The sequence below is a fragment of the Cupressus sempervirens genome, chromosome 7, assembly GCF_028749045.1.
Source record: "Cupressus sempervirens isolate cs-2001-9-10 chromosome 7, ASM2874904v1, whole genome shotgun sequence".
NCBI classification, from domain to species: Eukaryota; Viridiplantae; Streptophyta; class Pinopsida; order Cupressales; family Cupressaceae; genus Cupressus; species Cupressus sempervirens.
The window spans coordinates 488,565,586-488,637,674 of NC_143124.1; the positions used below are offsets into that span (position 1 = coordinate 488,565,586).

The 72,089-nt window shown below is 35.5% G+C and overlaps 1 protein-coding gene across 1 annotated transcript; it reads right to left on the minus strand.

Annotated features, from left to right (window-relative positions):
- Positions 1–10,068: 10,068 nt before the first annotated feature.
- Positions 10,069–51,385, minus strand: LOC149547678 (excitatory amino acid transporter). The gene is made up of 4 exons (XM_089791756.1): positions 51,115–51,385; positions 50,881–51,018; positions 43,715–43,798; positions 10,069–10,319 (listed from the first exon to the last, which is right to left on the minus strand). Exons 1-3 carry the CDS (start codon positions 51,203–51,205, stop codon positions 43,743–43,745), a joined length of 285 nt encoding a protein of 94 aa, XP_089647882.1. The 5' UTR covers positions 51,206–51,385; the 3' UTR covers positions 10,069–10,319; positions 43,715–43,742.
- Between the last annotated feature and the right edge of the window lie 20,704 nt (positions 51,386–72,089).

The window sequence follows — 72,089 nt, forward strand, 5'->3', positions numbered from 1 at the left end:
AGACTTACTGCTATGTTGACATCAATGACAAACATAGTCATGAATGCAACATGTCAATACTCTCCAATGCTTAGGATACTTCCCCAATGTAGTATCATCATCATTCATTCTAACAATCTCCCACTTTTGCATTAATGGCAACATCGATGAAAAATATCTAAGTTCCATGAATACCAAAATAGTACACTATTTGTGTTGTTCATATTCTCATCTTCTCAAATCCTCTTCGTCAATCAAATCTAAAATCCTCTAGAACATTGCATTGTTCTTCTTCTTCTTTGGGATCGGCAACAGTTGTTCATAGTAAACAACTTGCCATAAATCGAAATTCTTTATGTTGTATATCTCCCCCATAAAGATATTCCTCCTCCTCCTTTACATGAATCTTTTAAATCTCCCTCATAAAGTAGAGATTTCCATACACTCTCCCGATACATACTCAAGAGATGTTTTTCATGCATATTCTTCCTCATTGACATCAATGACAAAGTCCTCATTATGTCAATTTACAGCTCCAAGTCTTCAACCAACTCAACTGTCCAAAGACACTATGCAAGACCAAATACCAAGAGTCCTCAATGACTCGGCTCATCATAGATACTCCCCCATACAGGAAGCATCAACATTCAGTCCAATCTAACAATAGTGCTATGTACCATTGGACTAATGCACTTACTACATCATTTGTTGAGAAGTAGGCAGGGGCATAACCCCAAGCATATGTCTCAAGTACTCAAATGTATCTTTAAGTAAAGGCTTCATAAAAATATTTGCAATCTATTCTTTAGTACTTACATATTCTAATCCGATCTCCTTTTTTGTTGCTTCCCCTCTCAACACATGATACTTAATAGATATATTCTTGGTCTTAGAATGCAATATAGGATTTTTAGACATACTCATTGTACTTGTGTTATTACAGTAAATGATAACAGGTTCTGTAAACTCAATTATTATATCCTTCAGTATCTATTTCATCCACGTCACTTGATTGCAATTATTTGTTGTTGCAACATACTCTGCCTCAGTTGTACTCTGAGAAATACAATCGTGTTTCTTTCTTAGCCAAGAAACCAATCTTCCTCCAAGAAAAAATTCTCCACCACTAGTGCTCTTTCTGTCATCCATACTGCCTACCCAATCTGCATCAGTATATGCACATAGAGTGAAATCACTCGATCTATCATATCAAATTCCATAGTTAGATGTTCCTTTCAAATATCAGAATATCCTCGTTACTAGTACATAATAATACTCCTTAGGATCATCTTGAAATCTAGCTACAATCCCAAGTGCATTTGCTATATCTAGTCTAGTGTGAGTCAAATATTGCAAATCTCCAATCATGGATCTATACTTATTTTTCTCAACTGTAAGTGTCTCGTCCTTGCTAGATAACTTGTGACCAGTTATAATAGGTGTACCAAAAGGCTTACAACTTTTTGATCCAAATCTCTTCAAAAAGTCTTTCAAGTACTTAGCTTGTGAGATGAAAATACCACCAATGTTTTGGACAATCTGCAATCTTAGGAAAAACTCCAATTCTCCTACCATGCTCATTTCAAACTCATTATTCATTTCTTCAAAAAAATTATCACTTGCTTCATCATTTCCTCCAAATATGATGTCATCAAAAAACATAACTATTATCAACAAACCATTGTCAATTTCTTTCAAATACAAGTTACTATATGTCGTACCTTTAGCAAATCCAAGTTTTGCCAAATAATTGTCCAACCTTGCATACCAAGTTCTAGGTTCTTGCTTCAGACCATGTAGAGATTTCTTTAGTCAGCATACCATAACTTTATCGTCTATCGATTGCTCAATATATACCTCTTCTTCAAGTTCTCCATTCAGGAAGGCTGATTTAACATCCATCCAATATACTTTAAACCTCTTATTCACTGCATAAGCCAAGAACATTCTTACTACTTCCATTCTGGCTACATGGGCATATGTCTCCTCATAGTGTATGCCTTCTTGCTATGATTAACCTTTGCATACAATTCTGGCCTTATTTCTCACAACTTCTGCTTGCTTGCTCATCCTATTTCTAAAAACCCATTTGGTTCCTATCACATTCTTGTCTTTGGATCTAGGAACTAACTCCCATATTTCATTCTTCACAATTTGATATAGTAATTTGACATGGATTGTATCGGGTGTATTATGTATACTGTCACACTGATTGTTATCAAGTGTATTACTCTAGACATTTATATTCAAATGAACTGCATTGTAATTACTCACATCAATTGGATAATCGGGAGTTCCTTAAATAAACATTATTATTGTTAAGGGTTGTCATCAAGTCTTATTAGCATTTGTTAAGGATTAGTTATGTATAGATGCAAATTAGTATTGTATACATTGAGGCATGACCACGTAGGGCCATGCCCCTACTTGATCATGTTTCAATGTATACATGTATTAGATTCATTTTCCATCTACAAATAAATATCAACACAGGCATATAGATCTCAGACTAAAAATTGAAAACAAGTTTCAGATAACATCAAACTCTAAGTTCAAGCTATCTATTTGACATCTATCTAGTCTATCATGGCAAGGAAATTAATCAGAAATACGTTTCTTGGTCTCCACCAAACAAGGTCTATAAGACTTTACAGAAGAATGTGGTTAAAATTTGATTTAATGATTGAATTGTTTGAGTCTTAATTATGTAATCAAGTCTTAGATGTAGTAGATCTTGCATTTTAATCCAAGTTTGTATTCATAGACAACATCAACCTGAGTTTTCAAGAGATAGTCTTTGGTTTAAAAAAATGTAAAGTGCAAATATTTGGCTTGAGGTGAAGATGGAGTTGTTCAATTATATGAAAGAATTGGTGAAGATTTTGAGCAAACTACAACATGAAGACTTCATGCACTAGCAAGCTACAAATCCAACCTTGAATTTCCAATGAAAATTGAAGTAAAGTATAATATCATGACCAAGTCTACAAACAATAAGAAAACCTATTCAAACTTGAGCTTTCTTTGGGAATCCAAGTTTAATTGGATTGCTCAACTACACCATACTTACATGACTTTTCCAAGTGCCAAATCAAGGTCAGAATGTCAAGAACAAATCAAGAATTACCAAGCATATTCAAACTATGTCAGTGAGGAAATTTTCATGTGAATGATTCTTCAGGGTAAAAAAATGAATGAAAATGAGGTGATTTGATAATATAGGCCATCACAATTGAAGGTCTAACAATGCTTCATATCGAGATATTTACCAAATTTATAAGATAAACACGCTAAGATGGCACCCATTCACCTTCAACCAGTCAATTCATGCCAAATATTCTCATAGAGGAGCTCAACAACATTATACTTGTACATAGATTCATTGATTTGCCAAAAGAAAAAAGGTCAAAGAAAATTAGCTTCTAAAAGAAGAATTGTTGCAAACAGAGTGATGTAATTTTTGATGCCAAGTATGCTCCAGACATAATGCACCAAAAGTCAAAATTTTATTTTCTTCCGATCTTTGAAAACATGACCTTTTTCTTAAAAATATTGTTGTTTTTTATTACCAAACATATAGATCATGAAGAACAAATGCCAAAATTTTCAACAAAATCCGTTATGTTTTCGATTTTTTCAATTTTGGTCAGTGCATTTTGTCTAGAGGATAATTAGGTCTGTAATTTTCTATTAGCTTCTACTGGACTATCTATTAAGATAATATCTTATACTTTCTATAATAGTCAACTACTTGTCTGTAGTCTGTCTTTCAGTCTAGATAGGAATGTTTCCTATCCCGTCTCTTTTTTCTTCAGTCCAGATAGGAATGTTTCCTATCCTGTCTCTAGTTTTGTTTCTAATTCCGTCTTCAGTCTACGTTGTTTCTTTTAGAAACAATGTCCTTGTAATTCTTTATAAGGAACACATTTGTTCCTCTGTTAATCAATGAATCATCCGAAAATCCGTTAATCTGCCAACTCTTCTTGAATCTTGTACCATGGTATTAGAGCTATTACTTAAATTTTTTCGAAAAAATTTATAATTTCTTCGTGAAATTATTTGTTTAAATTTTTTCAAAATTTTTTCTGTTGAATTTCTCTAAAACCCGCTTAGGGTTTTCGGCCTAGAGAAATTCCCGAACTCGGGTCTGCCTGTGTTTGTTCAGCACACTCTAGCCCCATTCGTCCATGCACATCGATCCTTGAAAAAAAATTTGCCATTTTTTATCAAGAAATCTGAAGTTTTTTCAAGTTTTTTTCAGCTAGGGCCGTTTTTTTTCGAAACCCTAATTTTTGGGGTCGAAAAAAATTTTGTTTGCAGATTCTTGGTGGGTTTTTCGAGAGCTCAATTGGGTTGTCATCCATTTTTTCTGGGTGCCTCAATTTTTGTGCCTCAATTTTCGAGCCAGCAGATCCAGAAAACGACAGCAGATTCCTTCTGGGTTTTTTGAGTTCTCTTCCGGGTCATTCTCTGATTCTTTTAGGTCTTTCGTATTTTTGCTTCGAAGAACGTGCTCACAAATTTTCACAATTTTTCATTGAAAAACGTGCCATGGCATCTCTAACAAATATTCTGCTCGAACATAATTCCAAATTCAATGGTCGCAATTATGGAACCTGGAAGTAGCGCATCATCGCAATCTTCGAATATCGAAACACCGATCAACTTGTTCTGGATGTTGCGCAGCGTTTGACTTCTCCGAGTCCTGATCATGATACATGGGATCTGAACAATCGAGAGGCAGTAATGCTTCTCAAACTATCCGTAGCTGATGACCAGCTTTCTCAGATTCCATCCGGCAAGACAACCGCTGAAATCTGGACACATCTAAAAGGTCTTCATGAGACTTCCGACAAGAGCAGAGCCTTCTGAATTTGTTTCTGTTTTTTCTGGGTTTGTTGATTTTCTCCTCAAAAATCATTTCAAGTTGTCTGTAATACACAAGGTTGTGTGAGATTCTGGGTTTGTTGATTTTCTCCTCAAAAATCATTTCAAGTTGTCTATAATACGCAAAGTTGTGTGAGATTCTGGGTTTGTTGATTTTCTCCTCAAAAATCATTTCAAGTTGTCTGTAATACGCAAGGTTGTGTGAGATTCTAGGTTTGTTGATTTTCTCCTCAAAAATCATTTCAAGTTGTCTGTAATACGCAAGGTTGCGTGAGATTCTGGGTTTTAGCATTTTTTTCAAAAAAACGAAGTTTTGTAAATGCAACTTATTTTGAGTCATAGCACTCTTCTGGCAAAGCTTCTTGGTTTCAGCATTCTGTAGATCCAAGGAGGGTCTCAATTATCACAGAATGTTCTGACATCCGTACGTTGACCATTAAGGGAGGGTATTAAGATAATATCTTATACTTTCTATAATAGTCAACTATTTGTCTGTAGTCCGTCTTTCAGTCTAGATAGGAATGTTTCCTATCCCGTCTCTTTTTTCTTCAGTCCAGATAAGAATGTTTCCTATCCTGTCTCTAGTTTTGTTTCTAATTCCGTCTTCAGTCTACGTTGTTTCTTTTAGAAACAATGTCCTTGTAATTCTTTATAAGGAACACATTTGTTCCTCTGTTAATCAATGAATCATCCGGAAATCCGTTAATCTGCCAACTCTTCTTGAATCTTGTAACACTATCATAATTGGACACACCTTTGCCAAGCTCTATGCCACAACACTGAACACTATTCTTACTAGAGAGCTTGACAGGAGAGATTGAAGAGCTAGAGGCTAGGCTGGGTCTCTGGCAGGCTACCAGAGCATGGACCACATCACGACATTAAGAGCTATTATTGAGGAGGCTCTGCACCGCTCTGCGAAAGTTTATTGTTGTTTCATAGGCTTCTGTAAGCCTTTTGACACTGTCCCACAAGGGGCCCTTTTCTAGTGGCTTAGAGACATCAAGATTTCAGAGATCTTATTGATGACTATTATGAGGTTATACGAGAACATTGTGGGTAGATTCAGGGCTCCTTAGGGTTTCTCAGTGCCTATCTAGAGCACTATTGGGGTGAAATAGGGTTGCCCTCTTTCCCCCACACTGTTTGGCATTTATATTGATGAACTTGAGACCTTCCTCAGAGAGTCTTCACTCCCAGGGGATGGTTGCTACTTGCACCAAGTTTTGATCTCCATTCTCCTATATGCCGACGATGTAGTCCTTTTAGCATCTTCTCTCAAGAGTCTTCAAAGGCTCCTAGACAATTTGGGCTCCTCCTGTGACTTGCAGCAACTAGCTGTGAACCTGACTAAGACTCGAGTTATGGTACTCAACCGTCTGAAGAGCTCTAATCTGCACTTTTATTTTTAGGGACAAGAGATTTAGATCGCCTCTTCTTACACATACCTTGGTATCAAGTTTTTGGGACATCACTTCAGTATGAGACCGGTCATCCAGGCTAGAGTTAACAAGGGGATGTGCTCCCTTGATATGCTAGAGAGACAATGCTTCAGACACCACTTCCAGGACATGATGTCCAAGTTGTCCCTCCTAGACTACTTGGTTAGACCTACAATGCTCTATAGTTCAGTGGTTTGGGGATTGTCTCTTCTCGACTCAAATTGGGCCTCTATTGATCGTGTTCAGATTCTACTTCTCAAACGCATTATGAGATGCCATAGATTCATCCTCCATGACATTATTTTGGCAAAATTCAGAGCTCATCCTTCCAGACTAGGTACCATTTTTTATCCATTTTGGTTTATTCAACGTCTTCGTAGCTTTGCAGACTCGGCGAATGATCATCACTGATATTCTTACTTAGCTTATTGCTCCTTTGTTGTTGTTGTTGCCTCGGATCCCTCCCCTAGAGATCAATGTTGGTACGCTCATGCAACCTCTTTGTTGAGCTCAATAGGGATTAATATTGACCACCTCCCTCCCTTCTAGTTTTGATTGGATGCTCCTGCTCATCTCCTCCTGTCACAACAGGACTTGAATGGGCATGTCAGGACAGACATTTATTGATAGTACATCACCACGACCTAGAGTAACCCGTCGAGGGGTTACGTCTTAAGATGGCCTTTCATGTTGAGCACTTCTTGGTTATCACTAATGAGGTTATTACGCGACCTAGCTACTTATCATGGCATTGGTGTCATGCCTTACGCATCTCCCTTGGATCTTTCAAGGTCAGCTCCCACCGCTTACGGATCCAAACTAATCATCATATGAGCAAAGAGGACCAAATTTGTCGTTTATGCTCCTTGTCAAAGGCTGAGACACAGACCCATTTCATCTTCCGCTACCCATCCTACTATAATATCAGTGGGAGGTTCTATTGCCTATTTAGAGAGTGTAGTTCCCTCATAGCTTACTTCATGTACACGAATCAAAGACGCCTGGCACTCTATCTCAGGGAGGCAATGCAATTCAAGGACTCCACTTTGCAGTGCTTGACCCCCCAAAAGGTCACGAATCAGCCCCTCATCGCCACCTTCTTCTTCTCCTCCTTGTCTCCAACAAGGGGGTGAAGTGGACCTCTAGTGCCAACAGTACCCCCATGGCTAGCCACTCGATCAATGAGACCCCGCACTAGGTTTAGTACTACTACTACTCTTACTCCTCAACATCATCACTCCCACAACTCGCAGCAACATACCAAAGGTCCATGCCCGAATTCATCTCATTCAGTGTTGGAGTTCTTTCAACGGAGGAAGGGTCCCTAGTTCGTGCAACTTGTTGGCCCCTTTGTTGTTTTGTTTTATTTTGTTCTCACTTGCTCTTTCCCAAACACCGTACAGTGTCTTTTAGTCCGCTACTTCCTTGCTTGTATGCTCTCAATCCCTTAGACCCTTGGTGGTCTTTTGTTGGACATTAATAGATTTATCTTATCTACATAACCATTTTTCTTTTTGTCCCTTATATACAATGTAATATTACTTATTGCCCCACAAAGTGGTGCTTTGACGTAAAAGTCGAGTATTTAATGCTTGAAGCAATTAGATAGGTTAAGGCTTTATTAGCATAATCTTGGCGCTTGATTTTGAATTGATATTGGTCACCATTATAATTAAACATTTGTTAAAGCCAAGGTTTTCTTAATTGTACTCGTTAGATTAGCTTTAGAGTAGAGAGGACTTGTTGAAATTGATACCATAATGCTATTAAAATGACAACCAATTCATTGTTGATGTTGATGGCAGATTACTTGTATTAATTTTGAACATTGTATGGTTTCTACATCCCTTCACTTAGAATAGACTTTACTTTAGGTTGAGCAAAAGTTGTCAAGTTAGATTAAAAAAATTGAAGACATCACTTTGTTAACTCGCATTGATCATACCACTAGCAGCTTGTTGATTGCATCTTCGTGTAACATAATAAACTAACATATTTATGAGCTTTTATTCAATTATTGCTTGCACATTGTTATGCATTGATGGATGATGTTAATAGAATAACAATAATAGTTTGAACATCTTGCATTTACCTTAAAAAATCACACTAACTTGGTTGATTTTGATGGCTAAACTAAGTCTCCAAGACTCGCAACAAGATTCACAATTTCTTGCATTCTACATGTACAATAACTTTATAAACCCTTTATCCCTTTGAAGCTTGTTGATTAGGAAAAGCTAGAGCTGAAACCCATTCAACTAACAACCTAAATTATTTTGTGATAACCAACATATCACATCATTAGAACTGAGTGAAAATCCATAGTAAGAAGGAAATGTGAGGTGGTCTCATTCGATGACACAATCCATATACATTGTTTAGTTGATCGGCTAGTTTAGCATTCTTAACCAATATCAAAAATAAATATTTTTGTCACTCAAAAAAGGGTGTCCGGAAAAGAACTTATTGTTCCTTTTAGTGCCTTCCTTCGTATGAGTTATTTGTTGAAATGAATGAAATAATAACCAAAGGGTGTAATGGTTAGCATCTAACACATGATTTAAATAAGGATAAACTATTAGTTGCTTTATAGTCTATGAAAAATAACAAAAGAACCTAAAGGACTGAAGTTTGCTTGTTCAAAAGGTAGTAGGAGTCACTGGGCCCTTGGTCTACTAACGAAGTTGAATGGCTCACGAAGAGCCCACTAGGGATCAAATCTTGCTAAGTGCAAGGCTCCGACATCATAAGCGATGAGGTCGGGATCGTACCCCAGGTGATTTTGATTGCGTGGATGCTCCTCAGTCCTTGCCTCTAAGCCGAAGAGGTTTCAAGCACGAGTGGGCCCATATTGAGTTCCTAAATCATCTTCGTGGTGGCCTTCACTAGTTAGTAGCTAGCAAGTTTCGAGCCACACAGGTCTGAACCCTCCATCAAAAAATAACTAGTAGGAAAAACTCCAAACTATGTAGAAATGCAATATGATATAATGAAATAAAAAACTTTTATCCAAAGTAATACTAACGCAGGTTCCAGCTCTACATGATTAAGTGTCTCTACAAAGTAATATAAATTCGTCTGAATATGACAAGAGGTCCATTGAATTCTCAACTGCCAAGCATTAGCTAATGGTAGTACTTTGGCTACGCCTTCTATCCTCTTTATTCCTAGCATCAATCCCAATTTGACCAACAAAGGTAGTGCTTTGGCTGCTAACCCCATGTAGCCAGCAATTTTCCCACAGAGCCTATTCTACGGAACAGAGGTGCTGCTGTTGTGGTCTCTGCCTTGAAGAATATTGTTCTTGCATCTACTGGTGATGGCATTATTGTTCTTCTGATAACATTGTGGGTGCTAGAGGTGTTGCCAAAAGTCCAAAATACCGCCTCTACCCTGTAGTAAATTTTCCTTGGTAATGATTTGTTCATGGGATGTGAAAAAATGAAGAATTTTTAATCTATGCAGGGTTTTGGTTTGCCGATTCAGCAATTTTTGGCCCTCTCTTCTTAACTAAAATGATTGGGTTTTGGATTTTATGAGGCCTATCGTCGTCGTGGGAGAGTCGAGCTCTTCCCTTGTGGAAGGGTTTCCTTCATTGCGTCATTTTACTCGTCTAAAGGATCTCATAATATTCCTACATACTCATATTGTTTGTATTGATTAACACAAACATGCTCATAACTAACCTGCACCATTTGAGATTTTTCTAAAAGGAGATTTTTTTAAACCAAATGAAAAATGCATGCAACTAAACCAGATGTTAGTAAACAAAATTGATTTTACAGTTGAAACAGGTTCCAAGCATATTTCTTCCACGAGACTAACATATTGCAAACATGGTCAGAATAGTTCAATAGTTTAAATAGTATGTAAATATCTTGCAAATAATAATTCCTATTTCGAAGATTTCATGCAGATAGCCCTTTATTATACTTGGACAAGGAAACCAGAAATGCAAACATATGTGCCATGAAGTCTAGCAAGCAACAGCGCTGATCAATTCTTTGGACCCTGCCAAACATCACAGTAGACATTGTAATTATTAATGATAAAGTATAAGGTTCCCAATAAAGACTAAAATACAGCTACAAGGATGACAGTTACCATTATCGCATTATAACAGACAGAATCCTCACAAATCACTTTGAATTCATTCAGACTAAAATATTGTACAAAGTTGAGAAGTAATATTATTCTTGAAAATAATAGAGGGATAAAGCATTTCCACAAGAAACAATTGGGGAAAACAATTTACGTACTTAGCAAGCAGAGGGCAATGTACAATCAGATGCTGTAATTTAATGGGTCATGTGAACATAAGTGCATTTAACAGTTCATTTTAAATTGATAAATAACATTTGAATTTGTGAAAATATTTGAATAGCATTCTCCAGTCCCGTGTAGCAAACCTCAGAAGTGAACAATGGCATTCGTATCATATTTAGACAAATGGGTATATAATGTGCTGTCATTTTTGGATTAAGAGTAAAACCATTTTAGCAGGCTCCTCAACCCAATTTGCAGCAAAACATAAGCATAAAGATGATTGACCCCAAAAAAATATTCTACTACTCAGCTTCAGCCTTCTTGTGACTGGAAAGCAACCTACTCATCTTACACTATGGCAGCACATTCCTTGAAATCGTCACACCCTTAACGAAGGGATGGGATATCAATACAGATTTAAGGTGCTTTCTTTTGGTATGCATTGTCAAGCACGATTCTGAGGTTTACAAACACAGTAATTATATAACTGAATCTGTATTTAGGTTAATAGTACAGATTAGATACAAATGGTGATTTTAGATGGTCATGTGCTGAATAGAAGAACATTCCAAATATGTAATCACATATAAGGAAAATGGAACAGTACCTCAGTCTTATTAGTAGAATTTACATATTGTTCGACCAGAAAATATCTACGTGCACAAATCTATAGAAGTTGCCTATCCATTCATCGAATATGATAATAGATTGTGTATAAAAGGTCTTACTATAAGAAACCTAAGAAATCAAAATGCGAGGTTAGGATGACAAATGAGTAACATTGGCACATAATATAAGACACTGTTTCCAGAACCCTATTTTATGATTAGAAACACAATAAAGATGGTTGCAAGCACAGTTTTAGCTTTTCAATGAATTAAATCCAAAAACCACAAGGGTTAATTTAATTTGCCCTTTTTCTTATTCCACATATTTAATGCGTACAGAGATAAAAAGAACCAACAAATGCAAGCATTGACTTGATGGAGAAAATATATACATATATTGATAGATTCCTTATTTATTGCATGTCAATAGTCAAGGCAATGACCTTGTTGATGAAATAGGAATCCCAGGTACAGAAGAGCAAAATGGGCACCCCTTCCAAAGGACTGGATTCAAATACAGTTTTAAAATTGTCACAGAAAGCAATCTGGAATACGGGGTTCAAGGATCCCTACTCCAAGATCAAAAGGGAGAACCAGTTGCTGTTCCCTCTACTTTTCTCTCACATTCTATAAAAAATGAGGCAAAATGGTAATCCTTGATTGAAGACCTGCACACAGGTAAGCTTCTGAGCATCGAAAATCTCATCATATAGAAGAACCCCAAGAGATCATTAATGCCCTCACCAAAAGGGAAACAACAAACTGGAAACTTCAATACTTCTCTAGACACCTCTTGAGCTGCTTTACTACTACAAAAACTGTCAACCCTGACTCCCCTGATACTTAATGCTATTACTAGCTTTACTCTACATCATTCCGGTAGGCTAACATATTTCAAAAGGATGGCAATAGGGGGAGATTACATTTAATGTTAATGTTACCGTGAACTCCCCAAAGATGCTGCAGTTGCATTTTTTTTAATTCTTCTAATCTTAGTTCATGCGACCAGTTGTATTCCTTCCCCCACGGTCAGTTCCTTGTCTCATTTTATGTGGGCTTCTACGGATTGTAACGCTTCCTCCACCTGCATGTTTACCTCACATCACACCTCCTCTTATGACTCCTAACACTCTTCATCACCTCCCTGTAACAGACAAACAAGCATGCAAAAGTTGGACAAGCGGTCTGCAAAGCCATTATGAAGAAAGAAAATATTGCCAAGCTAAAAGCCATTATGAAGAAAGAAAATATTGCCAAGCTAAAACTTACTGTTCATTGCTCTCTGTGAAGGTGGACAACCATTCATTTTGTGATTGGGACAACAACCCCGTTCACCCTGCATTTCTGATCATTTCACTAAATTCCCGTTTGTGTCTGCAACGTCATATTCTCAGGGGACAAGGTTGTGAGTAGACGGTGATGGTAGCTGAAGTTAATCACAACACCTGAAAAAGCATTTATCGGGTGTGGAGCTGAAGTCTCATCGGGCTATACAGTTCTTTGTTATCCCAGACAATTACAAGAAGAGAATGGTCGTGTCCAACATACTCATCCACTGAACACTAAGGGTCAATTATCTGATAATCGACATCCTCATTTCCTCACTGCACACGGCATTACAATCTTCCAAGTGACAACCACAGACGTTTGATTTTCTGATGAAATTATTACAGTTCAACAGTGGCATTAGGTGTTTATATCTTGGTTTAGAAGCTATCAGACCCTTTCCCCAGTGAAGCGTGTGTTATCATGAAACTATTATTTGATGTCCAAAAGTTAAAACCCAATTGGGATTCAGTTCTGAAGGAATCTTTAGAACTAGGGTAAGTTCAGGTAGACTGTTTTTTTAATCAGAAGTTACAAAATACAATTTTCCTTCAGTTCTATGAATGTATTTGATTCTCACGTCATTTCACTCTGTTGTCCAGATGTTTTAAGTTCGACAGAAATTCTTTCCCTTAACATAGTCCATGCTCTGTTCACGGGTTAAGTGTGGAGTTATATCTTGCATTGAACTGCATATCAGAACCATAAGTATCTGTTCTGATTTCTTTGCATTAACAGTTTGCTTTATATATATATATATATATATAATTACTCTGCCAGAACCAAAAGCATTATAGAGGCACGACATAATTCCTTAGTGAACAGCAAGGGCTATCAAAGTGGTATCAGAGCAGCAAACCTGCTGCCTAGTGGGCTTTCACCTTGAATGCACCGATACAACAGAGACCCTCATTGAATTTAAAGGCCCCTAAAAATTCCAGAGGGCAGAACAGCCTGAGAGATTACTGGAATACATTCAATGGCCAAAAGAGTTCCAAATGCTGCTGAGGAAGCACATTGAGAAGCAAGTGAAACCTTAAGAGCTCTTAGAGAAAGGAAAAATAATGTTGCTGATGTACTGCAGCAGCTTACACAGGCTATATGGCAGATGAATACTGGGCGTAGAAGACCCCAAAGTCATCACAAAGAAGGTGGTAGTGCAGCAGGAACACCAGGAGGCATGGGAGCACCCACTCGAACCAAAGACAAGACATTTAGTGGTATTTGCTGAACACAATGATGAGGTTGAGGTTGTTAATGTTGGAGCAGTCGGAGACATTCCAGATGATGTCATGGCTACATATGTTGAATGGGATTTGTTTCCAGACAATGTTAAGGCAGTCTTAAGCTTTGTTCAATATATGGGACAGAGAAGGGAATTAGTGAGAGCTAGATACAATAGGATAGGATAGGAGGCCAAGGGCCCCAAATAGGGATCTAAAGCATGCTATGAACAAACTCACCTTACCCATATTTGATGGCAACGGAAAGACTGAAGCCAGAGTATGGATATATAAGTTGGATACATTTCTTACTCTCAAACCAATGTCTAAAACTGAAGCAATCAAGTTTGCTACTATGCATTTCGATGGACCAGTTTACAATTGTTGGCATCATAGCTTAGTCACTCAAGATCATGGCATGAATAACACTTATGAGGAGTTTACTAACAAGAAAATAAGCAGATTTGATCGGAAGGAAATAGAATTTTATTATGGGGAGTTAGCTCTACTTAAGCATAGTTGTGCTTTGAACACCTATATTGATGAATTCCAACGAATATCTATTATGGTCCCCAACATGACTGAAAACAGGAAGGTGATGTTGTTTGTGGAAGGATTGAGCAAGAGATTCAAGGGATTTGTCAAAGTGCTGAAACCAAGTACTCTCCAAGATGCAATCAAGATGGCACTTGATTTAGATAGCTCATCTTCAACTGTTCAGCCTCCCAAAAAGCGTTTTAAGGGGCCCAAGACCAATCTGAAATCTTCAAATCAGATAAAGGGTATTCCACCAAAAACAGATTTTGAGTCAAGGAATGAACTAAGGAGGAATTTATGCTTCACATGCAAGGAACCTTGGTCACCGGATCATAGATACCTAGGTAAGGGTAATGTTCACTCTATTGAAGTAGTTTCAGATGATGAAAATGAAGCTAACATATCTGATGACAGCAATAAGGATGGTGTTCATGAGCAGGCCCAAATAGAGAAGGTGGAGAGACAGGTTTCTGATCAGTCACCTTCAATTGCCACCCTCTCAGAAGTTCCTACAGTCAGTCTTATCCGTCTTGAGGGAACAGTTAAAGGGCAGAAATTGGTTTTCTTGATGGATATATAGAAGAAAAGAGGAAGTTTCAGGTGAATGCAATTCCGCACTTAGATGTTAAGGTTGTGGGTGGAGATCTTAATTGTTCAAGGATGGTTTCTCGGCTTGAGGTTCAGTTGGGTAGTTACACACTTACTGCAGATTTTTATGTGATTGAGTTTAACATGATATGCTATTTTGGATCTACAGTGGCTCGAGACTCTTGGCAGGTTTACCATTTATCATGATCAGAAACAGATTGAGTTTACCATATAAGAGGAGATCAGCTAATCATTCTCAGAGCTATGGCCAATAGGGGTCCCAAGATCATTTCAGCTCATAGGATTAAGTCCATTTTGGGACATGATGACACAGAGTGTGCAGCACATTGTTTTATCTCCACTAAGTCTGTTTCAGATTTAGGACAGCAGCATCGTATCAATAATCAATTAGTGTTAGACAAGCACAAGGTTGTTTTCAGTGATATTGCTACTAGTATACCACTTGACTATGGATTTAAGCATGTGATAGAATTGGAAGAGGGTGTGAAACCAGTTATTACGATGCCTTATCATCGCCCTAGGCACTATAAGGAGATAGAGAGGACCATTCAAGAATTGCTTGATATGGGGCACATCAAACCAAGCATTGACTCTACGTACATGCATTGAATATAGAGCACTGAATAAGAGGACTATTGAGAACATGTATATACATGGGACTGTATTTTTTGAAGATCGATCTTTATTCTGGGTACCATTAGATTAAGGTTTGTGAAGATGTACATAAGACTACATTCATATGCCATTATGGGCACTATGAGTTTTTGGTGATGCCCATTGGAGTATTGGACTCGCCAATGCACCTACTATATTTCAATCATGCAGACCACATATTAAATAAGCAGTTGTGCAAATTTGTGTTAGTATTCTTTGATGACATTTTGCTTTTCAACATTACGTGAGAAGAGCATTTACAACATTTGGATAAGGTTTTGAGTATCATGAAGTGGCATTCTTTGTTTGCTAAAGATTCCAAATGCAATTATGGTTTGACAAGGATCTTGTACCTCGGACATGTTATTGGAGCTAATGGGGTCAAAGGTTCACCAGAAAAAGATACAGGCTATACTAATTTGGTCGCCACCAAAGAATGTAACTTAAGAGGATTCCTTGAATTTGTTCTTATTACAAGAGGTTTGTGAAGGGATTCTCTCAACTTGCAGCACCACTCACTGACTTCACAAAGGCAGGTGCTTTCAGATGGTCTACAAATTCGGAGATGATATTTGATAGGGTCAAACAGGTGATGAGTGCATGCCCAGTCCTAGCATTGCTAGATTTCACTAGACCATTTATTTTGGAGTGTAATGCCTAAGTAGTGCTAATGATGGATAGACATCCTATTACTTACGAGAGCAAGAAATTGAAAGATTATGAAAAGTTGTATTCCACCTATGACAAGGAGATGCTAGCCCATCATGCATGCTCTAGCTAAATTCAGACAGGTTGGACAATTTGTAGTAAGGACTAATCATAACAGCTTGTGCTTCTTCTTGGCAAAAAAGGTGCTGAATGAAAGCCAACAAAAATAGATCAGCAAGTTACAAGCTTACAATTTTAAATTTGTGTACAATAAGGGAAAGAACAAAGTACTTGCAGATGCACTTGCCAAGAGACCAGCCAATGCTACATGTTGTGCTATGTCCGAGATTTCAATTGATAGGAAGTCTCAACTATTAGTTGAGTATTCCAAGAACATGTTTGCTTGTGAGATCATGGATGGGCAGATTTGGGATGATAGATTACAATGTTGTTAATGATGTTATCTACTACAAAAACAAAATTTATTTAGTCCCTAAATCCAAACTTAAGAGGCAGATTATGATAGTCACTCGTGATAATCCTACAGCAGGGCATCCAGGATACTTTAAAACCTACAGTCAAATTAGAGAGTGATTTTTGTGAAGAGGCCTCAAGGATGTGTCCTTCAGTACATGAGGACATGTATGACTTGTCAGCAAAACAAATCAGAACACGCATTTCCAGAAGATCTGTTGCAGCCATTACCCATCCCTAAACATAACTGGGAGAGTATATCCATGGATTTCATCACAGGACTACCAAAGGTGCAGGGTAAGGATAGCATATTCATGGTGGTGGATAGATTGACAAAGTATGCTCACTTCTTTTCTATAGCAGCCGATTGTACAGCTTCACATGTGGCAACATTGTTCTTTAGAGAGATTTGTAGGCTGCAAAGTCTTCCTAGAACCATAATCAGTGACAATGACAACAAGTTTCTTAGCAACTTTGGCAAGAGTTATTCAGAATGGTTGGGACACAGCTGACATCCAGCACTAGTTACCATCCTCAAACGGATGGGCAGACAAAGACTCTGAATAAATGGATTGAGGGGTACCTTCGCAATTATATTTCAAGACAGCAGCAGGATTGGCTCAAATGATTCTACTTGGGTGAATATTGTTACAATTCGACTTATCATATGTATATTGTCATGTCTCCTTTCAAGGCATTGTACAGTTATGAACCGTTACCTTTTAATGATTTAGCCTTAACTGACAGTCGGGCACCATTGACTAAGAAGTGATTACAAAAGCAACTAGATGCCTCCCAGCCCTTAGGGAAAATATGCAGCAGGCCTAGAATCAGCAAAAGATCTATGTAGATCACCACAAGACTAAGTGATCTATTGAGGTTGGGGATTTGGTATTCCTATGCCTCCAGCCTTATCGACAGAGTTCAATTAAACAAAACCGGTACAGAGAAGCTTCAGCCAAGATTTTATGGATCCTATAGAGTCCTGACAAGGATTGGGAAGGTTTCTTACGAGCTGGAGTTGCTAGATGACAGCCAAAAACAACAATGTCTTCCATGTCTCCTATCTCAAGCAGGCCATCGGACAACATACAATGAGTTCACCGGGGCTGCCCCCACTCAATGAGGAAGGAAGATTAGAACTGATACCTATTGAGGTGTTAGAGACTAGGGAGAAACGACTGAGATGTGAAACCATTAAAGAGTACCTCGTTCACTGGAAGGAGCTACCTATTGAAGACACCACCTAGGAGGAGGAGCACATTCTTTAGTTAGCATCCAGCTCTGAGATTGCTAGAGGACCAGCAATCCCGAGAAGGGAGGATTGTCATGTCCCCCCGACTCCCTTGACACTTAACACTTCACTAGCTTACTACACCATTGGACAACATACAGTGAGTTCACTGGCGCTGTCCCCACTCAATGAGAAAGGAAGACTAGAACTGATACCTATTGAGGTGTTAAGAGACTAGGGAGAAACAACTGAGATGTGAAACCATTGAAGTGTACCTAGTTCACTGGAAGGGGCTACCTATTGAAGACACCACCTAGGAGGAGCACATTCTTTAGCATCCAGCTCTGAGATTGCTAGAGGGCCAACAATCTCAAGAAGGGGGACTGTCATGTCCCCCCGACTCCCTTGACACTTAATGCTATCACTAGCTTACTACACCATTCCGGTAGGCTAGTATATTGCGAAGGGATGGCAATAGGGGGAGATTACATTGAATGTTAATGTTACCATGAACTCCCCAACAATACTGCAGTTATGTTTTCTTTTTAATTCTTCTAATCTTAGTTCGTAGTACCAGTTGGATTCCCTCCAAAGACAGTCAGCTCTTTGTTTCATTTTATGTGGGCATCTACGGATTGTAACGCTTCCTCCACCAGTGTGCTTTCCTTACATCTCACCTCCTCTTCTGACTCCTAACGTTCTTCATCACCTCCCTGTAACGGACGCACAAACATGTAAAAGTTAGTCGAGCAGTCTGGAAAGCCATCATGAAGAATGAAAATATTGCCAAGGTGAAACTAACTGTTCATTGCTCTGTGAAGGAGGACAAACCTTCATTTGTCATTGAGACAGCAACCCCTTTCACCCTGCATTTCTAATCGTTTCACTAAATTCCTGTTTCTGTCTGCAACGTCATATTTTCAGGAGACAAGGTTGTAAGCATATGGTGATGGTAGCTGAAGTCAATCGCGACTTTTGAAAAAGCATTTATCAGGTGTGGAGCTGAAGTCTCATTGTGCTGCACAGTTCTTTGTTATCGCAGACAATTACAAGAAGAGAATTGTTGTGTCCAACATACTCATCCACCGAACACTCGGTCAATTGTCTGATGACCGACATCATCATTTCCTCACTGCACACAGCATTCCAATCTTCCAGGTGACAGCCACAGAAATTATTACAGTTTGACTGTGCCATTAGGCATTTATATCTTGGTTTAGAAGCTATCAGATCCTTTCCCCAGTGAAGCGTGTGTTATCACAAAACTATCATTTGATGTCCAAAACTCAATTGGGATTAAGTTCTGAAGGTTTGTTTACAACTGGGATAAGTTCAGGTAGACTTTGTTATCAGAAGTTACAATATACAATTTTCCAATCAGTTCTATGTATGTATTTGATTCTCCCATTATTTAACTCTGCTGACCATGGTTTAATGTTTGACAGAAATTCTTTCCCCTAACTTTGTCCATTCTCTGTTTGTGAGTTGCATGTGGAGTTATATCATACATTGAACTGTGTATCAGATCCATGTGTCTGTTGTGATTTCTTTGCATTTATATATAAACAAGTTACTCCGCCAGAACCATAAGCATCAAAGAGGCACAACACAATCCCTTAGTGAACAGCAAGGTCTATCACAAAAACACATCCTCTCATTGTTTTTGAGAGGCGAATTGCTCAACTGATCATTCAGCACTACGAGATGCTTTTGGAAGTTCCACAGATGTTGAAAGTATTCACTCCTCTAAATGGTAGGGGCTCCTGGAAATTCTAATCATAGAATACCTCGGGGCTTCTCTCTTCACATAAGATTTGCACTTCCACTCTTCATGCAACATAGCACCACATTCAGCTTGGATTGTGAAAACATAAAGGCTATATATTCAGCAATCAAGATGAGACTAATGGCTATATATTCAGCAATCACGATGAAACTTACTGTACATCTACTCGCACAATCCAATGCTGCTGATTGTCTCACCTATCATCATATCTCACTGCTTTCATTTCCTTACTTCCCACGTGAAAACCACTCTTGTTCCTCACAGCAGTGATTTGCTTCCTGCTTGTTTTGACATGGATAGGAGAGAAGAAAATTGATCAAAACATAAGCTAAGTTGATCTAGGACTCCATGAGACACAGGGTCACAACTCAAGGGGCACTTCCATTTAAGTGTTCTATAATATCCTTCCTTAGGAAGTTGAGACTACAGCAGATGTTGGACTATAATCAAGGGTTATCGTAGGTCAGCAGAGTGGTTAGGGACCTAATCAGGATTAGTGAAACCTTGCAGGGAGTTTTATAAACCTTACCAGATATGCAAATGCAGTCTCCTATTTTTTAGGAGACTGGAAGATGGTCCAGGAGGCATTTTCGGTCATTCCTGATGGTTTAAGACAATTTCCAAAATTTTCAGAGGGTCCTATTTTTTAGGATGGGACTAACAATGGCCCTGCTATATTTAGACATCACCCTTGGACTTTCAACAACACTCGGTTTCCAGTCCGGAGTCCAAGAGATGATTTCAGGAATAAAATGGAATATAGAAGCAGATCAAGACTTCTGGGAACAAAAACTCCCTAGAGATTGGAAGGTTGGATGAAAACCCAACTTTCCTTGGAGGGTGAATTCATTCAAAATTCATCATTGAGCAGACTGATAAAGGAATCAGCATTTCAGATTTATTTGAGGAGCAGATTCAAGGGTATTGATTGAATATCTGGGTTGCTTGGGCCTATATATTAGCAAATCAAGCATGTTGTACCTCTTGTGGATCAATTGCACCAAATAGTAGTGTCCGCTTACTGTTTTTACAGGTTATTTCAGACCCCTTCATTAGCATAGAAATCAGAATATAACCAGCAAATCATTGTTCTTTAAGTAGACATGCCTTGATCGTCCTGGACAGCACTTAGGTGTTAAGAGAATTAGAATGCTGCCATACAGACCAAGACAAACGAATCAGATCTGCGATATTTCCAAAATAATTCTTTCAGATCAGAACTTGTAATGGTATGTAATGCATATAGACGTCAAAAAAATTCGGAGTTTGAATTCATTTTGGTTCAAGTTGTCATTTACCTTGTTTAACATTTTATTTGTATTCATCATCATCATTTGGCACACATTTTAAAACAAGTAAAATGTTTCTTTTGAACACAAAAAATACAAAAAATCAGAATATTGCAAAATGTTGAAACAGCAGAAAATTCATTGAAATATTAAAAAAATTAACAACTTACAGTCATCAAATCTGAAGGGATCTTTCAGAGGTATCAGAGCACCATCCTGCCCGCCTGAGAGCATTATGATTATTTCTATGTGTATTGGACGGATTGGGACAGCTATTACACTCCGAAGAGAGCGCAAGCGCAATTGAATGTTAATAAAAGTATGACAGCAGGTGTAATTATGGTTGACATACATAATGTTAGCAAGAGTCCCTTCCTGTGAGATGGACAAAATTAGCACGATGATCCAAATCATGAGTTATTTAGAACTCTCGTTAATACAGAACCACTTATTGTGCAGGGCTTAATGCAGATAAGTGGAACCCTTAACAGATTGGATTTAGATCGCCCTAGCGATAGACATGACAGGTTGGACAAGTAAATATCAGCTGCAGGGAGTCATGGGGGTAGTAGAGCTCCAGCCTCATTGGATAGTGCATTTGACTCTCCTCTGCATATTAGAGCACGTACATGGACAATTGACAAACCTATGCACATCCATTTTCCGCATAGAGAGAAGCTACCATTAGTTGACCCACTTGAGGGCATGAAATTTCAAAATGATGTTATGGCAACTAGTAATGAGTTGGCACATCTTCCAGAGCATGATAGAGATGATTTTCCTCCATATCAGTATTGTGCACAATGTAGAGACTATTAAGGAAACCGAGAGGTCTATATATACAAAAGAATAAAGCGATGTTTCCTTAGGAAACTATCAAAAATAATAGAGATGTTCTATTCTAACAGATAAAGCTAAAAAAGAAAAAGCTAACTAAAGCTAACTAGATATTTACAATAGATTACCATTAACTAATAATACACAATTATCTATTATTATAATACCCTCCCTTAATGGTTAATCTATCTAGAACACCAAGTTGTCTTCTGAATTTGACAAACTTATTAGGACCAAGAGGCTTGGTGAGAATGTTTGCTGTCTGATTTGTTGTAGGAACATGCTGCAAATATATAGTCTCGTCTTCAAACAGCTATCGTATGTAATGACAATGAACATCCACATTCTTGGTTTGTTCATGGAAGACTGGATTTCGTGCTAACTTGATAACGCCTTCATTATCAACAAACAAAGTAGTTGGTCCTACTGGTGACATCTGCATATCCCCAAGCATCTGACAAAACCAAACAGCTTCACATCCTGCCTTAACAATCCCTCTATATTTGGCTTCTATAGAGGAGAGAGAAACTGCCTGCTGCTTCTTAATAGTCCATGTGACTGCACTAGATCCCAAACTGAACACATATCTAGAAGTTGACATTTTATCATCAACAGAGCTTGCCCAATCTGAATCTGTAAACCCATTGAGTTTAGGATTAGAACTTCAAGAGTTCAAAAATCCATAATCTAAAGTGCCCTTCACATAAAGAAGCACACACTTTTCTATCATCCAATGATCAGCCTTAGGAGTTGTCATAAAGCGTGAAATATAACTAATTGCGAAGCTGATATCAGGCCTAGTAGCAGAGAGGTAGATGAGGCTGCCTATTAGTTGCTTGTATGCAGTATCATCAACAGAAGGAGAATCAGACTTTGCCGATAACTTGAGACCTTTCTCAATAGGTGTAGATGCAAGCTTGCAATCTTGCATACGGAATTTGTCTAACAAGGCCTTGGCATATTTGGATTGAGAGATGAATATACCAAAAGATTGTTGCCAAACTTCAACACCTAAGCAATAATGCATGAGCCCAAGGTCAATCATATAATGCTGAGAAGCCATAGCTAAGTCTTGAGAATCACCAAAATTAGTTAAGTTTGAAAAGACCATGATCCTCAAGACCCACTACAACAGTAGACTTAGTCGCCCGATCAGTGATGGTGCACTGATGTGAATTGAAGGTGACTACCAAGTGTGGAGAATGTCACAGCAACAGACTGACAGAGAGTAGATTTAGTTCCATCCCTGGAACATGGTACACATCAAGAAATATGAGATTCCTCCCAACAAACTAAATCTAGATGTTGCCTTTGCCGACAACCGTGTGCTCTTCTCCGCCACCAGAAATAACAGAGTCTGAATAAGGCTGGTAGTCAATAAACTAGCCTCTGCGGTGAGTGAAATGATGAGAGGCACTTGAATCAATGTACCAAGCAGATGACTTGACATATTTTGCAGGTCGTTTAGCCATGAAGGCTTAAAAGGCAGATTTCGCCTGCTTAGTGTGCTCTGCACTATTCGCTTTGGGCTGCAAACTTGATTGCTTAGACTATGCAACTAAGCGTTTCAGACATTCAACCTTCATGTGTCCAAACTTGTGGCAGTAGTTGCATTGAATGTTCTTTCAGGAATAATCTGATGCTGGAGCAGAAGACTTCTGCTGAGATGGCTGCTAAAACTTGCCTTTATCCTTCTAAAAGGATTTTGAAGCAAAGGCTTGCTCTGTGGAGGTGGAACTGGCACTACTACCGAACTATTGTTTACATCGATCTTGCTGAAGCAGCAGTGTGCAGAGATCAGTGAACTTCAAATCAACACCAAAAGATGTGATGTTGAGAGTCTCAATAAAATGCTCATAGGACTTTGGTAAACTCCGAAGAGTGATAACCACAATATCCTCTTCCTCCATCTTGTGACAAATGGAAAGTAACTGATCACCGATCCTAAATCCGATTTAGGTGTGCCTAAAGCGAGGTGCGCTCATCCATGACAATAGAAAACAAAGTGCTTTTAAGAAAGAAGGCTCTGCTTTTGTTAGAAGTATCATGAAGACCTTTAAGATATGTCCAGATCTCGGCAACTGTCTTGCTAGAGGGAGTCTGAGAAAGTAGATCATCAACCACGGATAATTTGAGAAGCAACACCGCCTCTCAATTGTTCAGATCCCATGTATCTTGATCAGAACTAGGAGTACTCGGACGTTTCGTAACACCCAAAACAAGTCGATCAATGTTCCGATATTCAAAAATTACAATGATCTGCTACTTCCAAGTGCCATAATTTCAACCATTGAATTTGGAGTTGTGCTCAAGCAGAATGTTTGTCAGAGATGCCATGGCACGTTTTCCAATAAAAACCTATGAAAATCTATGAAGACACATTCTTCGAGGCAAAAAATGGAAGACCCAAAAAAAGGGAGAGTGACCCAGAAAAGAGCTCGAAAAACTCAGAAGGAATATGTTGTTGTTTTCTAAATTTGTTGGCTTGAAAATCGAGATACCCAGAAAAACAAACAACCCAATTAAGCTCTCAAAAAACCCACCAAGAATCTGCAATCAAAATATCTTTTTGAGCTCAGAAATTAGGGTTTCGAAAAAACCCTAGTTGGCAGGAAGGGAGGCGTTTGCAGGCAGAAAAATGGTCGATTTCTTCTATAAAGATTGGTTTCCTACCAAAACATCAAAGATTATGAAGAAAAAAACACCTGAAAATGGTGTTTCAGGCTTTTTTTTTTAGAAAAACATGGTTGTTAAAAACGTCTTAAAAAACACAAGAGTTTGCTTCAGATCATGACCATGGAAAAGCGGCATCCTTTGTTGTGTATAGGTGTGATTTGTTCTTTGAAAACAAAACCAAACAAACTCTAGTTCAAAGCAAATATTCCAGACAAATAATTTTGAAAATAGCTTCTGATAATTTCGGAAAGGAAATTATTATTTTCGAAAAAATTTAAAAACCCTTGCTCGGATACCATATTACGGAAGTAAATGGTAAATACTTCCTTGTTATTAACAGAGACCAAGAGGTCTATATATACAAAAGAATAAAGTGATGTTTCCTTAGGAAACTATTAAAAAGAATAGAAATATTTTATTCTAACAAATAAAGCTAAAAAAGTGAAAGCTAACTAAAGCTAGCTAGATATTTACAATAGACTACATTAACTGATAATAGACAAGTATCTATTATTGCGATAGAGATAATACGAGAAACCTTAGTGATTGATGACCTAGACAACAACATAAGTGTGACCTCAATTAAGTTATTAGCAAGCTCAATTTATCATCCTTTGACGCTAGTGGGAAGATCAATGCACAAGCTTGAGTGCACAAGCTTGACATCTACTTTTCACTTAAGTCGATGCCTAAGAAAAGAGCTATTTAGTTTGCAATATTATGTTTGGATGGTGTGGCTTATGATTGGTGGCATCATGGTTTGGTTACCCAACATTATGGACTCGTTCATTCTTACAAGGAATTCATTAAGCAATTAATTGACGAATTTGACCTAAGGATTTTGAGTTGTACTACTATGATTTAGCATTACTTCAACAAACTAGACACTTTAAAACTTATATTGATGAGTTTGAACACATTATTGGTATCATTCAAAGGATGCTTGATGGGCATGTGTTGATCTTGTTCACTAAGGGTTTACATTCAAGCTATGAGGTTTTCTCAAGGTTTTTACACCTAGCTGCCTACCTTAGAGCTTGATACCTACCACTATTTCTTCTAAGTAGGATAAGAAGTCATAAGTAGGAGATATTTTCCACAACAAGTCAAATTATGATATTGCTATCAGGATTTAATTGTGTAGTTTTTGAGTAAAACTCATTGACCCATGTTTCATAAGTAGTGATTCACATGAACCCATCTCTCGTGATAATAAATGGAACACTTAGCACTAATTGGATCTACGTGATGCTCACAAAGGTTAGGCACCATGACTTCCCAGGGGGTCACTCATCCCAGTACTACTCCAGCTTGAGCACTCTTAACTACGGTGTTCCCTCCATGGTTAAACCCACTCTGCTTGCAACCAGAGTGGGTTTAGAACTTGGAGCCATTTGAGAGGCATTCTACACAACGCAAAAGCATGCCACCTAATGGAGCTCTAATTTCAGAGGCTCCATTTTTTGCACAAGAGCTTTCATATCATATACTGATGATTATAAAGAATCAAATTATATAAGGAACAAAAACCTACTGCAGTGCACCAAAGATTCAAAAAAGTCTATTCTAACAGCTAGACAACTTTTTTCAAATCAGAAAACCCAACCAATACCATCTCCACAGCATTTGTCGCCCAACATAGAATCATTCTCCAGTAAATTTAAACATGAAGTCATTGTGCCTTCGGAGAAAATTGCACAAGATAGACATGGTGTTGGAAACATATGGCAGTGCTTGCCATCCTCATCTACAACTCATGGAGGATCACCACTTTCAATCCCCTCACAACCATTGGGTTTTGTAAGGAGGTCATCCTCACTGAATGGTCGTAGATCATGTCCTATGAATGAAATGTCTTTGCATCCTCTTGAATCTCAGGCAATGCCTATCAGTTCAAGCAATTCTGCTATCCCAACAACTCCTGCATTGAGTTGTTGTGCACAAAATCAGACAGAAACTATACAATCATACTCTTCTATTTGTAGTGAAAAGAATTCTTTCAACAAATATAACTGTTTCAAACTACAAAAAATGGGATGGCATCAGCTGTATCGGCATCAAGGGAAATGAGGAGCATAAAAGATGCACGCTTATGCTTGACCTGAATGCTCCTAGTAATTCTAAGGAAAATGAAGGTGAACAATGCATATGGGAGAATGAGAATGATGATAACACTTCACCTTATGACTATTGGTTCACAATACCAAGAATAATTTAAAGACCATGTCAACTATGGTAGACAAATTGGAGAAGCCACATGTCTGAGAAGATATACTGTCATAAAAACCGATGCCTAACTTGGTCGAGTAAATGGCAATGCATATATCCCTGTCATCGCGTGAAAATTTTCCGTTGTCTTTAATTGCCCACTTCATTAGATCATTACGTTTATAAAAACTATTATATATTCCCAACAGTTAATGATAACATTGCTAAATTTTAAAAGATAAGTGGTTTTAGCATAAAAATAAAGTTGCGAGCCCATGCAATTAAAGTCATCAATTCAAAATATTTATCAAAATTTAGTCATAAAGAGATGCATCCATTTGAATAGGAGGTCATATTTGTTTATTTTATATGAAGACATATTGAGACAAAGATATATTCGAAAAACATATAAGAGAAGAAGGAAAGCATTTGTAGGGAGGGATAAGGTGCTTATAATATGGTTTTGTAATGTAAAATCTAATATAAAATAAAATATCCTTTGTTTATTTTTATTGAAGGCATGGAGATTTAGACTGCAGTTGATTCGTCCTTTATAATCTTCTTTAAATTCTGTAAACAATTTATGTCAGATAACTAGACAAGGTCATCTATGTCATTTTAAACTCAATCATTGCAAATATTGTAAAATATTTAATTGTTTCTAAATCTATATCCAGTCTGTCTCCCCTACCTTAGGAGTTAAAGCCCAATCTGAACAAGTTTAGAATTGCGCATATATATTTGATCTGTCACGTCTTGATTATTAAACTTTTTATAGTTTATGTGCATAGAACATTATAAAATTGTACGTTATAATATTCATTGTAGTTGACTCTATTGCCCGAATAAGCTAAAGCACTGGTCTTTTTATCATTGAAGTATTGGATTAATATTTGAAGTCAGAAAATCTATAACTACTTACTTACAAACCTCAAATCCATTGTTAAAAACCTTATACAACACATTCAACTCAAACACTCAACATTCAGTTTCATTTTGATCATTTCGATCGAGTTTGAGGATCTTGCCAACCAAAGAACTCGCAAAGCTTAAATTTGCTATAGAAAAGCCTTGAACCAGGCAGTCAGCGTTTGAGGTGAAGGTCTACCTGCCTAGGTGTAGCAAAGCCTGAAGTGCAAGGGAATCAAGGTCATTCCCATTCGTTGGCCAAAATTGATTGTGGAATCCTATAGGAGAAGTGATAGCTCTTGGATTTTCAATCTGCGGTTTTGGGAACCAAGAACACCTTCTTACAAGATGGATTAGGAAACATGTAATGAATTAAGGAGGACAAAGTTTTGCTTCTTATGCAAGAAGACTTGGAAACCTAAGCACCAATACCTTGGGAAAGGTAAGAAGCATCTTATAGAGGCTGTTTTTGATGTGGATGATGAGAAGGTACAAGATACACATTCAAGGGGTAGTAGTGTCAAGGGTGAGTAGGAGACTCCATACATGGAGCTAAAAGATTGTGATGCATTGGATACACCCACTGGTACTACTGCCACCCTTTTAGGAGTTCCCCAATATCATCACTTTGCCCTAAAAGGAGAGATCAAGGGTTAGTGAGTGACTTCCCTTGTGGTGTTATGCACAATTTCATAGATGGGGCATTAGTTGCTAGGTGTGGGTTGCTAACAAAGAACTTATCTAGTTTTAATGTGACAATTGCAAATGCTTTCACTGTGTTGTGCACCAAGAGAGTTCCACAACTTAGCATACAAATGGGTCACTACACCTCATTTGATAATCTCTATGCTGAAGGTTAGAGTGAGATCGATGTAGTATTGGACATCCACTGATTACAATCACTAGACAAGGACATTAAACATTTCAGGAGGATGAAGTTAGATTTCATGGCAGATGGTATGAAGGCTCTGTTGAAGACTTTCTGATGGTGTGCCTATGGTGACTTCAGCAAGTAGGCTGGAGTTCATATTCAAACATGGAAATGTGCTTGAGCGGCTCAATGTTTCATTTCATCCAAGTCACCTTCTTCACGTGAAAAGAAGCCATTCCATATTGGTGTCAAGACATTATCGGACAAGCATCATGTTGTATTTGTAAATATTCCTTGTAGTGGACCTCCTAACTGCAAATTTGAGCATGTAATAGAGCTACAAGAGAGCACTAAGCTCGATATTACTACTCCCTACCATCATCCTAAGAAATTAAGGATGAGATAGAGAAGACTGTCCTCTGTTGAGACCAGTAGTAGCTGCGAGACATATCCAACCATTAGATCACCTCTGCATTTGTTTGAGTTCCTCGTGTTGACAAGTTTTCTGCAATTTCTTGCTATTGTTCACTTATATGTTCAGATGCTCCTGTGTATTTTCAGCTTTTATCCTCATCGTCAGTTTTGTGTTGGTCATTCATATTATAATTGTGCCCAAGTTCTTCCGGATATATATTGCTTCATTTCTTGGCTTTGCTTGTCATGGCCTAGTCCTCTTTGGCATCTGTTATCCTTGTCATCACATACTTGGCTTCCATGTCCTCGGTGATGTTATGCTCTTCTCATGTGTCCATTTCTTATTCTTGGTAACTTTCATCCTTGTCTCTTCGGTTACTCCTCATTATCAAGAGCAGCTATCATTTTGTGCGAGACTTGATGGCAATTGGTGAAAAATGAAGACATTGTTGCTTTATCATCCTTAGCAATTAATAAATTAAATAAATATGTTTTGAGAAGACATGTCGGATCATGAGTAGTAGAATACATTATATCGTCATTTCAGCTCAGCGGTGGAAAAAAAGAAGCATTGTTTTGTGGTTTTGTTGAATTGATGTTGTGTAGTGATAAATGGGATTATTGTATTTGCGTCATCTTTATCTTTAGAAAGCGAATCAGTCCATTCAGGTTTCTAACTTTTCCGTCAATGCTGGTAGTTCTTCGATTATTATTATATAGAGACATCAGATGTACATCTTCTCTATGGGTGTAATATGCAGACTAGACCCTATTGAAAGTGATCGGCATTAGATATATTTATTTTTGTCTTTTCATTTGAAAGAAAAGAAATTTGTCAGTGAACTGATTGATATCTATTGTGTTACATCTGTCTTGAATATTGAAAGGTCTACAATTTGCAGAGATCTTGTAACTTTGATCAAGCTTGATATAGGGACTGTTATTGTGGGCTGGGTTGTTTCCTTCACCATTACTTCTAGTTCTTAAATGCAACATCCTTTAGCTTCAAGGTATGGTGCAGAAAAGGTCAAGAGGGACCTCAATGAGATCTGTCCTAACCTTGCAGTAAGAGAAACACAATGGAAACAATGAAGAACAAATAAGAACAATTTAGAGACACACAAGATCAGCCTTCTTATTATGTGCAATTCAAGTACAATAGACCTGCAACATGCAATCTCAAATGCCAGGCATACAGGCCTGATTACAATGAAATTACTCAGCCTCTAGCTTCAGAAAGATGATCCTTTTCTTCAAAACTGAATCATACTTAAACTAAGAACAACTAGCTAAATTTATACAGTAGCACAAGCCACAAGTTGGCCTTAAAAAAATTACATTCTACAAGAACAGGAAAACGTATTACAAATATAGGTCAGGACCTAAATCATAAAATCTCCCACAAATAACAATAATATGAAGAGCCATCCGAGAGATGCATCAGCCAAGGACCCAAGAATATTGACATATGCACCAATGAACTTCCACGATCAAGAAACAACTTTGGAAGATCGGAAAACATAAACTAACAATGGAATGTGTAGAACGGATAGGTGCTGCCAAGAATTCATCGGATATCTTCCACTAAGTAACAAATTGAGGTGCGATTCTAGACAAACATCCAGTAGGACTTCAGGAACACACCACAAGGTTTGCAACAGCTACAAATCCTGACTGAAGCCAAAGAAAGCTCAGAGACTGTACAGACAGGAAACTGAAAGCAAACATATTTTGGTCAATACAAGATTGCCAAGAACCCAAGATGCTCCTGCATCAAGATATGGAGCACATTAGGCCCAATCCTAGCCCATTTGCTTCTTCTGTGCTATTGTTGATGAAGAATGTTGGTGCTAGTACACTTTCTAAAAGGCCTACAGTTGTTGCATTTTGCTCTATGAGTGATATTTAAGCAAATTGGAAATCTCAACTTCTTTTATAGTTGAATATTCAAGAAATCAATTTGCTTGCGAGATTATGGATGGTCAAATTTAGGATGACAAATACAGTGCTTGATGGCATTATCTATTATAAGAACTGAATTTATTTGGTACCTAAATCAAAACTAAAGGCCATCTAGTTCTTTTTGACATATCATCACCTACAGATATGTATCTAAACATATCATCATTTTAACCAAGGCCCTAAGAGATATAATAAGGTTGTATGAATAGACACACAAACACAATAATTTTATTTATTTATACATTACACATTTGCCTTGTTAAACTATGCAAACCGATAGCAAAGGAGTACACAAGATGAATGAGAACAATATGTAATATCCGCTATTGGGACTAGACTTGATTTTCCCCTAGAATCCGTGGATATTCCTTAGAATCCCGTCAAAACATCTTTTACTTTATCATTCTGCATAGTTCTGATATACCCTTTTTACCTCTAATAATTAAAAGCAGCTCTCGTTTCTAATTACTTCTGATGCATAATTACTTGTTGAGCTGTGTCAATGAATGTTCAAGATTGTTTAGCTCTATGTATCTCTCACACTGAGAAGAAATTGATGAATGCTGAATGCATCTTATGAAGGATCGCTGACTTGTTACAGAGTTCTGCAGTCAACCACATCCCATGCTACTATCTTCTTATTGTTTTTTCCTTCTGTGTATTATTGCTCACCAGATGTATTGGTTGCTCAGTCTTGAATGGTATTTTTACTATTGCTATAATCCTCCTGATGCCTTTTTGTAGGAATCACATTTTGACTGATAATATATGTGATCTCAACAGATGATGCTATGTCAACTGAAATAGGATTTCCTGATTTATTTGCTTCACGACAGTGCTCCTTACCAACTTTGGTTACTGTTGTTCTGCGTAAATAAGGGCACGTATAAATTTGGGTAGACTTGTGTCTTCCCCAATTCCATGGCAGAACAAATTGTTGACCCTGATATCTTTCAACGCACAACTGCTGCCTGGAAGTTCCAAATCGTAATACTCTATATTTATTTTTCCTATCGCTGCCTCTTATTCATTTTCCTTCCTTGCCGATAGCTCTCCTCCAAATCGATACTGTTGGGAAATGTGTAGCCTCCTTAATTTGCTATCCGTCTGCATACCCAATTCAACAGCTGTCAATGTTTAGTTCTTTCCTTGGGTGGGATGCTGATTATGGGTTGCTGAGTCACCACTTACATGTACTAATTTTGTATTCTTTGCTATCTATTCGCTATAATCTTAACTGGTCACTGATTGTTTTGTTCCCCCTAATCAAATGTCTGCTGTCTTATTTCAAATGTTCCTTTCTGCTAAGTCCAATGTCCTGAACTGAAAGATGTGTGTGTCTTTCAATTATTGCATACTTGGTGTGAAGAGTCACACGTTTACATCTTTTGGCCCAGCCATTCATAATAACATTTAATCAATTTGGTTTCAACCACACTCCTAATTATAAGTATTACAACTGAACTTCATATTGTAAATTATTCTTAAGATTGTGTGAGAAGACAATTATATGAATAATTGTCGATTAGTTTGCACCCTAAATAGATATTGATATTCATTATTGTTGATGTTTGATAGCTTCAGTCGGATAAACCTATTATATATAAGATACAATTTATGGGTGTGTGTGTGTGTGTGTGTGTGTGTTCTTTATATTTGAGATGTAAGGCTATTGTTATATGAGAAAAAAATAAAAATAAAAACATATATATATATATATGATTAAAGTAGTTATTATATTAATTCTCTAATAAATGAATAGACACATCCTATTAAGGGACATGTCTATTCATAGCCTATTCTCTATATATAAATCTAAGAGGATGTTGCATTTGGAACATACATACCAAATTCATAGGAGTGCTTAGTACGTTTGCTGCGATCCTGGAAATTTCAACAATTATTAACATATCAATATATGTTTATATCATTGTTTATTGTTAATATTCAATATACTAGTAAATAACATATGAGTTAATAAATAATATATTTTTATATCATTGTTTATTGTTATTATTCAATATACTGGTAAATAATATATGATTCATAAATAATATATTATTTTTAGTTGTTTCTCTTTTATAATAAGAAACAAGAATATCCTCTGCCAAGAATGGCAACATTCTTCAAGAATGCCACCTACCATAACTGGTGATGTTCACTAATAACACCCTCTGCCCTGAATGGTGGTGCTCATTAAGAACATCCTCCATTAAGAATGGCGGTGCACCTTAAGAACGCCCTTTGCCCTAGATGGCGGTGCTCACTAAGAACACCCTCTACCAAGAATGGCAATACCTTCTGTCATGCATGGTGACATTCACTAAGAACGTCCTCTGCCCACAATGGCAGTGGTTGCTAAGAACACCCTTTGCCACTAATAGCAACACTCACTAAGAGCACCCTCTACCAAGCATAGCGGTGTTCACTAAGAACACCCTCTATGGCCGACATTCACTAAGAATGCCCTCTGTAGCCAACATTCAAGAATGCCCTCTATGGCTGACATTCACATAATGTCCTTTGTGGCCAACATTCAAGGATGCCCTCTATGGTCAACATTCATAAAGGATGCCCTTTGAGGCTAACATCTAAGAATGCCCTCTATGATCAACATTCACATGAATGCCCTCTGTGACCATTATTCAAAAATGCCCTCTACATAATCTCTTGGGTCTTCGGATTCCCTTCAAGAATCTCAACATCCATTATGAATGCCCTCTTTAAAATATTGTTAATAACTCATTTTATCACATATCATCCTTAGAAAATCTCAATATGTTCCTTATACTCTCAATTTTAGTCTTCCTCTGAATACATATCGCTGCAATGATATATGTTTTTTTTTCTGGAATTGAGATTTGTCCTCTCTCCAAGCGATGGCTATTCCTTAAAACTTCTTTTATTTGATGATTTACATGCATCTTTTACCCTACGGGATGGCAAGACAATGTTCTGATACCATTGTAATGTCCCTAATTGGGATCTCCTTTAATTTACTCTAGAACTTCCAAATAGAGATTGATTTGAATGTCTCCCTGGTGATTACTTATGTTTTTCTTTCTCTTAATTCCTAACATTGAAATGAATAGATAAATTGCTCTCTTGGTTTATATTAAAGACTAACTATAATTATAGTTCTGAGGTCTTGCTGAAGTTCATATGCTCAATAGATGGATCTGTATAACTCCTAGAAACCTTTAGGAAATATCGAGTACTAATTTTGTAGTGTAGCAGTAGTGGTAATCTTTATTGACCTAATGTTGCGCTAATAATGATAGATTTATAATTACAGTTGGAAGTTTCCAAACAACTCTCTTATACACAATTGTAATGTCTCTAATTAAGACTTTCAAGATTTTCCCTAAACATTCTTAGGGCAATCCCCCATGCGAAGAAGATCTGCAAGAGCAGAATTGTATACGCGGCGGCTTTCTCTCCTACCTTGCCTTGTCCGGAATTGGTAATGGAGTGTGCATCCCGGTTTGATATTGTGACCAAGTCCATCGTTTTTGATGAAAGGAAGAGTTTTGGCTAACATCAGCGAACAAGTGGTCGAAGAAGTATTTAATATTCCCCAGTATAAAGGCATGACAGTATTAATGATGGATCAAGCGGCCAAGTTATTTCAAGATAATCAAGATGCCTACTTCATTCATCTAAAGCAGAATTGACTACATGAAGGCAAGAAGGGAGTTACCAAGTCATCAAAGCTCACCAAGTCAGATTTCAAGCCAGAGTATGGCGACCTTATTGTGCTTCTCAGCCGAATCATGGGCATGGCTCAAGGTATGCAATTCAAGAACTGGATGTTGAAATTGAAAATGCAAAAGAGAAAATTTGATTGGGCTGGAATCATAAGTGAAAATTTAGAGTTGCAACTTAGTAGAGTGCAAAATAAAAAGCAATTCTACATGGAGTCCTACCTTTTCTATCTGATTACGAGACTATATGAAAATCCTGGACTTAAGGCCTTATGAAAGATTGGCAATGGGTCGGAGCAATGTTTGGTGCATAAGTGTTATCCATAGCTTCATTTGCACAACACCAAAGATTATAAGATGTTTTATGGTGCCTTTGCCATGAAGATGGTAAGGATATTACAAGGGACACCTTCTAGGAGGCTCTCAACAGAAGCGAAAGCAAAAGTTAAGAAGTATGGGAGTTGGTTCATCCAATTTCCGCAATTTACATATATTAGAGTAGCAGGAAATACAGTTCGTCCCAAGAGACTTCCAAGGTACCCACCCAACAAGATAGTTTTGATGGAGTTGACTAGGCAACTTGAGCATTATGACAAGATGAAGGAACTTAAAGGTGAGACAGGGATTACCTTCTCATTTGGAATAGGCAACGATACTTGCCCCAATCCTGTCACCTTTGCAGCTACGGCAAAGGAGTTAGAATGGTATCATCTAGGATGGTATAGAGCAAGACAAGGATTCAATCCTAATGGTCTTATCAAGGCATCTCACGTAAACACATTCAAACATATTTCTACTATAGAAGATTTTTGGGCCAATGCACAAGATGACTTTCAAGTGAGGAAGCTAGCTTTCTCAAGATTGTCAGTGGGCACGATGAGGGCAATCAGATGGAGAGGCCTTGATATTCCTGATCAACTGGAAGATGATGAAAATGTGCTAAGAGAAGATTATGATACAATAGATGGAACTGAATTGGGTCCAATGGATTGGGATGATCATCAAGATCTTTCCTTAGAGGCAATTACAAGGACAGTTGATCTACACACTGAGTCATAGTACATTGGGAAGTTAAGGCAATTACAAAGTCAGAAGGTACACCTTACTTATGAGAAGATAAAACTAGAGAAAGAAGGTCCAACGGAGTCAGTCGGATAGAAAGGTGGGGGCAATAGCCTGCAACCAAGAGTCGTTAAGAGCAAGAAGAGAAACTTGGAGATTGAGAAAAGTGAAGAACACCAAGAGCCTCCAGCAAAGAGACAGAATGCAGCACCGTCAAGGGAGAGCATAATTGAGGCTAAGAGCCAAGGGGCTAATACAAGTGGACAAAGGATCTCGGTAGAGGTGAGCTCTGATTCGAAATCAAGTGGTTATAATGACAATACCGAATACTCTCCTCTCTCGAAGAACCAACATGGAGATGATATGACAATTACTACTGAAGAAGAGGATAGGCCAATTGATATTAAAAAAATAAGCCAGGCACCTGAGGCTGTTGGTGATGCTTTACTAGTCGAATCGAATCCAAATTTGGGAAGATGCACTGCACCACTATGGTTAAGGCAAATGCTTATGCCAAGAGGCAAGGTGGTGACTATCCAAACAGTCGAAGATATTCAAGGGTTAGTGGAAAAGGAAGATAGTGAGACACGGAAACAAATTGCAAATACAGTGGCAAAGGTAATCAGAACGATGATGAGGGTCATCGAAAAGTTCAGATTGCTATACCAAAGGTTAGCAAGGCGGTGGATGAGACTACAGCCCAAGAGTATGAGATAGTAGAGCATAACTTGGGAAGAATCACGGACGACACGGAATGTGAGGAGATCCAAGAAGGCATTGTTTCAATTAGAGAAAGGTTGAGGAAGGTAAACGAGAGGATTGTAAAGTTGGAGGCCGAAAACAAGTATTGGGTAGATTGCCAGCCTATCCAACAGTTGCATTAGGTAGCCCTTCAACAAGACAGCGGAAGCAACATAGAAGAGATCTCGGCTCAATTGTGTGAAACCAAAGATTGGATCAGTGATATAATTCAAGATGGGTGAAATTTCTTGCCTTCCTTTATCTTGACATTCAGGTCATTGGTGGCTATTAGAGACAAATTCAAAACATTTGAAGGGGAGTGGAAGGATTTCCTTCCAGTCAAGGACTTAGCCATTCCCAGGCTACAAGCATTTATTGAGCTACCGGAGAGATATTTGGAGAGAGCCAAGTTGGTGGATTAAGGAGGAATGAGTACGGTGGAGTCTTGGTATGTTGCCTCGACCATCAAATTGAGGATACTTGAAGAGATATAGAATGAGATTGCATAGCATAGCCCAAGTGTTGACACTTCCATTTCAACCATGTTTTGGCAACATTGGGGTTGCACTTGATGTTGAAGATATCAAAGAGGAGAACGTCAATGAGACAGAGTTTGGATCAAGATTGAATGAGTTGAGGAAAGTTGTCATCAAGAAGAACCATTTGGGCACCCTTGTCTCCCTCAATGCCTTTATCGGATATGCGAAAGAATATGAGAAGGATAATGAGAAGACACTGCAAGCGGTGAGCAACATGATGAATTCAGCTGAGCTCAAGATGAAACATACACCTTGCCCTCCCATGAAGGAAGTCAACGATGGGCTAGCCAAGTTCATTGCCTTGGCTAAGAAGATGAAAGAAAAGGGTAGAATTATAGTAGATCATTTGATGTAAGCTCAAGTGGCAAATTCTCCTTTCTTTTTAGGTAGGATAGGTGTTTGATTCTGATTGGCTACCATTTTGGTGCCTTCTCATTGGTTGCCACTTTTCCTTTTTTTCATTGGTCCAATGATGAGGTGGCATTCTCTCATTGGCCGATGGGGTGGCAACCCTAATTAGGGTTTCTAAGATTCGATTTGGATCGTTGATTTTGCCTCTTAATCTCTACTGTTGGTTGTAATTTTGGCCCCTATATAAGGCCATTTGCTCTCATTTGTAAAGGGTTGAAAAAAATTGTTGCTTAAGAAAATACCAAAATTGCTTCTCTTATCATTGTTGTGGCTTGCATGGTGATAAGAACACTTGGTGTTATTGCATGGTTTCTACTTCTAATAGTTAGAGTTAAATTTGCGTTGAAGTTGTTAAAGTAGAATTTATTTCAAGAAAGTTCTTAAGTAAGAGTAAAAGTAGATGGATGGTGCATGGTGATATTAGTGGATGTTTGATAGGTATCCATAAACTAGGCCACTAGCATCCTAGCGGCTTGTTAGGAAGCCTTGCGTGGTAATCTAGTATTTTTTTTCCTTGAATCATTGCATCTATGGAGGTAGCATCGTTGGTAAGCTTTCATCAGATTTGGTCCCCGTCCATTTGCTAATCTTTCCATTCATAGGAGTAGGAGTAAGGCAGCGAGTAGTGTAGTAGTTAGAGTTTAATTGAGAAGAAAGTTAGGAAGGCATAAGTCATTTGAACACGCACCCTCCATCATCACCATCAACATTATTTGGCGCTCATATACTTTACAAAGCCAGACATCATCACCATCACATAGAAAGTTCGACAATCCTTGAATGAACAAGTAAGGCCGCCTACATGATTAACCAGCAAATCACATTAATATAACTGAGTTAGTATTCACAAGAGTAAGTTTTCTCATGTTCTTCATGAGTATTTACTTTTCAAGAAAGGGATTGAGTGTTTGATATTCTATATCAAATATTCAATCGCTATTTGTTATGTAGTGGTATAAAACTGACATCAACAATATGTATATGTATATTTATATGTATATGTATATTTATATGTATATGTATATGTATATGTATATAAAAGTTCACTTCACAATTTTATGATAGAGTTTGCCTTCAACTTATCCTTGGAGATTCCTTAGAATCCTATCAAAACATCTTTTATTTTATCAAGCTACATAGTTCTAATATACCCTTTTACCTCTGATAATTAAAAGCTCTCATTTCTTGTTAATGTTAGTGTAGTTTCAATCACATCAAACTCACTATATATCAGTGTAACGAGACTCGAACTCGGCTCGGACTCGGCAAGGGTAACTTGACTCGTGACCCGACTCGGCGGTGACTCGGCAAAGTGAAAAAATCTCAAAATTTTGAGATTTTTTAGGATTTAAAGAACATTCCATGCACCCATTATTGAATAAAGCGTAAAGACACAATAACATCATTAAATAGAAGATAATTTGATCATAATGCACATGCCACATACTTGAAGATAAAAACTTAAAACTTAAAAGTCAAACATCGATTACATATGTACAATACTACAAAGTTACAAACTTACAAAGATAAATTGCTAAAAGTAAATACTATATTACTAGTAATTAAAGTCAAACTAAGATATATCCATGCAAACCATCAAAATGTATATGTATTATCATTTATGCATTATGAAATCCAACACATCACTATAGACTGTTATGGGAGCCCTTTTAGGGTTATATGAGTTGTTTACCGCATAGGGTAAGAAGTTAACACATGTATAACACGATTCAATTCAGAACAGGTACTTTATTCATGTATGCACTTGCAGATTACAATCTGATTCCAATGACTACAATGATCTATCGATTCTAACTGATGATTCCAAAGTCCATCTCGAACATGTACATATACCTTTCCGAAGGGGTGACTCAAGCGTCACGTGCCCGTTCGGATACTGATCTACCCGTCGGCTACACATTTTACCGACAACATCTTCCCCCCACAAAAGAAAGGTCGTCTCCGGACGACAATTACACAATATCTGAGACAAATTACAAACAAAATATATTAATTGACTAACTACAACAAGATAGATCTGTTTCTGTCACATCACTTTCACATTCATCCCATGCCTGCACCAAACTGGTCTCCAAACCACGTTGCATCTGTAGCCTCTGCTAACACAATACTATCTCCTTAGCTGACCTTGATAACCACCCGTGTTGCTTTCTCTATTTCCAATTCCTCGGTACCCTGAGCCAAGTGTCGTTGCACTGCCTCCAACTGGATGATCAGCTCCTCTCGAGCTCTCTACACATCCACCAAGACAGCCTCACGAGCAACACCTACTCTCAGTGCCTCTGGTACACAGACACTCCATGCCTGCAGCAGCTCCAATTCTTCTCAACTGGTCAGACTCCCATGACTGATATCCGCAACGACTGGGGGTCCAGGGGCAGTGCCCCAGGACCAAATTAGCACTTCGAAACTCACACGAAACTGCATGGAACACACTCTTTCTGTCATTTTCTTCCGATTTCACACTCTTTTTGGCAACTGCTTATGTCTACCCTTCCCTTTGGCATCATGCATTACTCATTCCGAACTGTTTCAATTTGTCGTCGTTTTTTTTTTTTTTTTTTTTGCTCTTCCACTTCCTCTTTCCTGTAGACTTGCTTTGTAAATCGACTACAGCAATTCCTCTTCCTTTCCTGATACCCTTTGTCTCTGAAATGTTAAAAAAATAAATTAAAAAAATGTAAAAAATTATATTTTAAAGGCTTGGTTTCAAGCCTGTTGTGGCCGAGTCAAGGAGGCCGGGTCACGCGAGTCACGAGTCATTATGACTCGGCGAGGTCAACGCGGCTCGCTGACTCACGTGACTCGCCGCGAGTCACGTTACCCTGCTATATATAGATATATGAGATATATAATCAATTAGATATATAAGATATATTACATATATTATATTATATATGAGATATTTCTATTTATACAAATATATGTGTGTGTGTGTGTGTGTTAAATAACAAACTATCATATTAAATACTAATGAATAGACATGTCCCGTGAAGCGAAATCTCTATCTATATTTCATCTAATATAAGAGAGATAGCTGCCATTTGGAAAGCATATACCGAAGAGGCAATGTTAACACATTTGCAGCAATTTTGAAAACCTCAACATGGTATCAAAGCCAGGCTGCAAATGTATATTATTTTTTCTCTATTTGGGAGGGAAGTTGAAATCCATAGAGAGCGTTGGATATGGAGGAGTTTGATCCATTGAAAAATGCAATTTTGACAATATACGAGTATAGTACACCACAGAGGACAATTATATAATTGAGGAAGAAATTCCACTTACTAGACCAAAAATACATACAAAAATTCAAGGTTCAAAACTTGGGAAAAAAAGGGCAGCACCTCTAACATGGGTCTTACGGAGGAACGACTGTAAGAGGATATCAGCTCAAAACAGCAACAAGTAATTCCGCATGAGATGAGGAGAACGATTCATCAATCCAAGATAGGTCACATAGTTTTGACTTCCACTTGGCGACCATTATTGGAGGAAAGATTAACCAAGGAAAAGGAACTAGTCTTGATTCTCATCAGGCCGAATGAATAGGCTAATGTACATAAGGTACATAAATCACACCAATAACTTGAAGGTGAAACCTGCACCGATAATCAGTAAGAACAACCAAAAGGCAAATCTCAAATGGAGTGAATAAAATTTAACTACCCACCGACATAAGTGTAAAGATAACTACTTTGATATGAAGCTAGGCGAGGAAAGAATGGATTTCTTGGAAAAAGAAGACATTATTAATTAAGACTTTCCAGATTTTCCCTAAACATTCTTGATTTCTAGTTTTTGCGTATTGTTCTTAAGAATTATCTTATCTTGTTCATCTCCTTTGTGTTTCATAACACATATCTATTAAGGTCTTCTTAACTTGGTCATGTACCTCTTTCATACACTAAGTGAAGTCCTCAGCATATCCACTCCCACCTGCCATGCTTCCAAGCTCCCTTAATTCACATACCCCTCTTGGATGAACACCATAAACAATTTCAAAAGGATTTTTACCAACTGTTTTGGTAACACTGTCATTGTAAGCAAACTCAGCTTGAGGATATACTTGGTCCCACATCTAACCATACTCCTTTGTCAAACATCTCAGAAGGTTTCCCAACACTCTATTAATGACATTTGTTTGGCCATCAGTCTGTGGATGGTAGGCTGAACCAAATGACAAATTTGTACCCAACCTTTTCCATAGGGTCTTCCAAAAGTGACCCATAAACTTCACATCCCTGTCAGACACAATGCTCAATGGCAAACCATGGATTCTTACCACCTCTTTGAAGAATAGATGGGCCATATAGCTAGCATCATGAATGGTCTTGGTAGGGAATGAAATGACTCATCTTGCTAAACCTGTCAACAACCACAAATACACTATCCAAACCAACAATAAAATTCATGTTAATACATTCCCATGGCCTATTACGAATAGGAAGTGGTTGGTATAGAAGTACCCATTGCCTTTTGACAAGTTATGCATCCTTCAACATAATTCCTGACATCTTTCTGCATTTTAGGCCAGAAATAGAACCTTTGCACTAGTTCAAGTGTCTTACTAAGGCCAAAATGACCATGCTACCATTATGATTTTCTTGTATGAGATTCTCTCTCATAGACCCCCTAGGCACACATAGTTGTCCACCTTAAACAACAACCCATTCTGCAATGTATAGCCTGCAAACTGACAATGGAAATGATTGTTGAACTCAACACACACCCCTTGAAGGAGCGCATGTCTTAGCAAATTAATTAGTACACTTGCTTGGTTGAGATTGTTTCACTGCTTTACCAGATTTGCGTGTCTAACCTGCGAACTGGATTCAAAGGCGAACTGGATTCATTATTCACAAATTAGTACATCCTAGCTCCGCACAAGGTCCAAATTTGATCCTATGTGTCTGCCCAGATCTGTGAACCATGAATCTGAGCACCACTGGGTCAAATCTGAACCCTGAGTGAATCTGGCCCAAAGCAGTCAAGAATTCCGGAGGACTTGGGGGAATCCTATGCAGATCTATGCAGACCCACAGGGCAAAACCTAAGATGTGAGCCCAAAGCTTGGAAAAATCAATTTATTGTTTATTTTTGCTTTGAATCAGTAGTTAATTGTGATGATTTTCTTTAGAATCATAATCATAATGCTTATCTTTGACATCTGGCATTGATCAATGATCAAGTATCATATAATCATACTATGAAATGATTTAGTTTACAATTATGTATATTTCTCTCTTTTTTTAAATATAATACATATATATATTTATACACACACACACAAGAATCCTTACATATCATAATGAGAAATTATTTTTTACATGAATCCATGAATTGGTTTCTTGAACCCGAATCCGTCCCCAAACCCAAATCAGCAACTTAGTTGTTTCGCTGTTAATCAATGATTAATATCATCATTGTTTAGTACTAACCCAGCCCTTCTTTAATAAGAGTTTTCCAATTGCTGCATTATTATATTCTAACTGTTGCTAATTGCATCGCTATTCATCTTCCATGCCATAGCTAAGCATCGTCATTATGCATGAACAAGGCATACTAATTCCCCATTCCTCACTAAACTAGAACTGCTGAACTATATTTATAATACATGGCTGCTGTCTATTGCTAATCACTAATTTTGATTGCTGATGTTCAACGGCGAGATTCTATCTTATTTGTTATACACCTTTGATGGGATTGTGACACAACGAAAATTGATGGTGCAAATTTATTCAATCATCTTGCATGTTTGAGGAGCATTCTCAGCTACTGATTTCAAAAAAGAACTCATCCCTTCACATAGGGAACACCTTTGACATAAAAAGAGCAGATTGCAGACATGATGACTGAACAACTCGGTAGATACAAATTCATAGAAGTTTTAAAAAAAGCTTCTTTTTGTTTCTGTTCTAGTCATAAGTGTGGTGTTAGCCATGTTAATCGTTAGATGATTAACTTGACATAAGAATTGACATAGTTAACTTGTAAGTAGATAAAACTAGCTCCAAAATTTTAAAAAATTGTTTCCTTCATTGAGATATTATTTTGCTGGCTCAAGCATAGCCAAGTTGGCTTTCCTACGTAAGCCTATTTAATATGCATGTTTCAATTGATTGCAATTGCTTGCTTGTGGCTTACAGTATACTGCAATCTCTCTAAATCTGTAGGAAGAGATGCAAATATCTATAAATCATTTCAAGCAAAGAATTCACAGTTATAATCAGACAAAACTAGAAGCATGTTAATAAACCAATATAATTGATATTATAAAAGGCAATGACAAAAACTGAGACCTGCATAATTAATCCAATGATTTTGTCTTTTACAGATTTAACAAAGAAAAGCAATTCTTATTGGTATAAGCATTCATATAATTTGCCATCAATACCTGAAAATTTGAGACCAGAAAACAATTATTATTTGCTCCATGGAGCCTTGGGAAGGCCGCCAGTAGTCAACTCCTCATCAGAAACTGCAAGAACAAGGTAAAATTCATGAAGAAAGGAATAATGTACACATGAAGGTAAGCAATACAAAGGAAGCAACAGATCAAAGTGTAACATGTAAACCATCAAATATCAAACAAGTAACTGAAATTCAAACATCTGCTTGTTTACAAAAGGATTCACGTATATTTAATAAAAGGAAAGAAATTTGCAAAAAAGATATTCATATGTATCTTAGCTTCAACCTGGTTTCAATCGAATTCTAGACTAAGCAAAGAATCTGGAACATCTAAAATGAACAAGAGATGCAAAGATGTTCCCATGAAAGTGGTCAATTAAAATAGTGTCTGCCTAATGCCAAATATGTTTCAAAAATGAACAACTGTACCACACTTCAAGCTCATCAGTGTCTTCCGGCTTAAGGGCATCACCTAGTAATTAGCCAATAAAAAATGCTCTCGATAAACTATTTTTGTCATCCATTTGAACAAATGCAGAGATGGTTCTATGCTGCACATTCAAACTGTCTGTCAAGAATCATAAACTTACAAGCTCAGTATGACCAAAGAGTCATTAGCTTCCCCTTTGCGTGGACATCATATTGACTAAGCTCAAGCCATCTCTTTTGGTAGGGTCTAACCTATTAGATTACATTAACCAAGCAACATCTATTGATATTGCAGTAGGTGTTTGTTGCCTCACTGCACAAACTTAAGTAATTTTTCAATATCAATCAAATGACATATTGCCGTTGATAGTGACTTTGACACCATTTGCTTAAAAAAATAGCTGTCGTGAACTGAATCTTTTCTTTATATTACATAATTTCGCCACTTTAAAAATTAACTATAAAGAATAACCAAGAAAGCCCTATTATTCCAACTTTCTCTGCCCCGATGTAATGAAACCTCTGCAAGACACAATATGTTAGTATCTTGGTAATTTCCAATCACCAGCATTCAAAAATCATCAGCTGGAAATTAAGGAGTAATGGTCACAACTAAACATCATGAGCTATGGTCACATCTTGCAAGCTGGAAAACAATATCCAAAAATATCACGCTAGGAAAATCATCCAAACATCAGAGGCTATGGTTGCAACTAGCAAAAATGTCTATCGCCATTCCGATTCACAAACTGTCAAGTTACCAGGTATTAAGCTAAAAAAAACAAAGAGGAAATTCAAACATCAAGCAGACCAAGGGTAACAAAGTTCAAAGAAACAATCAATTAGAATGTTTAACCCATTATGGCTTAAATTTAATTTTAAGTCCTGTCCACACAAGACCAATTGTTATAAATAAAAGATAAGCCATAATGAGCAATTGTTGTGAAGAACGTGTGTCATCAACAATGAACCTAACAAGTAATTATGAGGGGAGGATTGTCCAATGACAAATAGCAGCATTGATTTTGATGCCCAAGAAAGAATACACTTAAACCCATGTATAGAAGGGCATTTTAGCTATTACGATAATAGATAGTTTCTATTATCTCTGCTTAGTATGTAATGGTTATCTATTGTAATCTTTTGAAAATATTAGAATGTTTCTAATATTTAGTTTTCTATTTCTAGAATAGAATGTTTCTATTCTGTACGATTGTTTCTTGAGGAAACATTGTTCAGTCTCTTGTATAAATTGATCTCTTGTTTACTGTTAATAACAAACAAATGTTTTCCAATTACTTCGTAATATAGTATTAGAGCCAATACTCTAAAAAAATCGAAAATAATTATAATTTCTTGGTTGAAATTATCTACCTTTTATTTTCGAAATTATTTACATGCATATTTGCTTCCACCTCTCTCTATAATCCGAGTAGGCTTTCCGTTTTGAGATATTTGAATCTGTCGACCTTTGGTTCGATTCTACAACCCATTTTTGTCCAGATCTGTCTATTTTTTCTACACATTTCTGCCATTTTTGGTGGTTTTTTTGCAGCCGGACCGTTTTTGTTCAAAACCCTAATTCTCTATATAGGATCAAATAAAATTTAAAGATTTATTGTGGGTTTTTTGCGGTCTCAATTGGGGTGTCGTTTGTTTTTTCTAGGTGCCTCGATTTTCACACTAGCAAATCCAAAAACCAACAACAAATTCTTTCTAGATTTTTCGAGCTCTCTTCTATGTCACCCTTGAAATTTTTTGGGTCTCTACTTTTTGAGGGTTGCATGTACTTGCATGTTGTTTGCATGTTGTTTGCATGTGTTGCTTTACCATGCAAAGTCTCCTATTTTGCCTCCCTTAATAATTCTAGTGGGTTTTCATTTAATGAATTCTGATGGGTTTTCTTTTTTTTCCCCAAAAAAAAAAAATTGTTGGTTTAAATTTATTCCTCAATTGTGTTGAGATCTTGACAAGATAATTCCTATGGATCGTAATCAAGAGTGCTTTTCTGCTAAATCACTTCCTCGCCTTCTCCATGCCTAAGTCCCAAGGAAAACCCTCATTTGCATGCTGAATAAATCTTTGTTGCCTTGTTCCATAATGGGTTTCTATAAATTTTCCCTTCAAAAATTTTGATTCTCTAATTTGCAAGGATTCCTCTATAAAGTTTGTAATTTTTTCCTCAAAAATTATCTGTTGGGTTTTATTGTTTTCCTAAAAAAAACAAGCTTTGTATTGTTAGGGTTTGATTTTTTTCACCTCAAAAATCATCTTGGGTTTTAATTGATTTTTTACCTCAAAAATCATGTTGGGTTTTGATTGACTGTTCACCCCAAAAATCGTGTTCAGTTTTTTCAATTTTTCTCCTAAAAATATGGCTTTTTGCAGTTTGTTTTGGAGCATTATACTCATCTGCAAAGTTTTGGAGCATTATCCAAAGTACCATCAGCAATCATCTCAGCAGACACCCTCTACTCTAGATTCAGAAGGCTCCCAGAAGAAAAAACATTCAATGCAACTATTGCAACAAGTTTAGACACATGAAGGTTGAATGTTGGAAGCGCTTAGCTGCCCTATCTAAGCAATCTAGTACGCAGGCCACAACGAATTGTGCAAAGCCCCTTGAATAAACAGAATCTACCTTTTACACTTTTTGACAGCTTTGTGCTTTGGATAGATTAACTATTAAGGGAGGGTATTGTGATAATAGATAGTTTCTATTATCTCTATTTAGTATCTAATGGTTATCTATTGTAATCTTCTGCAAATATTAGAATGTTTCTAATATTTAGTTTTTCGTTTCTAGAATAGAATGTTTCTATTCTTTACGTTTGTTTCTTAAGGAAACATCATTCAGTCTCTTGTATAAATTGATCTCTTGATCACTATTAATAACAAGCAAATATTTTCCAATTACTTTATAATATTAGCATCATTTTATATGCTAACTTGAAATGTGAAGTTTAGCATAGCATACATAATTAAGCCACAATTTTGATCTGATAAAGGGTTCCCATATTCATCATAAAATAACTATAAAAGGTATAGTCTATATGGATTTGAATTTCACACCACATTCATTGACAGAGATACAGCTCCAGGTGTACCTAGGCAAGATCACCCATGCCCTAGCCATGTCTAGGACCCAACAAACCAAACAAAACATCATAATAAAAAGTTCTAGAAAAATAACAATTAAAATTAAAAAACTATCCTAATTTGAAAAGAAATCATACTAACCACACAAAACACTAAAAAAACTAATTTACCTTCATTCCTCACGCAACCAAAACTGCATTGCTATGCTTAATACAATGTAAGGTCCATGTATAGGTACATATCACATTTATCACACAAGATAAAACCTTACACAAGTATAGCCCTAGTTCATCTAAAAGGAATTCTAGTTGTACACATGCAAGATTTCCCATACCCTGGTTGAACTCAAGCCTCCACAAACCAAAAGAGCCTCATTATAAAAATTAAAAAGCTATCCTAAGTTCCTAGCCAAAAAAATTAACCACAAACACAAACAACATAAAACACAAAAGAAAACAAATTATTTACTTTTCATTTCTTACTCACACAAAACACCACTGCTACTCATTGGTCAAAGCAGCAAATTTGATTAGTGTTCCTCTAAGTTGCTGGTTTGGGTTTAAGTTCAAGTTCCAGTTCAAAGAATCAGTTTGCCGGTAGGGCAAAATTTTGATAGGGGGTTCGGGTTTGCTTGGTGATTCATTAGTACAAAAACGTGTAAAATCATGACTATATATATATATATAAAATTTCAAATATATTGAAGAATTTCACATTAATATATATTAATATATATATTCAAATATATTCAAGAATTTTACATTCATCGTAGCAACATAATTTAATATTGTCAATTGCATTCATCAAATAAACATAGAACATAGCAATTAGCATCAAATTGAATTATCATAGAATAGCACAATTGAATCATCTAAGGATACTAAACTCTAAGAATAGGAATATAGGATGAAATCAAATGAGAAAATGAGAAGCATAATAGATTCATATCATAAGGCTGCAATTTTCAAGTTTCAAGTTTCAAACTTTCAACAAAACGAAAACATTGAAAAAGTTAAAAACTTAAACTTTTAAAGTATCAGATAACAGTATGACTGTATGATTACTAAAGTAAACTGTGGAAAAAACAGACTTAGATACATTTATAACAATTTATATATAGGGGCAAAATAAGCCTAACGCTGCCCCTGCTGTTGGAAAAAATCTGCTACCTGCAAAATAACACTGCCTACAACCTGAGAAATAATACTGCCATCGTTCATCTGCATGATAGGGAAAAAAATGTTTCTGACACATGTTACACCCAAAGTAACATATGTTATTTTATCATTAGCATTTTCAGGTTGTCCAACGTGTGAGGCCTGCGTGGGAAAAACAGCAGTTTTTAAATGTTTTTTTGGTTTAATTTTTTTTAAATCAGAAACTTTTCAAAGTCCCTGGGACAGATGGGAAATGCCAATGCAGTCCCCGGAACAATCAACGCAAGCTGGAAACATGTTGACTGTTTCCAAAGTTTCAATGATGTGTTTCCGTTTTCTCTGCCTAGGTGGGTATGGCTTGGAAATGCTTCAGGCCGTCCCCAAGTCCCCAAAACAGGTACAGTTTCAGAGATTTGGGCTTCAAGCCACAAATGCGTCCCCTGGTAACATAGGGTCTAACCCTAACAAAATACTTTTAAAATACAATAGTTGTTGCCTGATCATTTTGGTTTAGCATTTTTGGTTTATTTAGTGCGTTGCAATGGGTTATATGTGAATTCTAGGAAAAGGGTGCCTTTACCTTAACACTCTCTATTATGACTAAATGTAATCTTTGATTATAATTCACCTAACTTTAGTCAGTCATAGACATTAATATAATTTGTCTGTTTGCTCTCAATTTTCTCCATAGTTCCTTTCAGCAAAAAATTGGAAACAAGAGGTACAATTGGTGGTCACTAGTCTATGCATAAGTTGTTGTTTCAGGTTCAAGTATGGGTATGGATTTGAGTACATGGATGCAGCTAATTTTTTCCCCTTGGGTATGGGTTTGGGTTTAGGTTTCGATTTGTCCATCTACAGACACACACACACATCAAAGCAATAAATATAAAAAAACGAGTGATACTCATAAATCCATAATCTCCAATAAAATTACAAATAAAATACCTCATGCATCATATTCATAATTTTAAAAAATAAAAAAATACTCAAACCTCAAAATATCATTACATGTTGAAAATTCAAATTACAATTGACATTTAATACTCATATTTTCTTCAGAAAAAGAATCATACACAATCTTAGGTACTTCATATCCTGCTTCTAAATATTTAAAAGCTTAATACTGAGATTCACTTGCTTTAAACATGCAGAGTTCTCATGAGAATTTAAAAGTACTGCATATTTTATGTCATATGCATGCACATATTTTGGTATATTTGTTTGGCTACTGCCTTCGCATACTTCCTAATCTAAGCACCCAGGAAGAACCGCTACCATGACCCAGGCTTAAATAGCAGAAACTGGTAATATGCTATAGTTTCCTAGTTTGCGTAATTCTCCAACAATTTTATGTCTTGAACTCCATGCAAAGTAAAAACACAACACTCCAAGACACAAGCATGAGATATGGCATGGATTGTATCTGTCATCATAATGTTCTTTTCCTAAGATTTTTGGGTCTACAGTTAGTATTACCACTATGACAAGCCATTTCTTCTGTATTCACATGTTTTATTAGTGAAGCCCTGTATGTAGAGTCTTTTTTGCTAGAAATATTTCAACGCCAGTAATATCGCAGGTTTGACTAGAACTGCCAACGAAATGATATAATCTAGAATTCAATTGAGCCTAGGTTACATTAAAGAGCATTTACATTGTGAGTTTGATGAAGGCTTTCAATCTAAACTAATGGGTGCTAGAGCGATCCTTGCTTCTTTTTAATCGAGTGATTGTGATTGAGAACCATATTGTGCTTGTCATGCATATCTTTCACTAGTAGTTGTAATCAAACAAGCAAGCATTTTGGTTAAGCTTCTAATTTATCGATTTCACACAAAAAGGGTCCATTGTTAGTTCCAGTCAACATAAGCACGCGGTTCTGATTTTAAGTTGTGCTTCTCATTTCTCAATTCCATAAACAACGACTACGCGGCTTAATAATCTATTCTTTGACCTTGGTGAATAACGCTCATATTTTTTCGATGGTGGCCTGTCTTCCACTCTTTGTCGTTGTCCAATCACAATACACGAGCAAATTCAAACGGCCTTAAATAAAGTTTTTTTACAATCAGAATTTCGCCTCCCTCCCTAGTTTTCCATAGTTGTGTTTACCTCTTTCGTTTTAAGTTTGTTAATTTTTCAAGGGTGTTATTAATCTGTAAACATTGAGAGAAATTATGGGTCAAATACTAAAACATTCAACCTGTTTAGCTCAAAAACTGATTCTTTCACCGTAAAATAAGTTTAGTCATGCACAAATTGCTCGATTAAGCATCAATACTCTTCATTCCCGTCAATTAAGCGAAATTCACGACAAATAAAATAGACGAAATACCTAATTAAACTGGGAAAATAACAGTATTCAAGATAAAATAAGTAGAAGTTTTATTTAAATGGATATTTTCAACGAGCGAATCATTAATGGCTAAAAATGCAAATAACAGGAAAAAAGGCAGCTTACCGTTAAACCTTCTCCGATTGCAGGCTTTGGCCTCTTCAATCTTTTTGTCAAGGTCTTCCTGCAATTTGGCCTCCCATTTAACGAGCTGGTTGGTAAAGAGAGCCCCTAAACCCATCCCCAACACATGCTCCCATGGGTCTGCGCATCATTGAAAAGCCTCAAGTCCAAAATTAACCCTAGAAAACAATAATAACCGAAAAACGAGTGGCATTGTAAAGTGAAATAAATACTGACGCCTCATCAAAGGGAGCTTGCGCACGCCATTAGAATACAGCTGACAACCCAACCCCAACAACGCTCCCGCGACTGTGACTCCCGTCACCATTTCCAATCGATGTTCACACCCGCTTCCGATCCAAATGGTAAAACTAGTTTCTTCATAAAATTTATATAGTAGCAAGGAAATAGGTAACCTTTCCTCCAGGGTTACCGAGACCAATGCCTAAGGGCTCGTTTGCTGAGTGGAATAGGAATACGTATCCTGGAATACGTGAATGCCTTGTTTGGATGCACCAAAACGGGATTGGAATACGAAGCAAAAATGAAATACATATTTCATTTTTGACTCAAAAATGGAGTTTTGCAATTCCAACAAAATAGGTGGTATTGGAACATGTATTTCTATTTCATTTTTTTTTAATTTTAGAAAACATAAATTTTTGGGTCCGCAAATTCTTATCAAATATTCGCTAAACCAAACGGAGAACAGGATACGTTCCACTCCAGAATACGTATTCTCATTCCGCTCACTCACCAAACGGGCCTTAAATGTAAAATACAAATTTTAAATGACAAAAGTAAAATACAAAACAGAGGGTGCTCGATGTAGGATTGATGGGTGCATTGAGAATTGTATATTTTTGCTTTTAAACAAAAGAAGCAATGCGTCATAGTTCTTAGACTAATGCATAATGGTTGTAAAGGTGTAGATGAGTGAGAATAAGGTTAAATAGTTCTACATTAACATTGTGAATGCATTAATTTTTTCCTACAAATGCACTTGTGATCTGATAGGATGGCTCATATTTTGTTGTTAAATTCTCGTCTTAAAAATGCAGTTGTGATTTGAAAGGATGGCTCATATTTTGTAGTTAAGTTCTCGTGTTATATTATTATATATTTGGGCATTTAAGCCCAATAATAAGAGGTCAAAGTCCCCAACTATGTATTATTCTCATCTTGATTATCAAATGGAAGTCACACCATTTTTAATCATTAGATAGAGATAAATAGCAGTATAGAACAATAACAATATAAACATATATGCAGAGGAAAAAATGATAGATAATATATAAGAGGAAGAGGAAGAGAGATAAAATAGTAAGATAGAGCGATACCAACATAAGTTGTGTGTGTGTGTGTGTGTGAGAGAGAGAATTGAATATAATTATTTTTCTTAATAAAACAAATAGTCAAAATAAAATCATGGTTATAATGAAAAATTAAAATATATTATATTTTAATTAATGAAACTAAGATTTTAATTTTTATATTAAAACTCACATTTGTATAAGAAAAATGAAATGTATTGAAATATAAAAATATTTTATAAACAAAATTAATTGTTTAATTTTACACAATTAGAAAAGATTTACTATTTAATGTTTTCTATTTCTATTTTTTCATAAAATTAAGTAATTTTTAATTATGAAATAATATATATATAATTTAATATGTACATTTGTAAATAATAAATAGATGTAATACATATAAATTTGATGTTGATGAATAATATGATGTAATAAATAAGAAATAGAATATAACAATTTAATTTTAATACATAGTTTATGAAAACTTAATAATAATTTACATATCTTTTAGAATTTTATTTTATTTTTTGTGATTATTTCCTTTAGTATATTTTTTATTGTAAAATCTAATTATTAATTTAATATTAAAATATATATTTAAGTTTTGAATATATTTAAACTAAATGATAAATTGTTTAAATATAAAATATTAATAATAATAAATGATATAATTTACAAATTGTAACACTTATCAATCAAAGTTTTTAAAAAATTATAAATTCAAATACAAAGATATAACATATTGAAATTATATTGCTATTGAGAATTAATGTTGATTAAACATGTTGTGTGAGGTGGAAGATAAAATGATTGAAAAAAATTATATCTTATTAACTTGTCACAAAGGTAAAGTACAAATGATTGAAAAAATATATATCTTATTAACTTGTCACAAAGATAAAGTTGAACTTAATGGATTCATTAATGCAAGATGAAGTTGTTAGAAAATTTTTATATTTTTATTGAAGAAAATTAATTTTTTTCCCCACCAAAAATAGTATGGACCAATAGAATGAATGAAAAATGTGATTTATAAAATAATGAAAAATTAGAAAAATATATAAACATTTAAAATTTCATACAATCTTTTAAATTCTTTAATTTGATTGGTTAATGTTAATGCGATATTAGCATGACATGAATGCATAAGTATTCCTTGGCAGGAACTAAAAAAAAAATGTATGTTTGAATTGGTAAGTTATATATATATATATATATATATATATATATATATATAGTATGTTAAATTGTGATATTATAATTAAAATTTATTAGTCCCACTTATATAGGCGGAGATTTTAGTTTTCATATACTTCTTTACAATTAATTAGCATTTTCAAAATTGTGATCAAATCATGCAACCTAAGGTCTCCTAAAATAATTTTATGTATTTATTTCTATTTTGTGATTGGCTATGGCTAGTTTTTCTCGTAGTCTTTTATGTTTTAAGCTTAACAAAATTGGAAAAAATATTAATAGTCCAGGTGCCCAAAATCATAGACAGGTGGAAAGCTTAAAATAATTCATGTGGCTGGATACACTTCAACATTCGACAGGTGTAAACCTTAAAATAATGTGGCTAGATATGCTTCAATATTTTGCATGCACGAATGTCCTTATTTTTTAAGTTATTTGGTGGAAGCAATGCATGTGATGAATAAGGCAAAACAAAGAAAGGAAATTACAGATTAAATTCATGAGAGTATGAACCATACCGGTTCTTACTAATTACTCAGTGTGACAAATCCTCCAGCCTAATACCAGGCCAAATTACCTTTTCAACATCAAAAATACGACAGCGTGGAATGGTGGAGTTTATAGTGGGAGTTGGGCATGTAATAAACGTTGTTTCTTTTTTATGATGTCAGTCCTCAGAATGACACGAAGTGGAATGGGGAAGAATCTAGAGCTACTGTAACTATGTCGCAGGTATGTTTTAGGTTGGAACAAACTAACTTTAACTAGTGAGAGATCGTCATATGGGATAGGAGATAAGTAGTAACAAAAACCTCCAAATCATAGTGTCTGATGTTGCAATCCAATTCCAATGTTTATGCTTCAATATCTAAGGAATAAACAATAGTATCAAATGCAAGTTATAATTTATACGACCACTTTCCTAATAAATAATATGGTTTTTAAGAGTATTGAGAGACTTGTTAGGAATACGGGTGGTTTGAATCCTGATAGTCTGATATAATCATGTCCAAAAGAGAAATTCTAGGTTGACAAAGGGAATATAGTAGGAATGAAGATTGATTAAAGTTGTTAATGCTAATGTAGTACTTCAAACTTTAATAAACAAAGTTCCTTTCAAATGCACCATATTTTGTACAAGTGTGTTCTCCATTGCCTTCTTTCTATTGCTCATTTTGGGTAGCCTACTATTGTTTTTGTTATCCCTCTACATGTTTTTTTTTTTTGTAAGTTTGATAACTTCAAATTTTAAACATCATATGTATTGTTTCTTAAAGAAAAAGAGTTTTGTTTTCATTAGCAAAGCATACATTTTTTACACCAGTTCAAAAAATTAACTAGAATAAGTAGTACTAACATTAAATAATTCCTCCAAATTGTATATCAATTATAGTCTTAAAGATTGGAGTTGAGCAATCCAGTTCTTCTCGATCTAAACGCAATTGCTCGGCAAGCTCTTCTATCATGGATGAAAATAATAAGGTTTCCAGAACAAGAGCACATTGAAGTAAACATGAAGTAGTGGCATAGAGTCATAAAATGCAATCATATTTTAGTAAACCAACTTTAGATTTCCCAATAAAGAATCTAAAATTACAATATTAGATCACTTATGTACTGTATGATTAGACCAAAAAACATGAAAAAAAAAATCCAAAGATCAAATCAAAAAATATAAAAATAAAGATCAATAATAATCAAATACAATTCTAATTCTAATTTTTCTACCAAGAGTTTTCCTCATTTATAATAATCAAATCAAAGTGCAATAAATGCAAACAAATGATTTTACATATTTTAAAATTTTAGATCCCATAAAACCCTAATTTTCCTACAAACTGATTGCATGGTGAAAATTGTTGATTGCCAAACATAAATATTTGTAATCAAATAAGACCTAAAAACTTACCAATTTAGCATAGGCTTTCTCTATGTGTACTGTTCTAAATTTGGAAATGTTCATATTACTGGTACAACCTGGTTATTTATCATATCCACTAATGTAATTTTTCTCATTCACTTTAGAGGTGTAAACATTCTAAATTGCATAGATGAGCACAATCTTAAACAACCAAAGTGCAGCCCACCAATAGTAGGAAAGGCACATGTAAAGTCACTAGCATTTAACTAGCTTCTATATAAGGCTATTTTAAAAATAAATTTGAAGTGCTTAGCCACAATAAATTGCATTCATGTTTAGACATTCATGTTTGGAGCAATCATCACTACCATATCTCAAGTAATGGAAGACATCGAAAAATGATGCAGCAAAGAAAAATACCAACAAATGGAATAGCATTGCATAAAAGCACAAATAGTTCGTGTTTATTTTTCATATACAATTAATATGACCATCTTTACTATCTACACTTTGCAATGGTAAAATATATATTTTTGATCAATTTATTTATAGGTGAGAACTAAACAAAATTAAAAATGGTAAATTTGAGAGGGAAATGCAATTGATCATAACTAGAAGGGAAAATCTATTATGAAAAATCTAAACATTAATGTGCTTGTTTGAACAATAGTTTTAATATCTCACTTATAAATTAGAAACAAACCTAAAAAATATGAAAGTGAAAAATCAAACATGATAAATGTGAAAGTGAAAGAATTTGGCTATTAATATACTTGTTCTGAAGTAAATAAATTATCTCTCAATTCTGATATCAATATTACTATTAAAATATTCAAAAATCAATTTTAAAATCAAGAAACACCAATCTATAAACACATTTTCTTTTCTTATATCTATTGTTTGAAAGCATTTTTTATTCTTTGATAAGGCAGGACTCTAGCTCTACAAAGCTCTTGCTTATTTCTAGTTTTTAAGTAAATTCTATTGATTCATGTTTTACGAGTAGTGGTTTATGAGAATCTATTTTTTATTAAAATGAACAAAATACTCATTGTTCATTGTACTTTAGGTGATGTTCATAGGGGTAAGTGTTGTGTCTTCTTAGGAGGTCACTTGTCTAGCTATTAACTAAATGGGAGACCTCTTGGGAAGACTCAATGCTACACCCTTGTAAGCATTATTTAGTTGTAATGAGTGAAATATTCCACTCATTCTCATGAGAGATGGACTTTTGGGAACCATTACTCATGAAACACAACTTAATAAGTTTGACTTGAAATAGCATAGATGACTGGCCTTTCAAAAAGGCTTGATTCTTTGCTCTTATCAACATCGCCTAGATGCAATGAGTGTTCCATTCATTCTCATGAGAGTTGGGTTCTTGTGCACTATTAGTCACAAAACATGGGTCAATGAGTTGGACCCAAAATCTACACTGTTGAATCCCAATAGCAATATCACAATTGCTTTTGTATTGTTTTTAGATTTATGTTTCCATTGCCATGGGATTTATATTTTGTATTATGGTATCTTGGAGGGTTGCATTCACAAACTTTGGTTGTTTCATTGAAAGTAAATTTGATTTAGTACAATATACATTATTTTTACAATTTTTTACTAGTTTGTCTTATTCTTTTGATTATAATGTTCAAGGGATACATTGATAGGATAGAAATCGTAAAATTTAAATGAAAATATTTTTTAACATTACATAATTATTTATATAATAAATTATATATATATATATATATATATATATATATATATATATATATATATATATATATATATATATATATATATATATATATATATATATGTTTTGACATGTTTTTGGAACATGATTCTCCATATATAGTAATATGCTAATTTTTTTATTGATAAAAGGCTATTGCCAAATTTTATTGATATATTTTAAAATTACATTATTTTCCCTGTTCAAGTGCAAGCATTGGGGGTAAGAATGGGGAAGAAACCCCCCAGATAGCCCGAGATATTTAATGTCCTATCAATAAATAATCAAATGCCTCAACAGAGGTCTTTGAAAGGGCATCCCCTTTCTTACATGTCAACTAAATTTTATACAATAATATCATCTTTTACTGTTTACATAATTACATAACCCATTTCTTTCTCTTCCATTTGGCATGTTTGTTTAGTGATTACAACTTTCGATCAAGATATTACATTAGTTTGTTGATTTGTATTTTTGCTATGTTATTTCCTATTGATTGCTCACTTCCTCTTGATATTTACTTTGGTATTCCTCTTATATTTATGCCTAAAGAAACCCTGCATATACTCAATCTTAGCCAAGATCAATGTTAGTGATATGGGAGAACTGAAAAGAAACTCAAAAGCCTAAAACTATAGCAATCTTAAAAAGGAAAAAGACATAAAAGGAGAACTAGAAAAAGGAAAAGTAAAAAAGAAAGTTTCTAAAGAAGAGACACAAATCTAAGGAAGAAAAAAAAGTTAACACCAAAACCACAAGAGAAACCCCAAGCACAAAAAGAGGGGAAAAGGACAAATAAAAGTAGGACACGGGAAAAGAACCCAAAATAGAAGGAGAAGAAGGATAGATATATGGAGATATGGTTATGTTTGGAAGCCTTTTGATCTTTCAAACATACCATATCACCAAATAGCTAAACTTCCCAGAAGCAAAGAGAATAGAGAGTCAAGAGAGGAGAAAAAGGAAGAATTTGGCAAACAAAAGAAAGACAAACAAAATAAAAAGGGTAAAAGGAAAAGCTAAAATAGGAACAAAGAAGACCTAAAGATAGGAGAAACAATGACCAAACACCTAACTTGATAAGCAAAAGAAAAACCTAAGCTTAAACCAAACTATCTCTAGTCGATAATTTGCATTATTCTAAATATCACCAATATTCATTACCTTAATCATATTAAGTATTGATTGCCTGACAAGGGACATTAATAAAAGTAGAATAGTTGCATCCCTATCAAATATGCTTTGCTTAATAACTAGTTTGTCTTACCTATGTCAGTTCTTGGTATCGATAGTTAACTATTTTAAGCCCTATCTAATGATAATTTTGTTAGTTTTGTTATAATTCTTTGCAAAATGAATGGCATTCTAGTTATTTGCAAGTAAATAATCGTCCCTTTGTGGGTGCCCCAATTCTTCTAGGAAGAACTAAAGCCTTATCATCTCCTTAGTTGTCTCTATAGCAGCAACATACCCTACCTTTGTAGTGGATAAAGCATTCACCTTTTATAACTGAGAAACCTAGTGCACTGCTACCCTAGCAACAGTAAATACATAACCTGTAGTACTTCGCCTAGTATGAATATCCCCTACCAAATTTGAGTTAGCATAGCCCTGTAAGTCAGTAGTAGAACCCCCAAAATGTAAACACTACTAGATGTTTGTCTATAATATCTAAGAATCTATTTGACTACATTCTAATGCTCAATTCTAGGATGACTCATATACCTGCTAATGATTCCCACTACATGTGCAATATCCAACCTCATACATACCATAGCATACATCAAGCTTCTTATAGTTGAAGCATAAGGTACCTTGGACATCTTATCCTCCTCTTCTCCTGTCTTTGGACACATCTCCTTAGTCAACTTCAAATGACTAGGTAAAGGTGTGCTGACACCTTCAACATTCTACACAGAGAAATGTTGCAACACTTTCCCAATACAATCAGCTTGAGATAATGTCAATTTTATGTTCTTCTTATCACTATAAATTTTCATGCCAAGGAATTTATTTTTTCTGCCCCCAAATCCTTCATAGCAAATGAATGTGCTAACTATTTGTTTAGCCCCTTAATGTGATCCGTGTTAGACCTGGCTACAAGCATATCATTGGTATATAAACATAAAACAATGTAGCTATCGTCATCCAACCTCTTAAAATAAACACAATAGTTTGAATGACACTGAGTGTAACCAAGCTCGTGCATAACACTATCAAATTTCAGAGACCATTGCCGACATGCTTGCTTCAAGCCATATAAAATTTTCTTCGATCTGTACACTAATTGCTTCTTACCTTTAACCTAAAATCCCCATGGTTGTGCCATATATATCTCTTCATCTAAATCACCATGAAGAAAGGTTGTTTTAACATCAAGCTGCTCCAAATGCAAATCTTCAATAGCCACAATACTTAAAACAATGCGAATAGAAGTCATTTTAACAATAGGAGAGAATATTTCATCAAAACTAATGCCCTTTTTTCTGTGCAAATCCTTTTACAACTAACTTGGATTTAAATATTTTCATACCTACATCCTCTTCTTTCAACTTATAGACCCATTTATTCTGTAAATCACTTTTACCTACAGGCAATTTACATAAATCCCAAGTCTAACTTTTTAGTAAGGAATCCATTTCTTCTGTCATCGTAGACTCCTATTGAATTTTAGTATCCACCCGCACAACTTCATCATAACATTCAAGTTCACTAGCATCAGTTAGTCATCATTGCAACTTAGCTACTCTATATAGGTTGAGTCATGTAAAGACTTGTAAATAATCATGTATATGGAGTTGAGCAAGTCTTTGGTTGTCAAGTACTTCCAATATAAGTCGAGTATAGTGAATTTTGAGCAAATAGAGCACATAGATATTGAGTTATATAAAAGAGTCGAGTAAGTTAAGGTTGAGCAAAAAGAACAGTAATGACCAAGCAACAACATAAAGAACAAGACCAAGCATTAGAGACAATGAGTGTCAAGTAACACAAAGAGAACATAAAAGTCTAGAATGATACAAACTTTGAGGTAAACCATTTCGAGCCGACATAAACATGAAATTTAATTATCATAGAGTTTGTTACAAAGGTTGTTACACATTCTGACATGGATCACCGATCCCTATGAGGAAAGAACAACCAATCAGATAAAGGCAAAAAGAAGAGCATCTAGAAGACTCTACAAATGTCTTTAAATAGGCAGATCCAAACTTTATTTTTCATAAGTGTGAAGTGAGTTATCATAGAAGAGATTGTGAAGTGTGTGAAGGAAGAGAAGTATGTGCGAAGGAGTTAAGTTTTGGATGCTACATGCAAAAGTTGTGAAGAGAAGAGTTTAGCGACCTAATTAAGCTGTGAAGGATTGAGTAAAGATATATCAAATTGGAAATCAAATAAGAGATTGGGAGGAGGAGATTCATAATCAACAATTATAAGTGCAGACTGAAGGATCAGGTATTAAATTAGTTTTGACAAATTGAATTAGGGTAGATCTCTTAATAGATTTGTTTTAATAGACCTTTGTAAATCTCCTAACAAAGTCCTTACTTCATTGTAAGTGTTAAATCCTTTAACCAAGGTAAGACCTAACTATCTTAAAAACTTTTAACATAGTAGACCCCTCACAGGGTAGAACATTAGAAGTGATCAAAATTGTAATCCTAATAGGTTAACTTTGTTACTATAGCAGTGAAGATTTATGGGTGTCATCCCCAACCCAATTTTACCTTCAACTTGAAGTGTTTGTGGGTTACCAAAATCTTTTGTGTTATGTGTTTACATTTCATGGATGTGATTAGTAGTTATATCTATTTCAACATTTGATTTTTCAAGTTACGATATGATAAGCTAGATATGAGATGGTCAATATGGTGAATGCAGTAAAGTTGTTTTGAAGGATAAAAAATTTATAGATCCTGATTCACCCTCCCCCCCCCCCGCCCTAGTATCTTAGTTTCCCAATTAAACTTTCAACAGAAGAAATGGTGTTTCAACATCAAGTTGCTCCAAATGCAAATCTTCAGTAGCCACAATACTTAGAACAATGAGAATAGAAGTCATTTTAACAATAGGAGAGAATATTTCATCAAAATCAATGCCCTTTTTATGTGCAAATCCTTTTACAACTAACTTGGCTTTAAATATTTTCTTACCTCCATCCTCATCTTTCAACCTATAAACGCATTTTTCTATTAAACCCTTTTACCTGCAAGCAACTTACGTAAATCTCAAGTCTAATTTTTCAGCAAGGAGTCCATTTCTTCTATCATCATAAACTCCTATTGAATCTTAGTATCCACTTGCACAACTTCATCATAACATTTATGTTCACTAGAATTAGTTAGTAAAATAGAGTACAAAGAGGGAGAAAATATTTTTGGAGGTCTACTTAGCCTTGTTGAACATATAAAATTCACTAGGGTGTGTGGTAGTTGTTGTTGCAATTGTTGAAGAGTGTGAGGAACTGCTAGAACATCATCTTTTAGAGTTTCATCTAGCACTACATAATCATCTTCTTTCTTCTCATGTTGTTGCAACATATCTTTTTACAACACTTTCTCATTGAATATGACATCCCTACTTCTTACAATTTTATGATTTTCAATATTCCAAAGCCTATAACCAAATTCATCAATGGCATATCCAAAAAATATACATTTTTTGACTTAGCTTCTAGCTTGGTTTTATTTTTAAAATCCATATGCACAAAAGCTTCATAATCAAAGGTTTTGAGAAAAGAATAACTCACCTTCTTACCAGTCCATGCTTCCTCTGGAGTACCGCAACCCAAAGGAGTAGAGGAACCTCTATTAATTAAATATACAACAATATTGACAACCTCTTCCCACATGTTTAAGGGTAGCCTAACATGGAACCTCGTGCTTCTTTCACGCTCCATTATTGTCTTGTTAATGCATTCAACCACTCATTTTTCATGTGGTGTCCTTGGAATAGTTTTATGTCTATGAATACCATTAGTGGAGCAATAATATTCAAATTCATAATTGTAATACTCACCACTATTATCAGATCTGAGACATTTTGGCCTTTTACCAATCTCATTTTCAACCACACATTTCTATTTCTTAAAAGTTTGAAATACATCAAATTTATATCCAAGGAAATAAACTCATACTTTTCTAATTGCATCATCAATAAATGTAACATAATAATGAGAGCCACTAAGGGAAGATACTTGAGTTGGTCCCCATACATTTGTATGGACAAGCTCTAATTTCTCATTTTTCTCTTCCTTCCCACTCTTCACAAAACTAACTCTCTTTTGTTTTCCATACACACCTTTCATAGAAATCCAGATTGACACGTTTTAGACTTGATAAAACTTTATTTGAATGAAATAATTCCATACCTTTCTCACTCATGTGCCCCAGTCTGTAGTGCCATAGTGTTGTATCAGAATCTACAACAACTATTTTTTCTCCCTACTCAATAGCAACAATTGTTCCTAAACATTCATCTTTCTCTGAAACAGTTAAAGTAGAAGAAATAATATGACACATAGAAAGATATAAGGTGCCTACTTTCACACCTCTTACTACTACAAAGGAACCATTTTAAACCTTCCAATTTTTGTCATTAAAACTAACTATGCAACCCTCATCATCTAATTGCCCAACTGAAATTAAATTCCCACTCAGCCTTGGAATATGTCTTACCTCTTGTAGTAGCCAATGATTCTTATTCTGCAACTTAATCTTAATTTTTCCCTTTCTAGCAATCTAGCAAGGTTCATTATCCCCCAAATAAACAAGACCAAAATCCCCTTGGACATAATCTAGGAAATAACCTCTATAGGGAGTAGCATGAAATGAAGCCCCTAAATCTAAAACCCAAGAATCATCAACACTTTCTAAAGAAAGAAGAAAAGCATTCTCTTTAGATTTGTTACTTATGACATTTACCTCCTTGTTCCCTTATGGTTTATCTCCTTCATTGTTCTTTCAAGTCTAGCAATCTTTCTTCTTATGCCCTGGTTTTCCATAGTACCAACAATCTATCAATGCTCTAGATTGAGACATCTTCCCCTTTGATTTTCCTCTTCATTTTCCATGATTTCCATAATCACTTCCTCTCTCATTCATCCTACTTTTTCTTTGTTTGTTCAAAGCACTTTCTAATGTAGATGGACCTAACATTTTTCTACGAGTTTTCTCACTCAGAATAACACTAATCACATCATAAAATTTTAGGGTATTAGATCCAGAAATAGAATTACTCACAACCATTACCAATCCATTCCAACTTTCGGGCAAAGAACACAAATCAAGAGAGTCCAAATTTCATCATCGCAATTAATATTTATAGAAGATAATTGAGTAGTAATTGTATTAAACTCATTTAAATGATATGCAATAGATCCACCTTCTACCATCTTCATATTAAATAAATGCTTCATGAGAAATACCTTATTTGAAATGGAGGGCTTTTCAGATAGCTTTTTCTAGGGTTTGCATCAACTCTTCTATCATCTTCACTTTTGTAATGTTAAATGTCATTGATCGTGCCAAGCATAATCAAATACTTCCAAGTGCCTTTCTATCCAAAATTTCCCACTACTCATCTATCAAAGTTCCATGTTTATTGGCTTTTCCTTCCGATAGTCACCATAAATCTTTCTAATAAAGATAGTCCTCCATTTGTATTTTCCATAACTAAAATTTTTTCCCATTAAACTTCTCAACCTTCAACTTACCCACGTTTGTAATTGCTCCAACTCAACTATGAGACTTTCATGTAGAGGATAATTGAAAAAAAAACCTCACTCTGATACCACTTGTTAGAATTAAGCACAAACAAGAAATAACAGTTACATGTAGATAACCAATATTAAGAAAATAATAAATCACACAAAAGAGAACATAAGACACAATAATTTACTGTGGTTGACCCCATCCCTGGGCTACATCCACCAAACATCGAGTCCAATATTATTATTATTTAGTGATTACAACCTGATTACAATCTGTAATCCTTACAACTCAATATCGCCACAAGAAGCAATTATTGTATCACACCTTATGAAATCCCTAACCTTAAGCCATTCTATATAAGCAATTTTTCCGCTTTAGGGTTAAAATAAGTTACAACATGTTGGTCCAAAAATGCCGATAAAATATCCCCAAAAAACATTTCTTAGGGGCTATGCCCCCAAACCCCCACCAAGAAATTATGGAGTATATACAATACTTCCTTGATCAATCACCACAAACTAAGAAATTTTACCAATCATTTATCGCTCTTAATTATTTTAGTTTCCATATAAAACTCATTTTTGTATCGATGCCCATAATATAATCAGAGTACTTTGAATGACCACTCTCTCCTTCTATTTAATTATCCTATCTAAAGAAATTGTATTTGAAAAAATAATAACAATTTACTTTTGAAGAATCAATAATAATAGTTTAGAAATTAAGATTTTATTCACTTGGTAGAATTAGAGGGGACTGAGTACTTTTTCTTCAAAAGAATCTATCAGTACATAATTGGGAACTTCTAACAAATTTACATCTACAACTGTATTGCTTTCCCAATCATCCACTCCTTCTTCTACTAAATATTGATCCATCCAATTATTAACTATTGTTGCTCATACATGGAAGAATTGCTATAAAAATTTCAAATATTTTTTCATAATCGGGAAATATGCAATGAGCCTATTTGAATCAAAGGAGGCCAAAGGGCAAAGATGAACAAGTTATTTGTTATGCAAAGGAATATCACAGTGGTAAGGTGTGTGAGTGTGTGTGAGTGTGTGTGTGTGTGTGTGTGTGTGTGTGTGTGTGTGTGTGTGTGTGTGTGTGTGTGTGTGTGTGTGTGTGTGTGTGTGTGTGTGTGTGTGTGTGTGAATATTTGCCAACACTTTCTCAATATTCCCCAAATACTTTGTTTTGAATAGTCTTTTGCATAGGGCAAGTAAACTTGATTTATCGAATTCTATAAAACAAAACATAGCTAGAAAAATTGATTTTATATCACTAAGCACTTTATACCAATCTATGTTAATAGCAAAATATTTGCCTAGGATTCTATAAATTGCTCTTTTAATTAGAAAATGAGTATTAAGAAGAACCTTGCTAATGTGTTGGTTTGATATTGGGTCATTGAAAGCTTCTTTGCAACCACAGCCCCTAAGTTTGATTATAGTGTTCATCTTAGGAGCTTTATTGAAAGACTAAATTCAGCTAGGTTTAAATATACCAAATTCCTCATAAATCTTGAATGAGAAATGAAATGATCTTGGAAATGTGAAATGTCAGGGACAGTATGACTACCGCCTAAAGAACCTATAGAACGAACTATCTAAAAAATTGAATGACTCTCCATACAAACTCAATTAAATTGAATTTTCAAATATGTTGCAATGATACTTTACTTTAAAGACTAATATTTATACTTTTTAACTTAAAATTGAGAATGATCTTATACTCCTTAGTTGCTTTTACACTTTGTTGAAATAAATTTGTTAAAATCTCATTATAGATATTCCATGTTTTCCTTATATAATTAGTTATATTATTTATTCAATATCTACATTTGACTCTAAATGTTGTGTCATTTTAATTAAACAAGTTGTTTAAGATTAATATGTTGGATTAAGTTGTTCCTCTCTCTAATTTTTTATTGCCCTGTCTTTGTTTATGATTTTTCCTTCTTTCTCATTTCTAAATGTATTTTGATTGTTTATAGTTGAACCAAAAACTTAAAATTCAAAAAATCCACAATTTTATTTTCTAGCATCAATCTAATTACCTAATTGTATCTTTTTTCTTAGGCCCTTTCTTATCACATGTTAAACCATACAATGACTAGATATTTGAGAAAACCCTTTAACCTCTAAAATTGCCTCTTCTCGAATTAACTCACTTAAAATGGATGAATGTCATTATGATTTTGAAAATATGTATATTCATTAGCATTGTTAAAGCTTACAATTGAGACTTTGAAGTACACCAAAATAATTATTCCAAACTTCTATGTACGACCTTTCTGAGACTAGAATAAGGCTTACTAATAGCTTGACCTTATAGAACCAACAAATATCAGTATACATTGAGAGATACCAACTGCTAATTATACTTAGAAAATTAAAGAGATGACCATGGAGATATTAAAACCAGAAGCCATGGGCTAAATTGATACCAAATAAGACCAGAAATTGCAAGTGTAAGTAATTACATTTTGATGGAATGTAAGAATACTATCTCTGAAATATTTAAGATATCAACATAAAAAAACTACAAAAGGTGAGGTCCTAAATTATCACTCAAGATCCTCTATTTTAATGAAAACCAAAATGACCTCTTCTGCTTCTTTGTGTTGATCACATTTTGGTTTTGACAAGGCAGTGACAAAACACTTAAGTCATTACCTAACAGAAACAAAGTGTATGTCGAGCATTAGTTGCTAGATAATAATGTCGAGCAATATGGCAATGAGTGTCGAGCACTAGTATGTGCCAAACAGTCTATGCATGTTGAGTCACTTAAGTTTCGAGCCAATAGAAAGAGCCAAGAAAGTTAGTGTGTCAAGTGATATAGGTGTCGAGCAAACAGTGTGTGTCAAGTTGTTTAGAAGTTTAGTTACAACATTCAGAACACAGTAATGGCTGAGCATCAGAGCCTTTGGATGTCGAGTGAACAGTCTATGATATAGTTGTTTGTAATGGCATAGACAACTATGTAAACCATTTTTGGGCTGACATAAATAGTATTGTACAATTACACAAGATAAGGATTGAGTCATATTGAGAATCTTTATGCAGTACATTCAACCAATCAGATTAAGGGATGAATTAAGCGACAATATAGATCAACCTCAACCGTTGATTCTAACCTAACCCTAGTCCACATATGTTTACTTAAGGAGGCAAACCCTAAAGAGTTTGTGTGATAAAGAAGATGTGAGAGAGATGAATGCCAAGTGTAGATAGTGCATTCAAGGTGACTATGGAGGTTATGACAATGTTATGAATTGCAGAATCAGTTAGAGAGAATGGAACAGAGAAGAGAAAGAATAGACGAGACATATCTAATTAGAAGGATCAAGGATTCATCAAGAAGGAGAAGATCTGACATCTAACAGTGAGGTGCTAACCGAAGGATTGTGGTGTTGAATCATTTTAACAGGTGGTACAGAGAAAATCTCCTAATAGAGTAGCCTTAACATGTTTTGTAGTCTTAACATACTCTTGTAAATCTCTTAACCGAGTGGTTACTTAATTTTGAGTGCAAATCCTCTAACAAGGCGAGACCTAGCAGTCTTTGTAGCCTTTGACAGGGAAGACCCCTCACAGGGTAGATCATAGTTTATGATCAAACTCATTGTAACCATAATTGGCTACACTTTACAACTATAGTAGTGAAGATTAATGGGTGTCATCCCCACCCCAATTTTACCTTCTCCTTGGAGAGTTTTTGGGTAACCAAATATCTTGTGACATGTGTTAAATTTATTTTATGCTATGGATGCAATGTGTAGCTAGTTATTTCAGTTTATATGCTAAATTATGAGATGGATGTGTGGTGAATATTTTATGGTTAAAGTTTTGAAGTGCTGATTCACCCCCCTCCCCTCCTCGTTGCAATTATTACAATGAAAATAAATGGTTTTCCATAATGGTAGCCCAATTTACGACACCTATGGTTGTCACAAATGCAATGGTAACCCTTGTTGTCGCAACTTGTGACAACAAAAGTCTGACACCCCGTCTGACAGGATCCAATTATGACTAATGTCAGTTGGGCAATGAGTTACCATTGTAATTGTGATAGCTTGCCATCACAATTTGGGCCCAAATGTAATAGTGAAGGAACTAGCCTATGTTGAGACATTGATGAAGAAAGATTCTCATCTTTCAACTCATGATGGCTTAGTTGACCTTGCTGCCCAACTAGACATTCAATATAAATCTCTAGAGGTAGCCAACAACAGTTGGGATGCACCACTGAAGATAATAATGGAGATCCATAAATCATTTTTGGATAAACACACTATTAGTGTACCACCCAAATGACATAAGTGTCAAAAAAGGGGGAATATAATAAAGGGGGAATTGAAGAAAGGGGGAGTACAACTTTGGGAAATGAAGTTCATTAGACATCTCTACTCAAGGGGAATATCAGAAGTAGACATAGACCATAAATGAAGTAATTACTCAGGGGGAGTAATGGAGAAATAAGGTATGATTGATAGTCATCCATTTTGCAAAATTTGGAAGTTTTGAAATTTTGTATGAGAACCGAGTCAAGAATATACATTGTCTAAGTTATGCTCATAATAAGGTTGTATATACATGGCAAAGTGTTTTTGTCACTCATGTCAAAGGGGGAGATTGTTGATGTTATTTTGGTTTTGACAAGAAAGTGACAAAACACTTAAATTATTACCTAGCAGAAACAAAGTGTATGTCGAGCATTAGTTACCAGACAATACATGTCGAGCAATATAGCAGTTAGTGTCGAGCACTAGTACATGTTGAGTAGTCTATGCATGCCAAGTCACTCAAGTGTCGAGCCAATAGAAGGAGCTGATCAAGTTAGTATGCGCTAATAATATGGATGCCAAGCAGACAATGTGTGCCAAGTTGATCAGAAATTGAGTTACAACATTGAGAGCAAAGTAATGGCCTAACATCAGAGCCTTTAGATACCGAGTGAATAGTCTGTGACATGGTTGTTTGTAATGGCTCAAACTAATATGCAAACCATTTTTGGGCCGATATAAACAATATTTTATGACTATAGAAGATAAGGATCGAGTCATATTTAGAATCCCAATGCAGTACATGCAACTAATTAGATTAAGGGATGAATTAAGAGGCATATGGATCAACCTTAGCCATTGATTCTAAACTAACCCCAGTCCACATATGTTTACTTAAGGAGGCAAACCCTAAAGAGTTTGTGTGATGAAGAAGATGCGTGAGAGACAAATGCCAAGTGCAAAGAGTGCATTCAAGGTGACTATGGAGGTTATGACGATGTTATAAATTGAAGAATCAATTAGAGAGAACAAAACAGAGCAAAGAAAGGATAGAGGAGACATATTTGATAAGAAGGATCAAGGATTCATTAGGAAAGAGAAGATCTGACATCTAGCAGTGAGGTGCTAACCAAAGGACCATGGTGTTGAATGATTTTAATAGGCGATACAAAGAAAATCTCCTAACATAGTAGCCTTAACAAATTTTGTAGTCTTAAAAGGCTCTTGTAAATCTCTCAACCAAGTGCTTACTTAATTTTGAGTACAAATCATCTAACAAGGCGAGACCTAGCAATCTTTGTAGCCTTTGATAGGGCAGACCCCTCATAGGGTAGATCATAGTTTATGATCAAACTCATTTTAACCATAATTGGCTACACTTTACAACTGCAGTAGTCAAGATTTGTGGGTGTCATCCCCACCCCAGTTTTATCTTCCCCTTGGAGGGTTTCTAGGTAACCAAATATCTTGTGTCATGTGTAATTTTTTTTTTATGCTATAGATGCAATGTGTAGTTAGCTACTTCAATTTATATGCTAAATTATGAGATAGATGTGTGGTGAATGTTTTATGGTTAAAGTTTTGAAGTGTTGATTCACCCTACCCCACTCTTAGAGTTTACTTTCCCATTGTTATTTCCAACACTATGTCATTGCCTAGGATAGCTTGCCTTGGAGAAAATATGAACACACTTTTTTTTTACTTGATTTATTCATGTTTAGCACCACAAATTCTAGTTTATTCACATCACTATAGTCCACAACCAGTATTTCTCGATGACCAAAGATCCAAGGATAGCTAAAGAGCCAATCTTAATTGACATTCCTAATTATACATCACTAATACAGGAGGAATTGCAAACTTGTATTCATTTCTGGTTCCTAATATGCAATATGGGCCTGCGATTAATCCTAACATTGAGTAAACTTTCCAAAGGCCAATCTGTATAATCCTCTAGGTAAGGAATTTCCAACTTGTGGGTGATACTAAACATTGCATGGTACATGTCATCCAATCAAGTGTCATAAAAAATATTAGAGCATAAGCAAATTATTTCCTAGTATGAGGTTTGGGCTTTGGCTAAGCAAGCTATGAACGAACCTATAATAGAGCTTTTAGTTCTCCAAGTGCAATCATAGTTGAAATGCTTGTCACGTAAGGCTCTAATATTAACTACCCTAGTCATATCATCAACATCCTTCAACATTCTATTCTATCTCTCAGGCTTAACATAACATCTAAAAGCCATGGTTCTATCCTCATAAGCATGAAATAGAACAACTATTGATTTCACGATAAAGGAAATATGAAAAAAAATGATTGCAGGTAATAAATCAAGGAAAGCATGCAAATAAATACAGACCAAACTTTCTTGATAAGGCTGTAAATTTTGAGAAAATTCTTGAGGGATTGAAGATCTATGATAGATTTTATAAAATGTGCTTTACTAATTCCAAGAGGTAATCATGCACTAGACCTCAATCTTATGTCATTACAATCAAAAGAGAATTTAACATAGCTATAAATGAGGAAAAGAAGTTACCTTTTCCAAAAATAATGATCAATTATTATTACTTGTACTTCCATGTAATGAGAGAAAAACTTTAAGAAGGGACATAAAAACTAAGTAAGAACTAAAACTCAGCTCCAAAACTAAAGGGACCTAATTACAATCATCTGATAAGGGGAGAAAGGAAAGGGAAAAAAAAAGGTACTAAAAGGAAAACTAACCAAGATTGGCTCAACCTAAGACAAATAAAGCTAACATGAAAACAAAATGAAAAAACTAAAAGAACTAAGAAAGAGACAAAACGGAAAAAATAAATCCTAGACACTCTAACCAAAATATATATAGCATGATTGAATAACTGAAAAACTTAATTAGATTTTTCATTTAGATTAACTACAAAATACTAAGAAGATGAATCCTAAAGATTTGAAATGACAATTTTAATTTATATAAAGACTGTTGAGGATTAAAGTCAATTTAATTGGTTGACACTTGTTGATTTTTTATAACAAGGTTTTTACCATTTTGTCCCTTGATTTGCTAATATATTTGCTTCTTTATTTCCCTCTCTGTATATATGTTGTATTCAAATTTATTCAAATTTATCTATTAGAGTAAGCACATATTCTAGTTTGGATTTTAAACTTATTATTTTTGGGTCATTTTTCAGACAAGCATATGACCAATTAAGTTTTTGGCTTAACCAATTCTAACAATGGTCGGCAAAGGAACATTGATACAAGAAACGATTCATCATTTATTTCACATAAAGAATATCTTAGAGGTCCTTCAAAGATTATTGTATTAAATATGTCTATAGTTAAGATTCTATCTTATAGTCCGAGCTAAAGAAAAATGTATGCTTTAGGCAAACATGCCAAATCCCAACATAGATTTAAAGGAATATCTATTTTGTCCCATCTTTGTGAGTTTATAATCAATTCATAGCACTTTTTCACACTATACATCCCATTATTGGAAGCTCCCCAAATTAATTTATCCCTTCTTTCTTTGTGGTTAATTTGTCTTAGCTTTAAAAATTGTTCAAAAACTTGTTTTTCTTGTTCTGACATATTTGTCTCCTCAACACCTTTCCATTTCCATCCTTCCATTGTGTCTTGTTTATAATCACTAACATTTATCCCCCAACAATTTGAAAGTATATTTTTTATGTTGATGGGTAAGTTATAACTATCTGAGGGTGGAAGACCATCCCATGAGTCTTCCCAAAAGAGGGCATATGTATCTTGACCAATATTCCATGTTAAGTTATTACTAATTAGCGATTGACATTACATCATAAAATTTCACCTTTTTTACCCATTGGGGGGTGGGGAAGGGGGGGGGTGGTTGTGGTTGAAAGTATGGAATAAGAATAAGGAATTCACATTATTTAGATACTTATGATATATAATCTGAGCCCATTTGCTATCATGTTCATGGAACATTCTCCAAACTAGTTTTCCTCCTAGTGATTCATTTTGGCAGTTTAAGTTTTATACCCCTAATCCACCAAATTCTTTAAATTTGCATATTTTATCTCATTTAATTAGTGCGCTTTTTTCATGTCATATATTCCTTTCCAAAAGT

Bases quoted from the DNA above. Each gene is read 5' to 3' on its own strand.
- LOC149547678 (XM_089791756.1), bottom strand. From the start codon at position 51,205: ATGGTGACGGGAGTCACAGTCGCGGGAGCGTTGTTGGGGTTGGGTTGT. The intron at 51,019-51,114 runs GTCAGTATTTAT...AATGATGCGCAG, and splicing joins CAAGCTCCCTTTGATGAGGC to ACCCATGGGAGCATGTGTTG. The intron at 43,799-50,880 runs GTAAGCTGCCTT...TTGTTCTTGCAG, and splicing joins CAATCGGAGAAGGTTTAACG to TTTCTGATGAGGAGTTGACT.